The sequence below is a fragment of the Lissotriton vulgaris genome, chromosome 9 (assembly GCF_964263255.1).
Source record: "Lissotriton vulgaris chromosome 9, aLisVul1.2, whole genome shotgun sequence".
Lineage (NCBI taxonomy): Eukaryota > Metazoa > Chordata > Amphibia > Caudata > Salamandridae > Lissotriton > Lissotriton vulgaris.
The window spans coordinates 1,012,954,702-1,013,026,790 of record NC_141697.1 but is presented as its reverse complement, the minus strand read 5'-3'; positions in this window follow the sequence as shown (position 1 = coordinate 1,013,026,790).

Below are 72,089 nucleotides of genomic sequence, written 5' to 3'. Positions count from 1 at the left end.
TTAATGCGCTACGTGAAGCTAATCTGACAGCGAAATGTACTAGCATTGTTACATAGCTGCATTATACATCGGATAGCATATGAGGGTAAACGGTTCAAATATCAGATTGCTAGTTTTCACATGCATAAATGTAAAGGCTGTTTATTTAATTCTTTATTTAATTCTTTATTTTAACAAAACATGTATATAATTCACTGATGCCAGACAATGTGTGAATAAGATTTAGTGTTTTATATTGTTTGTTTTGAAGTATTATTAGTGACAGATACCACTCCTTGTTTCATAGATTTCCCAGATGAAGGCCAGTGGGCCGAAATGCATTGGAACATATGGATTGATGTAAAAGGAAATGAATACACAGTATAACTACTGAATACTTCCTTGAATATATCTTCATAAGTATGAATAAAATACTTCAGTGAAAAACAACTTTAAGTTTTTTGGAAAACTTTATTGACTAAAATTTGCTGGTGTATCCAGCACGCTTGAAATCAGTGCCCTTTGTGACACTAGCACATCTCAGTGCTAGTGCTTTCTTCAGTTTATTTTAAAGTTCAACAGGGTGCAATTTTCACCTGTCTTAATTTATATATTGCAGTCTTTCCTTATTTTATTACGAATGGCTTCTTCTGTTCTTCTCTTTTTCCAGCTTTTGCTTTTCTTTCCTTCATGTGCTCTGTTAATGGGGATCAGAATTGCTTTGCATTTTCTTTTATGAATTATTACTTGTCTGTTTCCCTTCAGATGCAATGTTAACAATTTTCAGACTTGCTATGTATTTTCTTTTATGAATTATTACTGTCTTTTTCCTTCTTATGTAATGTTAAGAATTTTCCCCTTGGTTGATTCATATTAATATTGTACTTGCATAATTCTTTTGTTTCTGTTTAAAAGGGGGAAGGTGATGTGGTAGTCTAAACATAGTAGGTCTTGCTGCTCAGACAGAGTGGAATGAGTGGAATGTTGGTGAGTGGTTAGAATGGAGTGTTGATGTCACAGACGTAGCTGTGGAAGGTTCTTTAATTGGGAGTCAGTGTGTTCTGTTGCTGATTAGAGCAACATGTCTGACTCTGTTAGGAAGCCTCTGCTTCTCTTCAGTCTGTTGCTGTGGTAGTCTAAACATAGTAGGTCTTGCTGCTCAGCCAGAGTGGAATGAGTGGAATGTTGGTGAGTAGTTAGAATGGAGTGTTGATGTCACAGAAGTAGCTGTGGAAGGTTCTTTAATTGGGAGTCAGTGTGTTCTGTTGCTGATTAGAGCAACATGTCTGAATCAGTTAGGAAGCCTCTGCTTCTCTTCAGCCTGTTGCTGTGGTAGTCTAAACATAGTAGGTCTTGCTGCTCAGCCAGAGTGGAATGAGTGGAATGTTGGTGAGTGGTTAGAATAGATTGTTTGAATGTCTGAGCGTGAGGATCAGTTGTGAGCGGGCTGAGCAGCAAGTGGGCTGCTCCTGGTGGGGTCTCACCTGAATACTTACCATCTAACTTAATAAAGAGATCTACACTCTCTATACCTCGTCTTCTTCCAAATTCATCATAAATCTTATTGTTACAGTTGCCAATGAGTGGATATAATGTCATAAACCCACTGGAATGGAGGGACAGCAATCCTTAGGCCCCCATGCATGATTTCTCTATGGGAAAAGGATTGGAAGAAAGTTTCATTGAAAGATGTGTCTTGCAGAACATTTTGGTGTTGTTCTATGTTTCGTTTTGACTCATATGGCATTACTGTATCTGTACTACTAATTTAAGTTACGATGCCTGACTGCTTTCGGTAAATTTTTGCAGTTTTTATCTATTTAGTACATTGAGTCAATGCTATAGGCATTATTGCATACTTAACTGGTGAAATTGTTCATGTTGCAGTCACATAGCGAAATCTTTATGCATTTGTTGAGGTTCCCGATCCTGAGGGTTCTAGGCATGATTTGGTCTTTAGGGTATTCATTGTGTTAGAGCCGGTCTCTTCACATTCTGGTAATCTACAGTGTGGGTAGTTCACACCCTATACACTGATTCTACCCTTTTTGTTTTTTTGTGCCTAGCATTAACTTCTTAGTCTTACCTTGGATAGTGGTTTGCTCGAGGTTGAGTTTCACAATGAATTGCGTTAATATTGGTTTTGGCGCTATGACCATATTTTTATTAGTTAAGAGGCCTGTGTATCCATACTTTTTGAGGAATGCTTAATGGTATGTAGCCCATCTTTATTTTTAAATTACAAATGGGTTAATGCGCAATGGTCTGTGTTTTGATTTCAAGTGAAAAGGTTTAATGCACAATTGGGCCGTTTTCACATTTTGTTTTAATTGGTCATGTGCAATATGTAGTGTATTCTAGTTTTATTACACATCGGGCAGTGTACCCACATTTGTTTTGGGAATGCGCAATGGGCTGAGTACCCATCTTTTTGGGGACAGTTTACCCATTTTTGTTTTTAGAAATGCGCAATGGGCTGAGTACTCATCATTTTGGCTAGTGTGCCTATATTTGTTTTAAGAAATGCACAATGGGCTGAGTACCCATCATTTTGGCCGGTGTGCCTATATTTGTGAAAAGTACCCATATGTAGTTTTATTGGGCTTGTACCCACCTTTTGTGTAATGTGCATGGGGCATTTCAACCTTCATATTTTGGAACTCTATACACAATTCTCTTTCTTTTTCAGGTTATGGCTGAAATAGGCTTCGGCTATGGGTCTTCCACCGGCAAGTGGATTTCTCATCTATTCATGTGTATGGTTCATAGTTTTTTTTTAAAGAAAAAAACTTGTTTAGTTAAAGGGGTTGTTTTATTCATGGTATGACGGTGTTCACATTTGCGTGGACAGTTTTAAGCCTTCTGGCTTGGTGATATTCACTGGGATGTGCAGATATCACTTGTTAGATTTCTACTTCTTGCTAATTTACGTTACTGGATTTTTATTCACGGTGTGTAGAATCTACAATCTGTTTCTGAAACGTTAGACTTATTTTAAAGTTCAACAGGGTGCAATTTTCACCTGTCTTAATTTATATATTGCAGTCTTTCCTTATTTTATTACGAATGGCTTCTTCTGTTCTTCTCTTTTTCCAGCTTTTGCTTTTCTTTCCTTCATGTGCTCTGTTAATGGGGATCAGAATTGCTTTGCATTTTCTTTTATGAATTATTACTTGTCTTTTTCCCTTCAGATGCAATGTTAACAATTTTCAGACTTGCTATGTATTTTCTTTTATGAATTATTACTTGTCTTTTTCCTTCTTATGTAATGTTAAGAATTTTCCCCTTGGTTGATTCATATTAATATTGTACTTGCATAATTCTTTTGTTTCTGTTTAAGAGGGGGAAGGTGATGTGGTAGTCTAAACATAGTAGGTCTTGCTGCTCAGCCAGAGTGGAATGAGTGGAATGTTGGTGAGTGGTTAGAATGGAGTGTTGATGTCACAGACGTAGCTGTGGAAGGTTCTTTAATTGGGAGTCAGTGTGTTCTGTTGCTGATTAGAGCAACATGTCTGACTCTGTTAGGAAGCCTCTGCTTCTCTTCAGTCTGTTGCTGTGGTAGTCTAAACATAGTAGGTCTAGCTGCTCAGCCAGAGTGGAATGAGTGGAATGTTGGTGAGTAGTTAGAATGGAGTGTTGATGTCACAGAAGTAGCTGTGGAAGGTTCTTTAATTGGGAGTCAGTGTGTTCTGTTGCTGATTAGAGCAACATGTCTGAATCAGTTAGGAAGCCTCTGCTTCTCTTCAGCCTGTTGCTGTGGTAGTCTAAACATAGTAAGTCTTGCTGCTCAGCCAGAGTGGAATGAGTGGAATGTTGGTGAGTGGTTAGAATAGATTGTTTGAATGTCTGAGCGTGAGGATCAGTTGTGAGCGGGCTGAGCAGCAAGTGGGCTGCTCCTGGTGGGGTCTCACCTGAATACTTACCATCTAACTTAATAAAGAGATCTACACTCTCTATACCTCGTCTTCTTCCAAATTCATCATAAATCTTATTGTTACAGTTGCCAATGAGTGGATATAATGTCATAAACCCACTGGAATGGAGGGACAGCAATCCTTAGGCCCCCATGCATGATTTCTCTATGGGAAAAGGATTGGAAGAAAGTTTCATTGAAAGATGTGTCTTGCAGAACATTTTGGTGTTGTTCTATGTTTCGTTTTGACTCATATGGCATTACTGTATCTGTACTACTAATTTAAGTTACGATGCCTGACTGCTTTCGGTAAATTTTTGCAGTTTTTATCTATTTAGTACATTGAGTCAATGCTATACGCGTTATTACATACTTAACTGGTGAAATTGTTCATGTTGCAGTCACATAGCGAAATCTTTATGCATTTGTTGAGGTTCCCGATCCTGAGGGTTCTAGGCATGATTTGGTCTTTAGGGTATTCATTGTGTTAGAGCCGGTCTCTTCACATTCTGGTAATCTACAGTGTGGGTAGTTCACACCCTATACACTGATTCTACCCTTTTTGTTTTTTTGTGCCTAGCATTAACATCTTAGTCTTACCTTGGATAGTGGTTTGCTCGAGGTTGAGTTTCACAATGAAGTGCGTTAATATTGGTTTTGGCGCTATGACCATATTTTTATTAGTTAAGAGGCCTGTGTATCCATACTTTTTGAGGAATGCTTAATGGTATGTAGCCCACCTTTATTTTTAAATTACAAATGGGTTAATGCGCAATGGTCTGTGTTTTGATTTCAAGTGAAAAGGTTTAATGCACAATTGGGCCGTTTTCACATTTTGTTTTAATTGGTCATGTGCAATATGTAGTGTATTCTAGTTTTATTACACATCGGGCAGTGTACCCACATTTGTTTTGGGAATGCGCAATGGGCTGAGTACCCATCTTTTTGGGGACAGTTTACCCATTTTTGTTTTTAGAAATGCGCAATGGGCTGAGTACTCATCATTTTGGCTAGTGTGCCTATATTTGTTTTAAGAAATGCACAATGGGCTGAGTACCCATCATTTTGGCCGGTGTGCCTATATTTGTGAAAAGTACCCATATGTAGTTTTATTGGGCTTGTACCCACCTTTTGTGTAATGTGCATGGGGCATTTCAACCTTCATATTTTGGAACTCTATACACAATTCTCTTTCTTTTTCAGGTTATGGCTGAAATAGGCTTCGGCTATGGGTCTTCCACCGGAAAGTGGATTTCTCATCTATTGATGTGTATGGTTCATAGTTTTTTTTTAAAGAAAAAAACTTGTTTCGTTAAAGGGGTTGTTTTATTCATGGTATGGCTGTGTTCACATTTGCGTGGACAGTTTTAAGCCTTCTGGCTTGGTGATATTCACTGGGATGTGCAGATATCACTTGTTAGATTTCTACTTCTTGCTAATTTACGTTACTGGATTTTTATTCACGGTGTGTAGAATCTACAATCTGTTTCTGAAACGTTAGACTTATTTTAAAGTTCAACAGGGTGCAATTTTCACCTGTCTTAATTTATATATTGCAGTCTTTCCTTATTTTATTACGAATGGCTTCTTCTGTTCTTCTCTTTTTCCAGCTTTTGCTTTTCTTTCCTTCATGTGCTCTGTTAATGGGGATCAGAATTGCTTTGCATTTTCTTTTATGAATTATTACTTGTCTTTTTCCCTTCAGATGCAATGTTAACAATTTTCAGACTTGCTATGTATTTTCTTTTATGAATTATTACTTGTCTTTTTCCTTCTTATGTAATGTTAAGAATTTTCCCCTTGGTTGATTCATATTAATATTGTACTTGCATAATTCTTTTGTTTCTGTTTAAAAGGGGGAAGGTGATGTGGTAGTCTAAACATAGTAGGTCTTGCTGCTCAGCCAGAGTGGAATGAGTGGAATGTTGGTGAGTGGTTAGAATGGAGTGTTGATGTCACAGAAGTAGCTGTGGAAGGTTCTTTAATTGGGAGTCAGTGTATTCTGTTGCTGATTAGAGCAACATGTCTGACTCTGTTAGGAAGCCTCTGCTTCTCTTCAGTCTGTTGCTGTGGTAGTCTAAACATAGTAGGTCTTGCTGCTCAGCCAGAGTGGAATGAGTGGAATGTTGGTGAGTGGTTAGAATGGAGTGTTGATGTCACAGAAGTAGCTGTGGAAGGTTCTTTAATTGGGACTCAGTGTGTTCTGTGGCTGATTAGAGCAACATGTCTGAATCAGTGAGGAAGCCTCTGCTTCTCTTCAGCCTGTTGCTGTGGTAGTCTAAACATAGTAGGTCTTGCTGCTCAGCCAGAGTGGAATGAGTGGAATGTTGGTGAGTGGTTAGAATAGAGTGTTTGAATGTCTGAGCGTGAGGATCAGTTGTGAGCGGGCTGAGCAGCAAGTGGGCTGCTCCTGGTGGGGTCTCACCTGAATACTTACCATCTAACTTAATAAAGAGATCTACACTCTCTATACCTCGTCTTCTTCCAAATTCATCATTAATCTTATTGTTACAGTTGCCAATGAGTGGATATAATGTCATAAACCCACTGGAATGGAGGGACAGCAATCCCCAGGCCCCCATGCATGATTCCTCTATGGGAAAAGGATTGGAAGAAAGTTTCATTGAAAGATGTGTCTTGCAGAACATTAAGGGATATTCTGGAAGCGAAACGAAGAGAAGCAAAGGAACATGTTACCTATGTTACCTCTTAGAGATGTCCTAGTACGTGTTCTCATCCTGTAACTTCGACATGGTCCAGATGGTGCTTTATGCTATTAAATGACGTCGAGCTTGGCACAAGGTGAGCTGTTCATTGTCAATATTTTTAGGCATTTTTTTCGGTTTACATAAACAATCAGTCATATATTTGCAGCAATCAGCGTTCCTCTAAAATGTAAAATGTAGACATTTTATATATGAAAAGCAATTTAATGAAACTATATTGGTCACAATATTAAAGATGAAGGTCGGTGACACAAATGAAGATGGTGACGGCACAAAGTTTATTCAGGAACTAGCAAGTTCACAGGTACAAGTCCAGTCACCATATAATGCAAACTGTCACTTCCCCACATATATATAACCCACCACAGGGTTTGAAAGACACGCCGCCACACAAGACAAACCCCTGCTTAAACTCATGAGCCTGCATCTTAAGAAATAGACACGAGCGTAGCACAACATGTCCCGCTCGTGTCTACTTCCCACAACAATGCACAAGCTCAACACACATGACACACTCATTCATACAACACACCTTTCCCATTTACATTTTTGTTTTCAATATTAAGACAAAATCCTTGAACTTAAAAGGTGTTCATCATGACTTAATACTTCTGGGGCAACTTGACCACATCCGTTCTACCTAAACCAGTGGGCATGCCCATTCCTGTGTTCTTGACACACTCATTTTCAGACATGTCTAAATAAACATTACCTTCTAAATTGTCACAACAGAAACCGACACCCTGTGGAGATTTCAGACTTCAATGACACATGCAGGATCTGACTAACTGGCAAACCAGTTTCCTACCATAGTCTCCTTCTTAAGAGGTACCATGCCGACAACCATCACCACCTGCCTGCTTCTTGCTCCTTTCCTCCTTCTTAAATACTCTCTCATTTTCGCTTTGAGGTCCTCCACTTGTAGTACTGCAGTGGAATGTTAGTTGTAGGAGAATTCTATATTGCGTATGGTTCTGGTTCACTGTAATGCTTAGCCTAGCTTAGTAGCTAGCTGTGTTATGTCATGTGTTTAGATGTAACTGTGATTCTGAAATCCAATGCGTGTAGCGGCAGTTGCTTGGGGAGTCAAGAGAAGAGTGGATGCTCCAATAAAGCTTCTTTACTTGAATACATTGTGAGTCATTTTCACTACTACATTTTATCGACAATACAGATCTGAACCGAAAACGAGGGGAGCAGCCACTATTAAGGATCGTACACCGTCTACATTGGTTAATTGTGTACGTACCTTCAAGGGATCTATGACCATTTTCCAGAAATCCGCTGCCGAGTGGAGGATAGATTTTGCAGCCATCAGGTAAAAGAGGTCTTTAAGAACATTCCATGGAATCAAGGTACTTTTCTTTATTCTTTAAGCTTTAAGGGACGCCAGCAATGTGCGTGCGTCTTGTGACAGGAGAATTTCCACATTGCAAATGGCTTCGTTTTACTTGTCTTTGTGATGTACGTATCCTTTGGAAAAGATTAACGTTCACAAGAGGAGCTGAATGCTTCTGTGATGTGCTCACAATAATTGGTACATAGAGCATGGAAGTTATTTCTACCTATTGGTCTGCGCACAAGAGCTAATAAATGTATCTGTGATATGCACACATTCTTGGGAATTCTGTTAGCAGCGTTTATCAAACGAAGGAAGGAATTCGCCTTTTTGGTGCAGTAGGAGCCATAGTCTGTGATATGCACACAATTATCAAAGCATATCACTCAATGCTCATCATGGATTATTCAGTGATGCGCACACCATATTGAAATTTAAAGACAGTTTCAGCAAACAGACAAAGTTTACTTTTAAGTATTGCTTGTGGAATCGTTTTTTTAAATTATTATTTATTTATTAAATACTGTGGCTACGATTGGTGAGAACCCTCCACCACCAATCTTTAAGAGACCAAATGAACCCAGTATGAAATGGATAAAATGGTTAAGCTTATTGAATAATTATTTATTGGCTATTAATGGCAACAACTTTAGTGCTCAAAGAAAAAAAGAGTTAAATTTAGTGGGCACAGATGCGGAGAATGTTTTTGAACATCTTGCTCCCTTACCTACACTTCATGGTACGGAAGCAGGTGATTGTGATTGTTTCAAAGAACTTTAGGTATGTAGAACAACCACATATTGTATTGGAAATATTTCATTTTTATACACGTCTTCAGATGGTTAATGAATCTATAGACGCTTATGTCTCTTCTTTAAGGACACTAGCTGCTGAATGTTAATTTGGGATAGATATGGATACGTATATTAGAGATCAGTTGGTAATAGGTTGTGCTAATAAGAAAATTCAGGAACAACTTCTGCGACATCATAATCCCACACTACGAGAAACCATGGAAATAGCTAAAAGTGTTGAGAGATCTATTACTTTGTTAAAAACCATAAACTTGGAAAGTGCATCTGAAGGTGAAGCTGTTAAAAGTCCAAATGTTAAAATGGGTAAACATGTAAAGTCAAATACACCCATTGTTACTATAAAAATGAGTGTTCTACTTATAGATTGCTGTGTACTGGATGTGGGTCCAAATCACACACTTATCAAATCAAACATTATCCAGCAAGAGGGAAAGAATGTGCCAGGTATAAAAAGATTGATCATTTTGGTAATGTGTGCCTAAGTGGGGGCAGAAGAGTTTGTTATTTTAGAAGAAAATTCGGAAATTGTAGCAGATGATGAAAGCAACTGTCAGAACAAGGTGCTTTGTGTAAGAGAGGTAGATAATATTCTAGAAAAGGAGGAAGCAACAACCTCTCAAGATAATCAAAGAAGGGAAGGGTTAATTTCTGATTGTGTACAGATTGTGGCCAATTCCATGGCAACATTTTAAATTCATAATGAACCATATGTTCCTCTTTTATGTACTATTGTTATTGATGGAAGGAGTCTAGAAGTAATGGCATATTCATGATCTCCATATACCATAATTTCAGACTTGTTTTTCATGAAAAATGGATGGATAAAGCTTTGCAACCTAATGATTTGAGAGTGTTTGGTTTTGGAGGAAAAGAAATCAACATGTTAGGTTATTTTATTGCAGATATTTTTTTTCAAACATACGACTATTGTTGGCAAGGTGTATGTTGCAATAAATGGGTTACAAGTTCTGGGATGGAAACATTGAGCTAGATTTAACATTAGATTGAATCCCAATGCTAAAGTGTAAGTCTGTATCTCAGAAGAAATATTATCCGTACACAATGACTATAATAAAAAAAGAATTGAAGATTTTTTGAATGAGTATAAAGAGGTATTTAGGTAAGAACTTGGGAAGGTGAAATGGTTTTCCCACAAGATTCAACTTAAAAAAATGCAATACCAGCCAAGCACAAATTAAGGCATGTGCCATTACCTGTCAGACATGCGTTTTCTGATATGATCAAGAAATTATGTGAAGAGGGTATAATAGAACGGCTAGATGCCTCGGAATGGGTTTTGCCTATCGTTTTGGTTAAGACAAAAAATGGAGAGCTCAGAATGTGTGTGGACCTGAGATCTGTCAACAAACAAATTGCTGTTGAGTGTATTCCGTTACCCAAAGTGCAAGAGTTATTCCCGAAACTTGGTGGAGCTAAATATTTTACTACAATTGATTTAAAAGCTGAATACCATCCAATTGTACTGACAGAGGAATCATGAGATATTACTACATGTATAACTCCTGAAGGTACTTTCAGATATGCCAGTATGCCTTTCAGTTTGTCATCTGCCGCATCGCTTTTCCAGAAGTTGATGAATCGTCTGTTTGGAAATATCAATGGGGTGGTGGCATTCCAGGATGATATCCTGATTTACTCTGAAGCACCTGACAAGCATCATGAGATAGTGGCAACCTTTTGAGCACACTCAAGAAAAAGGGTATGACAGTTAGACTGGATACGTTTTTACTTAAGACGTGTAGTATTTAAGCCATTCCCTTAGTGGGTCAGGTATTGCTCTAAAGAAAGATTAATTCGACTCCATCAGGAAGATGGCAGAGCCTCAGAAAAAAGATCAACTCAAATTGCTTTTGGTGCTTTGTGAATATTACTCTAGATTTGTAAGCAAGTTTGCAGACATGGTTCTTCCTTTGAGAGTTTTGTTAAAAAAAGGGGTTATGCTCACATGGTTAAATGATCACCTTGAGGCTTTTAATGCAGTTATGGAAGCGATTATTGGCTGTAAACCATTTACTGCATTTTCACAAAACGCGATCAAAATTATCACTATAGAGGCCAGGGCCACTGGTCTGGGAGTGGTGTAGAGTTAGCTGAAGGCAAATGTTGAGAGTGCTATTGCCTTTGCGTCAAAGCCAGTCACTATCACGTAAGCAAAATTCTCTACCATAGAGAGAGATGCTTTGGGTTGTGTGTCGGCAGTTGAGCATTTCAAGATGTATTTATGGGGCAAACATTTAAAACTGAGAACAGATTATAAACCATTAGGAATATGCTACTTACCAGTATGCATCTGTTCTTGGCATGTAGGGCTGCTGACAATCATATCTTGTGCATAGATCGCCGCCTAGTGTTGGGTCCGGATGATTGCACATTGTTGTCCTGGAAGAGTCTTCGAAGTATCACGAGATAGGTGGCTCCTCCCCTGGACTACAGTGCACCTGGGCATCCTCTCCATCTTCAGATTGTTTTTCGCCATTGTGGCAGAGATGGAGTGTAATACAGTAAGTGATGACCATGCCTGCGTGCTACAGCTGCAACAGGCACCGAGGAGGAGGGCGGGCGATATGAATGTCAGCAGCCCTACATGCCAAGAACAGATGCATACTGGTAAGTAGCATATTCCGTTCGAGGCAAGTGGTCTGCTGAATTCATATCTTGTGCATAGAATAAATAGCAGTTACCTCCTTAGCGGTGGTTGCCCGTGCCAGCTGCAGCAGTCTAAAAAAGAGTTTTGAGAACAGCCTGTCCTACAGCAGCTTGCTGTTTGGAGTGTACATCTACGCAGTAGTGTTTGGTAAATGTATGTATGGTGGTCCATGTGGCTGCTCTACATATATCCTCTAGAGGAATGTTACCTAGGAAAGCCATGGATGCCCCTAACTTGCGTCTGGAATGCGCTCTTTGGGGAACTGTTAATGTGCGTTTAGCCTTTTGATAGCATATCTGTATGCACTTAACAATCCATCTGGCTAAAACTGATTTTGAAATGGGGTTACCTTTGTGGTGTGGAGAGAAGGCAACAAACAGTTGCTTAGTTTTCCTGAAATTCTTTGTCCTGTCTATGTAATACAGGAGAGCTCTTTTAACATCTAACGTGTGCAGTGCTCGGTCTGCTACTGAATCTGGATTTGGGAAGAAAACGGGCAGTTCTATGGTTTGATTAATATGGAACTGCGATACCACTTTAGGCATGAATTTAGGGTTGGTACGGAGCACTACCCTATTAGCATGAATCTGTATGAAAGGCTCTTGAATAGTTAGGGCTTGAAGCTCAGTAACTCTTCTTAGCGACATGATTGCAACTAGAAAAGCCACTTTCCATGTTAGAAACTGTATCTCACAAGAGTGAAGAGGTTCAAAGGGTGGTCCCCTTAGTCTGGTGAGAACTTTGTTCAGATTCCAGACAGGTGAAGGAGGGTGCATGGGAAGAAACACCTCTTTGAGCCCTTCCATAAAGGCTTTAATGGCTGGCACCCTGAAAAGAGAAAGATGCTGTCTGTTTTGAAGATAAGCTGCCATTGCAGCCAAATGTATCCTGATGGAACTATATGCTAGATTGCATCTGTAGAGATGCAATAAATAACATATAATGTTTTGCGTGGACGCATCCAGCGGAGTTATGTCATTATTGGAACAGTAAATGACAAATCGCTTCCATTTGGCTGCATAGCATGCCCTGGTTGTAGGTTTTCTTGCCTCCTTGATGATGTTCATACAGTCAGGGAGCAAGTTGAGGTAGCCAAACTCTATGACCTCAGGAGCCAAATTGCAAGGCTCAACTGTTGCGGATCTGGGTGCTGAATGTCTCCATGGCTCTGAGTGAGGAGACTGGGTGTGAGGCGCAGTCGTTGGTGAGGCACCACGAGAGTTCTAGGAACGTGGTGTACCACGCCTGCCTTGCCTACGTTGGAGCAACCAGGATGAGCGCCATGGAGTGCTGTCGCAGTTTGCATGCCACTAGCAGTATGAGCGGTGCTGGGGGAAAAGTGTACGCAAATCTGCCTGACCAGTTCATCCATATCGTATTGCCCTGAGACTGCAGGTGTGGGAACCTGGCGGCGAAGCTTTGGCATTTTGTGTTTTCTTTTGTGGCAAATAGGTCTATCTCTGGATGACCTCACTGCTGGAAATATGGTTGGAGCACCGAGGGGTGTATCTCCCACTTGTGCATTTGATGGCAGTGCCTGCTGAGCAGGTCCGCCATCTGGTTGTCCTTGCCTGGGAGATGTTCCGCCATAAGGAACATGTTTCTTTGAATGGCCCCCTTCCACATGCTCTGGGCTAGATGATACAATTGTGGAGAGTGAGTGCCTCCCTGCTTTTGAATGTAATACATGGCAGTCATGTTGTCCGTCCGGATCAGCACGACTTTGTTGCATAAATGAAATCTGAACGCCTTCATCGCCATGAAGATTGCCATCAGCTCCAACAGATTGATATGCATATTTTGCTGCTGCATCGTCCATAGTCCCTGCACTGTATACTGGAGGACATGCGCTCCCCAGCCCTGGAGAGAGGCGTCCGTCGTCGGCACTATCTTTGGTACAGGCTCTTGGAACGGTCGTCCCCTGCAAAGGTTTTGTGTGTTCCACCAATGCAGAGAGTTGTATGCACGACCAGTCACCAACACTAGGTCTTTTAGATGTCCCTGAGCCTGGTTCCACTGTCGTGCCAATCACTCCTGAAGCGGACGCATGTGTAGCCTCGCGTGAGGGACTATGAAGATGCAGGAGGCCATCATGCCGATCAGCTGCATAAATACCTGCGCTGGGAGTGAGTGTTGGGGCCTGAATGTCCGAATCAGCAATTGCATGCTGTTGACTCTGGCAGAGTTTGGTTGCGCTGTTGCTGTCAGAGTGTTTATTGTCGCACCTAGGTACTGTTGTACATGTGTGGGTTGAAGATGTGATTTTGGGTATTTCAGTGAGAATCCTAGACTGTGCAGGAGGTGAATTGTGCGGGACATGTGGCTGGCACATTGCTGGGCTGACTTTGCTTGGAAAAGCCAGTCGTCCAGGTAAGGATAGACATGGATGTGTTGTCTCCGAAGGTGCGCAGCCACTGTCGCCAAGCACTTGGTGAACACCCTGGGGGCAGTAGTGACCCCGAAAAGCAGGACCTTGAACTGGTAATGCTGGTTGTTTATGGTGAACCTGAGATATTTCCTGTGTCCTGGGTGAATAGGAATGTGGAAATATGCGTCCTTTAGGTCTAGGGTTGCTAGGAAGTCCCCCTGACTGAGCAATGGTAGAACCTGCTGTAAAGTTAGCATGTGAAAATGTTCTGACAAGATGTACTGGTTCAGGGGTCTGAGGTCTAGAATGGGCCGGAGAGACCCGTCCTTCTTTGGGATCAAGAAGTACAGTGAGTACACCCCTGTACCCTGCTGTTCTAAAGGCACGAGTTCTATGACCCCTTTTTGCAGCATGCAGAGTACTTCTTGCTGCAATAAGTGCATGTGCTCTGCGGTCATAGGACGGTGCCTTGGGGGTATGTTGGGTGGAGTGGAGGTTAGTTCTAGACAATAGCCGTATTGGATAAGTTCTCTCACCCACCTGTCTGTTGTAATGCCTTCCCAGACCAGCAGGAACTGCTGAAGTCTTCCCCCGACCGGTGTTATATGGTCTGGGGGCAGTGACAAGACGTCACTGTTTATTGGTGGCGGAGGATCTGGCATTATTATTTCCTCGTACTATGCCTTTGGTGCTGTTCCCACGATATCCACCCCCATTGTTCTTGTTATATGTTGTCTGCATGCCCCCTTTGTTGTATTGGGCTTGCTGTGATGCTTGACCTCTAGAGGCTCCCCTGTTACCGGAGCAACGAAAGGAACCGCCCCTGAACTGTTGTGACTGCAGAGCCGCCATGGATTTCGCTGTCTCAGTGTCTTTTTTAATTTTTTCAAGGGTCGTGTCTACATCAGGACCAACGAGAAATTCAGGGTTAACCAGCTGATTGAGTAAAGTTGTTTGTATCTCTGGCTTAAAACCAGAGATGCGTAGCCAGGCATGCCTTCTAAGCATCACACTTGTGTTGATGGCCCTAGCTGCTGTGTCTGCTGCATCGAGCGCACACTTGATGGATGCATTGGAAAGTAACTTCCCCTCCTGTATCAGCATTTCTGCTCCCTCCTTATAGGCATCAGGCAGGTGTTGTAGTAGCTGTTCTAACGTGTCATAATGTGCCCTATCATATCTGGCTAATAGGGCCTGTGTATTGGAGATCCTCCAAATATTTGCCGCTTGAGCCGCTACTCTTTTGCCAGAAGCTTCTAAGATTTTGGATTCTTTGTCCGGAGGGGGAGCATCACCACTTGTCTGCGAGTTTGCTCTTTTACGAGCATTAGCCACCACGAGGGAGTCCAATGGGAGCTGGCCCTTGATGTACGTAGGGTCCACAGGCGCAGGCCGGTACTTCCTTTCAATCCTTGGGTTTACAACCCTTGCCCTTGTGGTCTCCTTGAAAACGTCAGTAGCGTGTTTAAGGACACCTTTTAGCATAGGCAATGTCTTTACTGATCTTTCTGAAGTTGAGAAAGTATCAAACAGAAAGTCCTCCTCCACTGGGTCAGCATGCATTTCCACATCATGGTTCTTGGCTGCCCTTTCAATTAATGCGTTAAACGCAGCAGTATCTTCAGTAGGCGAGGTTTTGACGGTATAGGACTGAGTGTCAGGCGTGGTGTGTGGCTCATTAGGGTCAGCAGGGTCAGTCCAGGGTTGAGGTTTTTCCTGATCTGTGTCAACAGGATAAGTAAAGTCATCCTCATTGTATCCCTCTCCCATATCCTCATTGGTGCCTGTGGGAGAATAGGCATAGTATTGTCCATAGGACTCCACAGCTTCAAAAAGAACAGGTGAGTTGGCAGAATCCCTTTTTCTTTTGAGAGGGATTTTATATGACTCTAAAGGATTCTCTGGAATGATTTTCCGTTTGTAAATGGTGAGTCTGCCAGAATCCGAGTCTATGAACAATTTCGACTGATTGTCATAGGAGGGTGCTTGGAACACCACATCCTCCTCAACGGGCTGAGTCCTTGAAACCACCGACACTTTTTTGGTCGTGCCGGTGCTCTTTTGTGGCTCGAACGCTTTGGGTCGAGCGGTCGGGGGCAGTCCATACATAATCGGCGGAGTAAGCATTGGAGACAAACCGACCTTCTTCGAGGGTGGCGCTGTCTTCGATCCGACCGACTTCGTCTGATCACTAGTTTGCTTGCGGCCTTGCGTCGACTCGAGTTCCCGTGCGCAGCAGGCACGCTCTTTTGCTTCGACGCGACATGCCCTTTCGGGTTGGGTTTACTCTTTGACTCGAAGGCCTTGCTCAATATTGGCTTGGAGGCTGTAAGCTTCGGATCAATAGCCTTTTTAGCCTTGAGTCCTTTGCCAGTGTCGCCATCTTTGGACGTCGACATCGACAGCGTCAGCGCAACATGCTTGACCGTAGAGACAGGCTTCGGCGTGCCGGTTTTCGGGCCGATGCCCCCTTGTGACCCCGAAGGGTTGATGACACTCTTAGATTTGATTGGAGCCGACGAATCCGAGGCCGTCGATCCGAGGACTGTCTGTAGCAGTTTCGATTTCGATTTAGCATCTGTCGGTTTCAGTTTCGATTTCACCGCTGAGAGTGGTTGATCGACCGATGACTCCTTAGAAGTATTCTAAGCCGGGCCTTGACGCGGGGCTATAGAATGCAGGTTAATATCTTTGCTAAGGCCTTACGGCAATGCCTCGACCTGAGCCGTAGAGAGTATAGTGTCAGTATTGGGCCCCGCGACTGCGGGTGGGCCTTGCTCATCGCTCGAGTCGTCATCGACGGCTCCGATGGCCTCTGCGTCGTCTCCTACCTCGACAACGTTTTCCTCATGGACGTAGTCTTCTTCTTCGTCCTCGTTATAGTTAGAGTCGTGCTCCGATGCAGGGTCCGACTGCTGGTCAGGATCCTCTTCATCGACGCCCTCGTCGTCATCAGCCTTGAAGATGTTCTCCGGGTCGGGTGCTGTTTTCTGCGCCGACTGTTGTGCGGCACGTCGAAGCCGAAGTGTCTTCTTTGACCGACACTTGGAACAGGCCATGCAGCTGGCCTCGTCGTGGTCCGGAGATAGGCATTTATTGCACACGGGGTGCACATCAATGAGAGGGTATTTGGAGTTGCAGACGGGGCATCTCTTGAACGGGCTCCGTTCCATCGTCGATCGTCGTCGGGGCCTTAGGTGCCAAAAAAGGCAAACGGCCTTCGACGTCCTGTTCAAAGAACTGGATCAAGTACTAGGCACCGAACGAGAGACAATACCGACGCCCCGAAGGCCTTTTGGCCTTGCGAAAAGAGTTTTATATTGATTCCGAACTTGAGTCAAGAAAGTACATCCGAACCCAATGGCGGAAAAAAAGAATCTGAAGATGGAGAGGATGCCCATGCGCACTGTAGTCCAGGGGAGGAGTCACCTATCTCGTGATACTTCGAAGACTCTTCTAGGACAACAATGTGCAATCATCCGGACCCAACACTAGGCGGCGATCTATGCACAAGATATGAATTCAGCAGCCCACATGCCTCGAACATATTATTACTATCTAAACAATTGGAGTGGTCCAGATGGGTGAGGTTACAGGCGAAATTGTATTACTTTGATTTTATAGTGGTGTACATACCCAGAGTGCAAAATGTTCAAGCAGATTGCTTATCTAGGCTGACTGGAACTTTTATACCTGTGACAATTTGATGGCTCATGAGGAATGTTTAATGTTTAGTAGCTGCTGTGGAAGATGTGGTACTTTCTATGGGCCAAGTTATATCGAAAGAAGATTGGATGGTAGCTTCTTTGGTGATGATGAGACAATTAAAGTATTGAAAGGTTATATCATTAATGATTGGCCGTCAAAGAAGCACTTATGCCAGGAAGTGTGTGTGTATTGGAAAGTCAGAGATGAGCTTTCGTTGGCGAATGATATTGTGTTGCGAGCCGAAGAAATTGTTCCTCCTGTTGGGGTCAGGAACAAGTTGATATCTATTGCCCATTTGGGACATCTAGGGCAAACGAGTACTATCGAGAAACTAAGGGATCAATTTTGGTGGCCATACATGGACACCTATATCATTTGTTTTGTAAAGGATTGTTTAGCTGGTGCAGATTCTGAAAAAGTACTAAAAACTCAGCAAGTTACCCATTTACATTCAATTGTCTCTGAAAAACCAAGGAACAAGTTAGACATTGATGTATTAGGTCCCTATGAAGGTATCTTGAATGGCAAAGTCTATATTATTCTGGTGATAGATTATTTTTCCAGATGGGTGTTAAGTGAAATGGGTATCAAGTGCTGATTCCGACACTTTGGTACTTAATTTACGTCTAGTTCTTTCACATCTTTTCTCAAGAAGGCTAACATTCAACATTTAAAAACAGCCTTATATTCATCAAATATGTATGGTTTAGTTAAAAGGTTCAGTAAACATTAGTTGAAAGCATTCAATTAGCTCTTAAAGCACAAATGGATGATAGAAAACATGTAGCTGATCTCATTTGGTCTTAGCACTGTACATCTCATTGTACAATCACATCTTCACCATTTTTATTATTTAAAGGAAGGAAACCCAGACAGGAGTTAAACCCTACTTGGTTAAAGCCAAAAGAGAATGTGATTGATAACAAAAACATGTACAAAGTGATGAACGAAAATTGTATAAAAAGAAAAAAAAAGCATGGCGGAAGGGATAGTATGTAAACAAAAAATGAGTATAGGTGATAAAGTTAAAATCAAGCTACCTTTACATGTTAAGAAAGCCTTTCCCAAATTTTCTGGTATATTTGTAATTTGTAAACTTTGGAAAACGTCAGCATATTTAAGCAATGGTTCTTAGTGGAGTTTATCCAGGTTAGCAAAAGTGAATCTTCCTACACTTAATGTATATGATAATGACAATGTTCCTGATTTCAGCAGTGAGACTGTGGAAGACAAAAATGTGGGTTCTTCGGACTTTGTGACGGATGGGATTTCTCGTAATTCCAATTACCAAATTAGAAGGAAGGATTTGAAGATTTCATATTGCACTAATTGTGCAAAGTTTTTGTGTTTGTTTTTTTTTTTTAAGAAGGCTATTGTGGTTTATCTTTAAGTTGTATCTTTTTTTAATTTTGATAAGGAAGGAAAGTATGTAGTATTGCAGTAGAATGTTTGTTGTAGGGGAATTCTGTATAGTTCAGTTTCACAGTAATGTTTAACCTAGCTTGGTAGCAAGCTTTGTTATGTCATGTGTTTAGATGTAACTGTGATTCTGAATGCCAATGTGTATAGTGTCAGTTGCTTGAGGAATCTAGAGAAGAGTGGATGCACCAATAAAACTTCTTTACTTGAAAACATTGTGGGTTTTCACTACCACACCACTCTACTTCTAATTCCTTTGAAAGCCACTTCAGCTATATCACCCTCCATTTTTACATTGTTCTTCAACCACCATGGTACCAACTTGGTGCTAGGTTTACATCCCCTCAACAACTCAAACGGGCTCAGTGAGGTCACAGAATTAGGTGAAGTCTAATAAGCTAACAGTATAGATTGCAATACATTTCTCCAACTCAAGCTACCTTTCACAGATAGCTGGATAGACTCCTTGACCTTGCAGTTGAATTTCTCAAGATGGTCGTTCGCTTCGGAATGGAAAACAGCAATGCTCCACCCCACACTTTTCCTAATAACTCTCTGTATATACTTACCGACAAATTGTGGCCCATTGTTGGTTATTATTTCTTAGGAAATGCCCTCCCTGCAAAAAACCTCAACCAGAAATTCCACCACAACCTCTGAAGTGACATCTTTCAATATTTTAATGCCAGGCAATTTAGAATAGAAATCAACCAAAACAATACCAAAAGCCTCTTTTTCTGGTAACACTGCAATTGAGCCAATAATGTTGAGACCTAACTTCTGCTATGGTACCACAGAAAAATCCATGGGTTGCGGATCGGTAGACATGTCACTAGATGCAACGAATTGTATATATATATGAATATTGATAAAAACTTTTTCATGGATTTATGTCCAATTTTGGTTTATTGATGACTTGCTCCTGGGAGGGAGATTGCATTTATAGTGACTTTACCAGCACTTGTTGATTGATTTCAGGTGGAGACTTCTCTGTTTTATTATATTGTTCCATTCCACTGTGTCTCCACCGATATTGTAACTCAGGGGCCCCCTTGATTTATTGGAACTAGATGCACACTTCCCACATATCTTCACCTGGTGTTCCACTGTAACTATCCCTGGCCACCAACAATTCACATTAAAACACTTCCTTATTCCTGATATACAAAGATTACCATCATGTGCGATATGCACTATAGTTTTCCACAAATTAAAGGGAGGAATTAACTTGCCCCCTCACACCAGAATGCCATCCCCCACAGCTAATTCCTACCATACCTTGGAGTAGCCCATTCAATTCACCAGGCTCCTTCCTTTCTTCAGGGCATCCGCCTGAAATAAAGAGTAACACTCCTGGACAATCGAAAGACCCAAACCCAAACCCACGAAACTGACATCCTGCTTGGTAAAAGCTATTTCACATTCGTCTGTGTCAACTTCCATAAGATCACTTCCAGGTAATGGTAACCTAGACATGCAATCCACATGCACATTAACCTTACCGGGCACATATTCAAACTGATACCGAAAATGTTGCGGATGAGAAGATAACCTGGCTAACCTCGCAGAATGGTACGCATCCCATCCTGCGCCATCATGTGCCCAAGGGGCTTTTGATCCATCCTGATGATGAATTTAGCACCCCACAAAAAAATTCTAAAATGTTCCACTCCCCATACACAGGCTAACAACTCCCTCTCAATCACCAAATAGTTTTTTCCAGCATGCTATGTTATGTTATAAAAATATTTTAAAGCGCACGTACACCAATTGGTTTCATTGCGCTGTTTCTAGGACCTGCTGAACCCAGGTGGAATTTATTCATAAGCTTGAGAAAAAACCATGGCTTAAGCGATTTTCTAAAGTTCAGCAGGTCAGTACATGATCTAATTTCCAGGGGAAAGGAATTTCGAAGTCTGGGTGCCAGAGTTGCAAACCTACAGCCCCCTTGTCGCTTTCGCTTGAAGGTAGGAGTTGCCATGAGAAGAAGGTGAGCCGAGCGTAGGTTACGTGAGGTAGTGTACCTTTGAATAAGACTATCGATGAATTTGGGGCTCTGTCCATGTAGAGATTTATAGACCAGACATCCTACATTAAAGGCGCAGCGCTGGGGGATGGGAAGCCAGTGCAGCTTCCTCAGAAGTGGGGTGACATGTTGCCACCTAGGTTGCTGGTGGATCAGTCTGGCCGCTTGATTCTGCACCAACTGTAAATGTTTGGTTAAGAGTAGTGGCATACCAAGGTAGACTGAGTTTGCATAGTCTAAGTGGGACATAATTGTGGCTATCACAACCTGTATCAATGCTTCCTGTGTGAGTAGTCTGCTGATCTTTCTAATCTTCCGTAATTGGAAGAAGCAGGTAGAGATCACAGAGCCAACTTTTTAGTGACAGGGTGTTAATTATTGTGACGCCAAGACTTTTTGCAGAGGAAGAGGGGGTGGGGGAGGGTCTTAGTTCCGTTGGCCAAAAGTGTGGGCCCCAAAAGTTGTTACCTCCCCCGTCATGACCAGTTCGTTCTTGCCTGGGTTAAGCTTCAAATGGTTACAGTCCATCCAATGGCGGATGTGCAGCATGGTAGACTGAAATTTAGAGCCTGATTGAGGTGAGTTGTCGACTGTGAATATTAGTTTTAGATCATCAGCATAATTGAATGTGGCAACATTCCTTTCCTTGAGGGACTTGAACAGAGGGAGAAGGTAGAGCATCTCAGAAAGCCGTAGATGCAAATGCCACATTACACTCCTTGCCATGGTCCCTCTGCATCAGCACACCACCCAACCCACAGTTACTAACCTCAACCATTATAACACATTTCTTCCCAACTAAGCATTCTTTTTTAGCAAACATTTTAACAGATCCAATTTGTTTTCATATTTGGGGATACAACTGGCATAAAAGTAAGTCAACCTAAGAAAAGCCACTAACTGCTCTTTGCAATTTGGAACGGGTGCTTTGATAATGTTTTCCACATGTTTGCTCTTGGGTTTAATGCATGCACTGCTGATGCAATGTCCAAGGTACTACACTTCAAATTTTTTGAGTTTACATTTTTCTGAAAGTGGCGTTAGCCCCTTGGTGATAAGGCAGCTAACACCTTTTTCAAATTGCAATCATGCTCTTTAGCATTTTAACCAAACACTAATATATCATCTTGGAAACTGACAGCACCACTTAAACCTTCCAGTGTCTCCTTCATTAGCCTTTGAAAAACAGAAGCCACACTAGCCATACCAAACGGCATATGACAAAACCTAAATAATCACTCTGGAGTCAAAAAACACCATGAGGTTTTTAGATTCCCCCTCTAGAGACACCCGATTGTAGGTAATGGCCAGATATAAACATAGGAACACATGTACCTCTGCCAAAGTGCTCACCATGTCATGAAGATTGGGAAGAGGATGAGCGTCCACCCAGACAGCATTGCTAACACTGCGCAAATCAACACAGAGCCTCAATTCCCCAAAAGATTTGACTGAAATGTCACCAGAGAAACCCACGGTGAAGATTGCACAGGTTCAGTAATATTCTTCTGACATAAGTCTTGCAATATGTGTATAGGTTTGCCTCTGTATGACAATGGTATATTTCTTACCCTATGGCACGAAGGCGTAACATTGTCATAAAATTTGATACAATGCTTAAAACTGTAATACTCCCCTAATTTGTCACTTAAAACACCAGGAAATTGCTGCTTCAACCCCTGTACAAAATCGGAAACACAACTCCTACACAAAGAAATTCCAACATGTGACATTGGTGGAGGACCCAGTGGTGTACACAAGAGGATCAGCTCTCGGGTCCAATCTGATACCCATGTCTTCCTGATATGGACAGCCCAACAAAGACTGTCCACTTTTAGCCACATCAATTTTCCCATAAGTACAGCACCCACCAAACTCTATGTTGACCCAACAATAACCAACTAAATCAATTCTATGGCCCTTTAACCACCCTGAGAAACATCATGGGGCAACATAATTTTGGTAGGCAATTTCATCTTGACCAAATCATGGGCAATTATGGTATACCAAGCACAAGAGATCACTAACACGTGTATACCCACACCGACTGCTGCAATGTCACATTAGGGGAATTTAGTTATACATTTGTCTCCACTGATATTCAATACAGTGTTGATGTCCTGTTCATAGTAGTCATTAAAGGAATCACAATCATCATAACTTTGCATATATTTGCCTCTCTTGGACACTGATCTGCACGCTCTACCATAATGCCCCCTCTTGTTGCACTCAGAACACATCTTATCTATTGCAGGACACATTAAAATTGCCCAAATGACTATTATGCCAGATCTGTAACACAAAGTACCCCTCTTTTCCCTTCAGGCCTTTGCTTTTTGGTTTTTATCTCTGGTTTTTGCAACATCTAATGTTTTTGGCAGAGGAAATTTCTTTGACTTATCCCCGTCTGTAGATATAATATGGACCTCACTCTTCTCATGTCCCCTTATTTTCAGTGTAAACTCTTCTGAATGCTCAATTGCCTCAGGAATTTCGATGGCCCCATTAAGTGACATGTCCTAAGTGGTCCATAGCCTTTCTTAAATCTTATTATTATTAGTTCTCATTACGATTTGGTTCATTAATAGCTGCTGATACGTTGCTCCCTAGAGTAAACAAGCATTTGCAAAGCAAACTGGTCTCACATTTGTGAGAGTTAAAGGTATTTGTGTTGTAAATGACAAAGTATTTTACCTACTAAAGGAATGAAAGAGAAAAGAATATGCAAACAGAAAGGGGCTAGAGAAAGGAGGAAAATGACATAAAGTAGAAATCATTGAGCCGTACATTTTTTTTTTAGAACAGAGTGCAAAAGCCCATTTATAGATTGGGGACTAGCAACAAGTTGCAGCTCCTGAGCCCCTTTTTGTAAAAAAAATATGAAGTATAACAACACTGTATAGGAAGAGTGGGCAATGGATAAGATGGGGGGGGGGGTTGATGTAGCACATATACATGGCTGCCAAGCGACGGCTTCGAGTACGCTGGCCACAACAGATGGACTAAATGTGTTTCTCACAATATTTGGGTGGTGTGCTATTTAGGTTCTAATGCCCTGCTATGTAAGCAGCGTACTACAATGCACTATGAACCAACGGAGACTGTGGTTTCCTGACAAAGGGAATGAGGTGCAACCAGTTGCCTCATACAGGTGGAAATCTGTAAGATTTCAGAGAGGTGATCCTGTCTTCGAGCACATCCTCTCACCTTCCCCAGCAGCAGGATCCGCATGTCCCGCTTCATGGCTCTAGTACACCCTCCATTCCCAGCACACCAGGAGCTGATCTCCTGCTTTGCCGCCGTCCCGGGAGAGGCAGGAGGAGTCAGATCTGGCATGGGCAGCAGGCAACCGATATCACTGTCAAAGCCTCACCAAAGCATGAGGCAACATAAAAGGAGGACTATGCTGAATGCACACACACCATTTCTGTAGCAACAGGATTCACGGCGGCCATACTAGAAAGTTACATATTTTTTAATGACAACAATGGTTGGTTGAACTGTAAGCACAAATCTTGTACACATTTAAGTGGAACTGGCCTATTCAACCGAACCACTTGCAATGACCGGTGCCTCGCAGCACGGCTCCCGGGTCCTGCTCATCCGGCTCTACCTCCTCTGAGGACGACGACTCCCCCCCCCCCCCCAGCCTCCCGGGCTCCCGCTCCTCTCCGCCACCGCCAGGGGAAAAGACAAGGTGGTCAGCAAACAGGCACACATGAGCAGTCGGGCCCCAGGAGTAACACGCCCCCAAGCACACAACTGTGTAGACCATCTCTCCATTACTCAGTATTCACTTAACCATTATAACCAACGTTTCACTACTGAGTCCCTGTAGTTTAAAGCGATGTGTGGGTGGGAGAGCTATCAAACATGCAAAGTCAAATTAATTAAATCTCCACCTCAAGCGAGGATAGCGATGGAGCGATTGTACAATTGTTGCTACAGCACGATAAAGGGATCAAGGGGTTGTAATACGGTGTTTGGTTGTACACCCCAGCATGCAGCCAAGTCCAGTCTACGGCAAAACTCGGGCAGGTGTATGCACATATCACTCCCACATCTCTCACCTTGCCATGGTTCGCGTTTGGGTACACACCAAGACACCACACACTTCAAAGAACCTTTTTTAGTACTGCTTGCATCTGCGATGGTGGACTGAGTAAGTATGTAGTCTTAGGCATCACTTGCATAGTTAAGACATATATGTAAACAAAATATCCCAGGGAAACATAGGAGATGGAAGAATCAAAATGCACCTTCGGCAATGTTGGCAGCTGGGCTGGCTGCTCGGAAGCGGTGGTGTGCGCGGATCACCTCGCCACACAACCTCGCATCTCGCCTGCTCTGAGTGCCCCCGGGCAGAGCTTACATGTTCTGAGGCGCTGCCCCTGCTTTGGGCTTAGCTGCCTCCCTCCCCCGGCTCCCAGCCACAGCCCCACGCACATGTGACTCGCCCAATTATGCGCTTCCTCGCTGCTAATTTCACGTTGGGTCCTGGAAGGGCCTATTTCTGTTGTTGCAAAGACGGTGAGGAAGTTTACATGCGGCTAAACTGCTGTTTTGGAGCTTGGGAACCAGGCTGGAGCCTCGGTGTCCTACACTACAATAAAATACGGGCACCGAAGCTGAACACTCTCCAATAGAGTAACACCAACAGGAAGAAAACAAGCATTTGAAGGCACGAACAGGGAGGGGGCAACAGGAGAGTGAGAAGGCATTGGACTGCGGGAGGCGTGCCCTACAGGCTAAAAGGAGGGACATAAAACACATTTACCCAATAGCAAGTAGTACATTTTGTAAGACACACTCAATAACAAATGGGAAAACGGAGGCGGGGACTCCCTCACTAAAGCATATACTGCATGTCTCAACGAGACAGCGCATACGCTGCCTAGGCAAGTCCTAAAAATGAATCTTTCCATCTCCACATTAGTTTTTTTTCCATACCGTTTAAATGCATATTGGAACACATTAATGTTACCAGTATTGACCACAACTGGCAGATTCTTAAATTATTTTAACCCAATCCCTCCCAAACAACGTTTAAGTGGAGCTAACATCCTCTCTGGTTCACACTCCTCCCCCTCTAAAACTTCTACATATGCTAAAAACTCAGCCTCCCAAGTTTCACAGTCCATAGAAGGTTCACCAGGAGCTGTGAACAAGGAAGGCAGAGCAATGGCAGAAATTATGTTATGTAAAACACACACCATTAATACTTGCAATGGCCTACAAAACTAGCAGGCTAGCATATTTGCATAAAACAAAACACATATAGCTCCAAAGTCTTGCATGACACCAAACAAATAAGAAAAGTAGTCAATGCTGTTACTCTAGCAAAGATGTGCATATACCTTAAGGAGACATGCACAGATGCACACCCATATATTGTGCGCGTCACAGTTGGCAACGAGCTGGTAGCATAAATTATTACTCAATGACAGGAGATGACTCCCCTGCACACTCAGCTGACACAAATGGTGTGAGTGTCACCAGTGGAAATGAGCTCTCAATGAGGAACTGACCGTGCCAAAACTGCAAAGCTTCCGCGTACAACCTGAGTGGAACCGCAACCGCCTGTGGCAATGAAACTAACTCCACACACCAGGACGTATCACGAACCAATCCACCGGCAGCAGGGCGTATCCATGAATTGCATTCAAGAAACAAATAACTAATGAGGAGAACTTTCAATTTTCTAGATTCACGCAAACCAATCCGACAGCAGCACAGTAAACCAAACAATGAACTTCCCTGGAGAATTAAAAAACAATGAGGGTGCATCGTCAAAGTGCAATCCAATGGTAGATCCTCATAAAATCAGAAAATGATTGCTACACAAAACTCGTTGTTCCACAAATGTAAATTCACGACTGATTGTCGCAAGTGTAAAGATGACAGTCAGTGACACAAATGAAGGTATGCTGACAGCATAATGTTTATTCAGTAGCTAGCAAGTTCACAGGTACAAGTCCACTCATCAAATCATTCAAACTGTCACTGCCTCACATATGTACAACCCACCCCTGGGTTTCAAAGGCGCTCCCTCACACAAGCCAAACCACTGCTTAACCTCACGACCTGCATCTTGTGAAATCAACACAAGCATAGTAGTTTAACAGTTGCTAAGATTACATTTCCTGCCATTTTAGAATTATTGTAAATTTGCAAAAGAGACTTTAAAAAAAAAACATTGTTGACACTGGCATTCATACAATGTAATGTCATGTGAGTCACCTAAATGGGTGAAACCGAAGGTCTAAATGTCTCCCAATTTTTTAAAACTTTGTAGACCAACCGATAAATCTTTGGAGTATAAAAATAATACTAAGTAATCATACTGATATCTAGGCACAGTGGATGGAATATTGTCATATTTTTGCATAAGGATTGCAATATGTAGCTAGACCATGTCTCCAAAAGGAGTTTATTGAAAATGGCGCCTTGTGTTGAAGAAATGTGCAATAATGATTTTAAAGTTATGTTTTAATTGTTTATATTTTGTAGCCCTAAAAAAGTCTCAGTAAAGGATAAACGCGTTGGTTACAGGGAATTTTATTAAAGCAAGAGGATATAAAGAAAGGAAATTTGGATGAAAAATGAAAGAGGAGGCTGTGCCTATATAATAATGTTTGCTGTAACCTGATGTTTATATAATTAATTTAATGTGTGGTGGGTGCTGACCATGATTTGCAATTATCATCAGATGCAACTCCTAAACCAGCTGGCAGTTTCCTCTCCATCAACTTAATTTCAGTGGATATGACCCCCATAGCCATCTGTAACATTGTATCAATCAAGGTAGGGTGAGAGTGGAAAATCCTCCTACAATTTTTCTCTTACCTACCACCATGTGTTACAGTGATTAAGACAAACTAAAGTACTTTAAAACAGTACCTCAAGGATCTCCAGGGTTGTATATGAAAGGTGCGTAGCCCAACCTAGCCTCCTCTGGGCTCCGACAGGCGTGAGTGGACCGGGTACAGCCTGCTTAACTCCGACGTGCACCCACGGGAACACGTCGCTCTTAAAAGCACTGGCTGCCTGTTGATGAGCTCGCCAACTGGGCTGTCTAAGGATCCTGGGAGCTGTAGTCCCCCACAGCAGTGCAGCGTCAATGCTTGTATATATTTGCAGGAATCACAGTTCCTCCAAAATGTAAAACGTATACATTTTATGTAAAGCAATTTAAATGAAAACACGTTGGTCAAAATGTCATGAGAAGGTAGGCCTTTATGCTTGCTGTACCACCGTTAGTAAAAATGTCATTCACACAGGAGAACTTAGGGCCTCATGTAGTAAGTGCTTTTACAGTGGCAGACGCTGCAATTAACAAATCACAGGATTTGTGACTGCAAAATCACAATCACACTGCACTAAATTTGATTTTGACTGACAAAGTACCTTTTGTGACCAGATCACAAATAGGAGGAGGGCCCGTAAAACGGGCATCCCTCGACCTTGCAACCGAAATTGCAACCGAAATTGCAGATTACTAACATGAACATAAAGCCTCATTGTGCGTTGGTTGCTATTTGCTGTGAGGCTGATACCACAGTTGCCGGGAAATACAAGGTCCACAAAAAACGTCATGTATCATTATAATTCGCACCAGTGGAAACGCCATTGGAAAATGGAGAATTAATGGCCATTCAGACTTGGAATTAACTGATACCCCTGAAATGTCCTCAAGATTATCAACCCGAAATCACCCCCTGGGTTAACAGGACCTCTGGTATCGTTAGCTGTGGGGGTGTTGAATTGGCAGCCCCTGCACTGGAGCATTCAGAGTGAGATTCAAGGAGTGGTAACCTATTCCCGATGTGGAAGCCAGTGGCGGTGCGTCCATTGGGGGCGTTGGGGCGTTGCCCCACTAGCCACATCGACCCATTCACACAAGCAATTATTTAGTTGGTCATATTTAATAAGTAATAACTACTTGCGCAGTCGGCCCTGGCAGTCTCCCTCTTGCGCTGATGGGGATGTACTCCGGGACACGTACCAGGCAAATTGCCAATGAAGGGGTGAAGGAGCAAGGGCTGAGTGACAGGCAGCAACGCGCACTAAGCACAGCTGCATTAGTGCGCATGCTTGATATTGGGCTGGTCATTTTTATGACCAGCCCGAACATGCGCACTACAGCCATCTACTACCATCCTGACCTGTACTGTAGGACCCGAGAGGCCGAGGGTTGCTTGATACAGCAGCCCCCGGTCTCCTAATGGGCGGGCCGTCTCCCTGCTCTAGCCAATCTTGGCTCTGCTAATGCAGCGTCTGGATTGGCTGAGACACTGCGCAGCTTGAGCCTGAGGGCAGGCATTAAAGCATTGGGTGCCACGCGTGGGTGATGGCACTGTCGCACTGTGATTGGCCATTTCGGTGGTGGGTCTACGTTCTACCGGGGGACGAGCAGCAAATTCAAGTTCGAAGTGGTGGATAGTAACTTTGCCCGACGGAGTGGAACTACCAGCAGCAGGTAGGTGTGGAGCCGGACCGGCTCAAGTTGCTGGGCAGCGCTTCAAGGAGGGTCACTCATTGCATGGTGCGTGCTTTATAAATCGTATCTATCAAGCGTGCGGCGTGTGGCTGGCCATTTTGGTGGAAATTACTCTGATTAAAGCGCTTCTGTCAAGGCGCTTGAGCGTTATAAGAGGTGAGGGCTCTGGCAAGGCTGTTCTTCATGGACTGGTGTGTGTGAAGCCTCCAGGCCTCGCCTGACCCCCTCACATGCCATACTGCAACCCACGCCCCCTACATGCCAAGATGGCCCGGGCGTCAAAAGGGGAGGCGTAAGGGAGGGCATGTTTACCAGGGCACGAGTCGGGGTACCACGCGGGTGGACGGCATCCCCCCACTTATTTCCGAGGGTTTTTCAGGGTGGACGCCGTCCACCCTGCTAAATCAAAACCGCGTCCACCATTAAAAAACGGGAGCGCGGCGCGCACAAAGTAAATAAAGTATTTCCGGTTGGGCGAGTGGCTGGCTGAATCCTGAAGTTACCAAGCACGCCGGTGGTCACCACGCCCCTGCCATTTGTCCGTAATTTTAACCGGGCACAGCTTGCCCCCACCTCCCTTCTTGACTCCGATGCTGTATGAAAGCTCAGACCCCCAGCAGCACTGTAGAGGCACAGCGGGATGGCAACCCTCACACCTCCAGCCCTAGATGAGCTGTTAAGAGGTGCTTGAAGGTGACAGAGGGGGGGGGGCGGCAGCTTCGGAGCAGGAGGCATCCATTCACACGCAAACAACCCTGAATGCGTCTTGTATCTGCTATTTAGAGGGGGGCTCACACATTCCATTCTACCCAGGGCCCCAAACATCCTAGACTCGGCCAGATTACACCCCAGATTACACCGAGGCAGCACCTGCTTCTCTTCACCGAGCTTAATTACTGTCACTAATTTGTAAGCAAACCTCGGTTCTTCCAACATGCATAATGTAATACAATAAAGAAATGGCACAATCGCACCCACACTGATTAACAAAGTATGGAGGACAATCAGTTCCATCAGTTCTCTCGGAGTATCTCCTGTAAGTACTGTACATCACAATGGGGGATGGCATTTTGGACAGAGAGCCTGTCTTCTCGTTATCTTTTGCAGGAGGGGGCGAGAAGCCCAAGATGATACTAGAATACTGCATGCCCACCCCTGTGCCCACCCTGGTGGATCATGTTCCCTCTCCTGTGATGACTCCTGCTCCTGTCCCCCCATGTTGTGGCTCCAGTCCACCCCCCACAGTGATGGCTCCTGTCCCCCCATGTTGTGGCTCCAGTCCACCCCCGCCTGTGATGGCTCTTGTCCCCCCCCTGCGGTGGATCCTGTCTCCGCTTTGGGTGGCTTCTGTCCCAGTCCTGGAACGGCCCCTGCAGCGAGGGTGAAGTTCTTGATGGGCCTCTTCTCAAAAGGGCTCAGCTCAAAATGAATATGGAAAGGTGGGCGTGTAAGTAAGTGAAGGGATGTGTGAATGGCTGGATGAATTAGTGAAAGGGTGAATGGATGAATGAAAGATTGAATAAATGGATAATGAGAGAGGATAGATGGATTGATGAGTGAGGGGAAGGATGGAGAGAAAATGTAAATAGCTGGATATATGGGTGGAAGGGTAGCTGGATGATTGATGAGGGGAAAGATGGATGAGGGGAAGGATGAGGGATGGAGGGGAAGGATGGATGAGGGGAAGGATAAATGGATGAGGGGAAGGATGGATGGATGGAGGGGAAGGATGGATGGATGAAGGGCAGGATGGATGGGATGGGTGAGGGGAAGGATGGATGAAAGGAAGGATGGATGAGGGGAAGGATGAAGGATGGATGGATGAGGGGCAGGATAAATGGATGGGATGGATAGATGGGTGAGGGGAAGGATGATGGATGAGGAGAAGGATGGATGGATGGGTGGAGGGGAAGAATGGATGGATGAGGGGCAGGATAAATGGATGGGATGGATGGATGGGTGAGGGGAAGGATGGATGAAAGGAAGGATGGATGAGGGGAAGGATAGATGCATGATGAGGGGAAGGATGGATGGATGGATGATGAGGGGAAAGGATGGATGGGTGATGAGGGAAAAGGATGGATGGATGATGAGGGGAAGGATGGATGATGAGGGAAAAGGATGGATGGATGATGAGGGAAAAGGATGGATGGATGATGAGGGGAAGGATAAATGGATGATGAGGGGATGGATGGATGGATGATGAGGGGAAGGACAGATGGATGGATGGATGGATGGATGGATGGATGGATGGATGGATGGATGATGGGTGGGTGAAAGGATGGATGGATGGAGAGTGGGTGAAGGGATGGATGGATGGGTGGGTGAAAGGATGGATGGATGATGAGGGGAAGGATAAATGGATGATGAGGGGATGGATGGATGGATGATGAGGGGAAGGAGAGATGGATGGATGGATGGATGGATGGATGGATGGATGGATGGATGGATGGATGATGGGTGGGTGAAAGGATGGATGGATGGAGAGTGGGTGAAGGGATGGATGGATGGGTGGGTGAAAGGATGGATGGATGGAGAGTGGGTGAAGGGATGGATGGATGGATAAGTGGGTGGGTGAAAGGATGGATGGATGATGAGGGAAAAGGATGGATGGATGATGAGGGGAAGGATAAATGGATGATGAGGGGATGGATGGATGGATGATGAGGGGAAGGACAGATGGATGGATGGATGGATGGATGGATGGATGGATGGATGATGGGTGGGTGAAAGGATGGATGGATGGAGAGTGGGTGAAGGGATGGATGGATGGGTGGGTGAAAGGATGGATGGATGGAGAGTGGGTGAAGGGATGGATGGATGGATAAGTGGGTGGGTGAAAGGATGGATGGATGGATGATGAGTGGGTGGGTGAAAGGATGGATGGATGGATGGATAATGAGTGGGTGGGTGAAAGGATGGATGGATGAGTGGGTGGGTGGATGGTGGATGGGTGAAAGGATTGATCAGTGGATTGGATGGTGGGTGGGTGAAAGGATGGATAAGTGGGTGTGTGGATGGTGGGTGGATGACGGGGGGTAGGTGGATGAGTGAAATGATGGATGGATTGATAAGTGCAAGGGTGAATGAATGGACATATGAGTGAAAGGGTTGGTGCAAGTATGGATGAGTGAGTGAAAGGGAGGGTAGATGGACAAAAAGATGAATAGATGTGTGAAGGAGTGAAATGATGGATGGATGAGTGATAAGGGCAATGGATGGATTCATGAGTGGATGAGCAGATGGATGGATGGGTGGGTGGATGGATGGATGGAAGGAAGGCTAAGTGAAAGGGTCGATGGAGAGAAAAAGGGAGGATGGATGGATGACTAAAAGAGTGGATGGGTGGAAGGATTAGTAAGTGAAAGGATGGCTGGATTGGTGAAAGGGTAAATGGCTGAATGGATGAGTGAATGGATGGATGGGATGAAGAGTGGATGGATAAGTGTACAGATGGATAGGGTGGATGGATGGATGGATAATTGAGGATGAGTGAAAGGATGGATGAGGGGATGGATGAAGGGATGGATGAGTGAAATGATAGATGGAAGGATACATGATGGATAGGTTTGCAAATGGTTTTATACTTTTGGAAATGGCTGGGCTTACTTATATACTATTGCGCGACCTCTGATGTGTCTGTAAAACGTACCTATTGTCCTGAAGTTTTGTCCTGAATTTTGACCTCCTGTCCAGAATTTGTGTCCTGAATTTTGACCCTTTGTCCTGAATTTTTACACTCACCATCCTGAATTTGCACCAATGCCAGTTGGTCACCCTAATTCTAATAAAATAAATAAATCTAGCCACAGCTAGAGAGAGGCAGCTGAGACAAAACTATTTAATACAGAGTCGCTAGTTTACAATAGGTGGGGAGATAACATATAACACTCATCAATAGAATAACGTGAATATGGAGCCCTAATGTGTGTAATAGTCATTGTCGAGTGTGGGAAGCAGCCTCTCTGGGAACCTGTAATGTATACAAAATCTTGCAGTCAAACTTTCCTGTAGCGTTTTGAAAATGTGTTCATGTCACCTTCGCCAAACTTCATCCACATTTGGGCTGCTTATTCCTCCAGGCAGGGACCTTAAGTCACAGGCTTAAGTACCAAGCAGCTTCAATTGTTAAATCTTGCATTAAATGCAAATGAAAGATCTGCCTTACATGTGATGCACTTCCTGTTGTGACGTCACTTCCTGTTGTGATGCCACTTCCTGGTGTGATGTCACTTCCTGTCGTGATGTCACTTCCTGTTGTGATGTCACTTCTTGTCGTGATGTCACTTCCTGTGACCCCCCTACCTTGGAGAGTCCCCCCACTTCTTTTTTTAGGACTTGTGCCCTGATGTTTACTGCCGCGCACTAACGCATCTCCCAGCCATAATTGCAAAACAGGGCAAGGGTTCCTGGCACGGGGAGTGTACGAAAAAAAAAAGGCAACATTGACATCGGCAGACACATGTAGGGACCTCGGTGCGAACCAAGGACTCTACTCGCCCGCCCGATAGAGTCTGGAAATTCATATTTGCACCCGTTTTCTACCTCATAATTTGCTTACATTGCTGATACTTTTACTAATGTTACGTTCTTAGCAGAGTAAACGTACAATTGAGTTTATAGCCGTCTGACGCTTGTTTTCCAGCCTCAGAGAACACAGACATTTGGCCAAGAGGGACGGACATTTTCATGTAGTGAGTAAAACCTTATTTTAGCGTGCCTTGATGCAGTGTCTTACTTACTCTTGAATATTTTATTTCAATCAGGCGACTCGAGTAATCAGGCAACATGTGCTGGGGTAACTTAACCAGTCCTCCATTCTCGCTTGTCCCACTCTCTTGCAAGTCATCTTTTGTAGGAAACTAAAGGAAACACAATAATAAAAGGAGCGCGCAGCCTCACAAGTGGGATTTGTAAACTGAATAACCCTATAAATGGAATCATTAAGATGGTATCTCCTGTATGAGGTCGCGCTTTATGTAGCAAAAAGGCCAGGGTGAGCTTGTGTAAAATGAAGTGCATCACTATGTAACAATGATACCATCTCAATTTGTTAGCTAAGCTGCTTAAAACCAAGTTTGATTTTTTTTTAAAGCAAAATAGGGAAGTAAGACGTGATGTGTGAGAGAAAAGAATGAGGAGGGAGCTGCGTGCATTTAGTTAAATAATGAATGTACAACACTCCTGGCAAAAAACTGCAGACATTTTTATTTCCGCAATAAATTCATTAAACTCTTAAAAAAAAAAGTCAGAGTGAAGGTTTCTGTGCTTTTCCGAGAGCTAGAGCTGCGGTTTCTGGCCAATGATATTCAACTCTCTTTCAGACGTCTGGAGTTAAAGTCTCTATCTGAGGATCTCTTTTTTGTTACATAAAACATCTTGAAGGTTTGAATCGGTTTTCTTTGGCTCCCCTTATTAGTTGATCTATGACAGCAAGTCTTGTAATTTACTTTTCGTCCACGAGGTACAAATATTGACAGCTTATTACTTTCAGAAATGTTTATATTTGAGCCTTATTGTTTTTGTTAAGGTAGTTCAGTGGGTTACTGTTCCTGTTGCTATGGTCATTCTTTGGCCGGCAGAACTGTAAGAATTAGGCTCACTCGCCTCATGACATAGGAAGGCATTTTCGCCCCACTACTTTAAAATGTCACCAGCCGCCACTGGTGGAAGCTCACTTTTGGATAGTTTCTACAATGTTAAATGTGGTCGGCAACATATGGGGGAGTAGGCTGCTCTAGGTAAACACTCCATGCTCTTCCAGTGTAATTCCATTAATCGTCTAAAAGCAGCCTGTCTCTTTAATGGGAATGCAAATGCGAGGAGTAAAAGTGTACAATCTCACATACCCCTCCGTTTCATTATTTAGAGGGGTGTCACAAAATGCACTTTGCCTCATGCACATTTAAGAGACAGGAGGTTTTGCGACCTCCTAAGAATGTGCATCTTCGGATTCAGTGGAGTAGTACCTCAGTTGTATCCCAAAATGAGGGGCATGTTCCAAGCTAATTAGTGTGCAAGGAACACAGACTGGTTTACATCCTGCCCTTTGCTCATTAGGCCATTAGGCCTATGTTTCCCTTCCTAGTGGGCAATAGCAGGGTGGGTTCAAGCTATACTTCTAAAAAACCTAGAGGAAACATTTAGTGCTGGAGCTGTGGAAAACTGAGGGGGATATTCTCAAGAACATGTGCTAATTATGGCAAAATTAGCTTAACACAACTTTTCACATCGCAGTCTATCGCGTGAAAATAACGTGTTTTTTTCACAATTCTTTTTATTTACGGGGAATAGGACGCAAAAGTACAAACATGTTAAAGACATTACGGAGATTGGGGTACATCAAAAACAACTGTTCTAGGTGGCACACATATCTCTCCTATATAGTTATTCCACGTTCCCCATAACAACGGCAACTTACGGGGGCGACCCCTTGACACAATAACAGTTTTTTCCCGAAGCATACACCAGTCCAAGTTATTCTTCCAGGTCTCAAGGGTGGGAGGCTGCTCAGAACCCCACTGCTGGGCAATATTCCTTTTCGCTATTATGAAGCTCAGTGTAGCCCATTGTGTCTGTGCAGAGTTGCGATCCGTAGGTTCCCATATGTTAAGGAAGCATCTCCTCACCTCTAGTGGCAAGGAGACCCCCGAGACATCATGAATAGTATTGTGTATCTCACGCCAGCACATATCTACACTCCCAGATAATGTGGAGGAACGTCCCAACAAGACCACACTTCCGTTTACACAAGTCGGTGTTAGGACAGATCCATCCGCACAAGGCGGGGCCCCGTAGCATAAACCCTATGCAGTATTTTAAGTTGGACAAGTCGCAGCCACGCAGGAATGGCAACTACCTTAGGGGAGGACACAGCCGATTGCCAGTCCTCATCATCAAGTTCTATTCCGTCTCGCACTCACTTATCTCTCCACTCCCCCAGCAGATCAGCTCTGTGATTAATTAGCTTCTTATAAATCAGGGAGATAGTCTTTTCGGGGAGGAGACCATCCAAAATTCGATCCTCAAAAGGCGAAGCCTCTGGAAGATCAGCGTCCACAGGCAGTGCAGCTTGTAAAGAATGCCAAATTTGCGCATAGCGAAAATATTCAGAGTTCGTCAGCTCGAATTCAGCCTGCAGTTCCTCAAAGGACTTAATCCTCCCTTTGCCCCAGATTTCCCTGATAGTAGACATCCCTATCAAGTCCCATTTATCAAATCCTTTTGTATTCCAGAGCTTACCCAGCAAATAACGCTGTGTTAAGGTTGTATTCTGAACACGGCGGTACCATGCAATAGTCTCATGATAACGCATCAAATAACCGTGTTAAAAGTAGCGCAACGCCTAAAAAATGTGAAACACGAATGCGGAAAAAGTGGCGATGTCCCAAACCGCGATACAAAAATCAGCGATAACCAGTGACAGGCCTGCAATTCCCACGCTTCATGCGGGAAAATGCACCATAAATGCAGAGAAAAAAAACTGTGAGATGACAATATACGAGTACAACCTCAAATCCGTGATGTAGTACAAATGTCCACTGTCTCCCATCAAATAGGCATCTCCTCACAAACAGTCACAATGTACATTGTAATGCAGTCTGTATGTAAACTTTGTCAATGCATAAACATACGTGGAACACACTGTGAAACTGCATCTTCCCTTTACATTGCAGAGGGACAATCAACACCTCCTGCAGAGCAGACCCTACATCGCGACAGTGATAATGGAGACGACCCCCAGGACAACGACTTTGACAAACTCCAACGGCTCATGCGTAACCTCCGCTCCCCACCTCCAGTAGCAGAGCAGCCCAGCACCATCGAGGTGAGCCCACCCCCTGCACAGACCACACAGCAGGAAGCACCCACCACCACGTCTGGCTCCCAGCACCTCACCGAAGAGCACATGGTGTTCCAAAGCCGTGCTTTAGACCACCAGAAGGAGCTGGCTGAACAGGTGCGGGTGGAGTTTGACCTCATGGCAGCACAACTAGATGCCATATGTGGGTGTCTAAGTCCCATCAGGGACCACTTACATCTCTTAAAGGACACCCACAGTCCGCCCATGCCCTCCAACAATCCATGGCTGGCGTCACTGGAGTCATGACACAAAGACAACAACAACTGTCTAGTCAGAGTGGCTACAGCGATGTCATCCATGATTTGGGAAACATAAGGAGGGTCATGGAGAACAAGGAGCGGATGCAGGCACAAAGAATGGCTATCATGACTGCACACGAGAAAGCTGTGGATGGGATCTTCCATGCCCTGCAGATCCTCATCATGGGAGTCATGCCACAAGACATTGTGCAGATAAATGCTGCTGCTAATTCTACGTCCACATCTTTGGCCCCTGACGTGTCAGTGTCACACAGTGCTGCAGACCAAACACCACCACCCACATGTGAGGCACATGAAACGTCAGAGGCCGGAGATGAAGATGTATCTGCCTTGGTGGTAAGTAGGAAGCAGTAGCATTCATCTCAGCCATATGGCTTCTTTCTGCTTGGTTCTGCCCTCTGCATCATGCCCTAGAATAACACCTTCCACTGTCTCCCGATACACTCTGCGACACTAAACTTGCACCTCGACATGGACTGCCATATATTATTTGCAAAACAATGACACAGCAATCAGCCTGCGGACTGGACTCTTCCCCTTCTGAGTAACTTGTCAATCCCTAAAGGACTCTGGCTAGCCCTCCACAGGGCAACATTGTAAAGTGTTGTCTGCATGGCCCAGCACTAAGAAAGTTTCAACACTCCACTGAACGTGGATAATACATCCTAATACACACAGATGTGTCATGTCTATGATTAATCAAGTACAAAAGAATGGACAAATGTAGGGGCAGTGGTTCCCCCTTATGTCCATGTTGCTAATGTTGTGGGACTTGAGTTATAGGGTGCATCCCTGCATCATGGTGGTACATATCTGACCCTAAAAGAAGCCCTGTTGTCAATTGTTGATCACAAATGACAGCCTACATGTAATTATTTGGGACACATGTGAAATGCTGATGAATGGAATTCCGTACTATCTTTGACACACAGAAATGGCATTTCGAATATGTGGCACACCAAACAGACTATCTGTACAGAGGTGACACACCCACCATCTATTTTCAATTTTCAATTTTCGAGATTGTTAGCACTACATGTTGCACTTACACTTGTCAGAGTGATGTGCTTGTACAGAGGAGTGACATGCACTCAGGGAATGTGTGTTGGAATTAATTTATTTGCACATGCTGTGCCTGTGGTCATTTTGTACTGTCCCCTGATTGCTAAGGACTGTGACAATGTGACATGCCCATGTGAAGAAATTGTCAATGATGGTGTTTCTACGGGCTATTCCTGATGCATCTGCAGTGGGCTGTGGTCCATCTTCCTCATCATCGTCCGGTGCATCTTGCAATTGTGGCCATGGGGCATTGGTACGTACACATATGTTGCGCAACACACAACATGCAATGATCATCTTGCACACGATGTCTGGGCTGTACAGGAGCCTTCGACCTGTGATGTCCAGGCACCTGAAACGTGACTTCAACATGCCAAATGTGCGTTCCACGATGCCCCTGGTGCGTTTGAGGGGCGCATTTTACTGCCTCTGGGCTTGTGTGTTCAGGGCTTTGAGGGGTGTCATCATCTAAGGGCAGAGTGCATATCCTTTGTCACCTGTGACAGTGCAGAGACATGAGTAAATAGTTGGTTCTGTATGATGTGTTGGCAGGCTCACTGGTTATTTGGTGTGTGATATGTGTGACTTAGTGATTCCTGTTTGACATGTACTGCTTGTATGGATGTTTGAATGAAAGTGGTTTGAATGTGATATGCCTGAAGAGTGATGATTTGGTTCAAGTTTTTATTGTCGTTGTGTCCTAAACTTTCACCAATGGTTATTAATATAACCTGAAATGGCGCCCTAAAATATAAATGATTTCTTTGTGAATAATTTTGAATAAACAGCTATTCAATAGCCACCCCAGGTATTGAACTGTTGTCTGTACTTTGGAGAAAATAGTGCTTGAAAAGAGCATATCAGTAGTGGAATTTTTCTTTTGTTGATTGTAGTTAGTTACTTCCATGGCAAGGCCAACACTTAACCATGCCCAGAGCACCTGGTTGATGAACTACACCTCTGCGCTGGACTGTGGTACGTCAGTCCACTCCGCTTACTCTTACAGGGGGGTACGACACAGCTAAATGTCCCAGGTCTACCCCACTGCCGGTTGTGACATGGCTGCGTCCGCTGTACACAACACAGTGTTATGTGGTAGGACCCGGGTCCCTCATGCATACATAATGACAACACGGACACACTTGGATAGTTTGTAGAACTGTCTTTGGGCACGTGTGCCCGGCCCCCTTTATTGCCAGGGTCACATGTCCAGTGACGCCTGTGCTGGATGTGTGTGGGGTGAATGTGACCCATCCCTCAGGGAGTGGTTGGTGCTGGCAATAACTACAACAGTGATCAGACAATCAGAAGTTCAAAGTTCAAACAGCAAGGGTCAATGACTTGAGCTGCACAGAGTTGGTGGCCCTGGATGCACTGCGGATGGCACAGGCACACCGCCATGAGACGGTGACTTGCTGCACTGAGGTAGGGCCACGAGAGGGGAGTGGGTCCTCGTCAAAGTCCAAGGAGAATGTTGCGGAGTGCTTCGGGGGACAGTCTTCCTGGGCATTATGCAGAGGGCAGAACCGAGCAGAAACAGGCAATATGGAGGAGATGAATGCTACAGACTCATTCTTAACACCAAGTCAGTATCAGCTAAATGATGATGAAGACAACCCCCATGACATAGACTCCGACGCCACCAAAGTTCAACCAGTGAGTGTCCATGAATTTTCAGGGCACAAAGTTAGTGGCACAAGAGCTGAAAGGGGATGCAGTCTGTGATGAGGCCTGTACAATGACATAAACTCTGCCATAAAGAAATCAAGACTCAGTTCTAAATGTGTGACCTACTTGACCGCAGTGTAGGCCGAAGGCAGTAGTCCGCAAGGGACCACAGACACGTGTCGTTGGAATGCTATGCACAAAGTTCGTGGCACCACATTGACGGGAGTTCAGTGATATTAAACGTCCCATTGACATATGAACTCGGCCATCATGATATCAAGACTCAGTTCCAAATGTGTGACTAACTAGACCGCTATGTAGGCCGGAGGCAGCGGTGGAGTACGTCAACGAGAAAGGGATGCTGAGGGCCTGTGTCGTGGACGCCAGTGGTGGTCTGAGGAGGGTGCCAAGGTCGCGGGCTTCTGGCTTGGAGCTTGCACTGGCACGTGGTAGGCCCTCTTTGACACCCACCGGTGTTGGCAGGTGAGCAGTGATGCCTGGGTGAGCAGGGTCGGGCAAGACGAGTCTGGGCACCAGCGGCCTGGGGTGCAGCAGGCGGACAGGATCGCAAGCACCACCGCTTACGGTGTTGGCCTTGTGGTGGGGTGAGAGACACTGCCCTGGCAGACACATTGGCCATTCCAGAAGAGAACCACGCCCAGAGCAACAGGCTTTTTATTCACACCCCTATGCTGGCCTGCTGCTCACGCTTACAGGGCGGGATGTAACAAGCTACATTTCCACGATCTTCGCCACTGCCTGGGGTAACATGGTTGCGTCCTCTGTCCACTGCACTCCAAACACCAGCAGTATATGTCAACATCGACATGTCTGTGGTCTGCAGACTTGCTTGGTCTCCAGCTGTTCCAGCTGCTCCTGCGCAGTGTGGGGGAGTGAAGCTGCTGGGGTACCAAGCTGATGATGGCATCCAAGACAGTTGTGAAGAACTTTGATGGGGCTGGCTATGAGACTAATCCGACTCTGGCAGTTGTTGGTTGGAAGGTCCCAGAGGCCAACAGGTGCAGCACAGTCAGCAGCTTTGTCTGCAGAGGAAAGGGGGTTGTCTGCTGTGTGGGTATTTTCTGCCCGTGGGCAATGATGGTCAGGATGTGGAGGATAGTTGACCTTTTGAGCCTGTAGTGGGCAATGACATCCTCTGGTGTTAAGTCTGTGAGGCTGGTGCGTTTTCTGAAGGTCCGCTGTCTTTGTATGCGCTGCCTCTGTGGTAGTCCGGGGGTACAAGGGGGGGTGGGTCTGGGGGTGGTGGTGGTGGTGGGTGTTGTGGCCCTCTTGGGTGTCCAAGCTGCATGATCAGTAGCCCCATGGCATCTGTTGTTCTTCAGGTGTGGCTCTGGGCTGGGCTCTCTGCTGCTAAAGCACCTTATTGCCTGTTTTGGGATCATATCGCCGATCTGGCTGGTTGTTGACAATGTTGTGAAGTTGTGTTGTTGCAGCTTTTTTGCACAGGAACGCCTACTCTGCACATCATTAACGTTAGTTGCCGGTGTCATCTGTGGCAATGTTTTTTGCGGCTGCTATCGCAGGGAAACTGGTGATATCGGCTGTTAGCACCAGCTTGTGAATAGGGCAATAACTTTATTGCCACTTTGGCTGTGGTAAAGTGCCGCTAACTCGGCGATAAGTCCTTGAGAATATGCCCTTGTGTGTTTCATAGTGTGTGCACCCACAGATATCTCTTTGTATGGAACAAACTTCCATTCCAGACACAGCACATCCATTTTACGTTAAACCCTGCGAACGACTAGTCCTCTTAAATAACCTAGACTGCCCCTTGAGTAGAGGTATCCATTATTGCTGCAAAATATATGTGTCCTGCTTTACCAGGCGAGTGCAGTGTTGGGAGGCATTATTATTATTATTATTAATTAGCATTTATTGAGCGCATAGCTACTCATAGGCATCCCCGCGCTAGTGACAGCAAACAGACGGAGTTGGGGGTTCTAAGATATATTCTGTAATAGCCAGGTCTTCAATTGCTTTCAAAAGGAAATGTGATAAGCCGTAGATCGAAGATGGGTAGGCAGGGTGTTCCATAGTCTGGAGGCATTATACGAAAAGGAGTGGCCCTTGGAGCGAGCTCTCTTGATTTTGGGTACAGATACCAGAAACAAGTTGGTTGAATGGAGACATCCTAAGGGGCGATAGAAGGTGATGAGGGAATGATTAATTTTGGGACCATTCTCCAAAAGGGTCTTGTGAGCTATACATAGTGATTAAAATATTATGCGTTCTATGGGTGATAATGAGTGAGATCCACTTTTAATAAACAATAGGCTACTATTCACTGAATGATCCATTTTTAGAGTAATAATTTTGACAATAGCAGCATCTGCATTAATGATCATGTCCATGAATTCCCAACGCTAGTTACTTAACTAGAGCAATCGGTTTGCAGCTTGTAGTGCTGTAGAGACCCAGGCACCCTCTCACTTACTGATATTCAAGATCACTATACAACATGTCATCTACATATATTTTCTTCTACCAGAACACATACATTTTACATCGCATCCCCGCAGCTACTCTTACCTTAAGGGAGAAATACAATTTGAGGTGGACTCTGTCCTGATCCATTTTGGGTTTCATGGGAGTCGCAATAAAGAAAAATAGCTTCCTATGTTTGTGTCCTATGGTGGATGCTAGCAGTATACACAGAATGTGATCTTTAGCACTACATGCTGCAAACAGACTGTTACAGACAAATAACATGTTCTCTCTTGTGAATGCATAATCTTCCTACAAATTTCTCATCTCAATCCCACCTGCCTCAATGAGCCAGTGAAATATCATAAAATTCCTGTCAGAACCTTTTTGTGAGGGCCGAGGGGCAAGCAGGAGCCTGTGGGGGTTGAGAACTTTTTCTCTTGTTATCCTGGGGCTCAACATACTATAGACACTGAGTAACTGGGTAATGTGCCACTCCTTTAGCACTTGACTGTCAATGGTACCTCAGGTCGAACCAGCCAAGGCTCTTCAGGGGAAGGTAGGTACAAGGGGCCCGATTCACAGAACTAACTTAGGACAAATTCCTAAACTTACTACTTTTGGTATTCACAAAAGGCATTTAGTAGTAGTAAAGTTAGGATTTTGTCAAATTCAGCTCTTGGGCAAAACACTACTAAGCTCCAAGTCTCACACAGGCCTAATAGCCTGCTTCCTCCTTACCTCAACAGCGACCTTCAGAAGAATCCGGGAGCCAGAGTGTTTCTTACTGCTATGTTCCCCACTGAGCACTTCACACCTGGCCTTTGGGAGGTCGCCTGGATCTGTGGCCTGGGGTCGCCACAAGTGGTGGCTTCCTGCTGAAGCAGCTCCTCCTACTTTGCGGTTCCTGCCAGTATGTCAGGGAAGCCGCTGTGCTCCTGTAGGCTGTTGTTCCACTGGACGCTCACGAATTGCGGGGACTTTTCCAACACTGTGACAGTCCCAATGGCCCTCGGTGGCCAGCTTCTGGTGAATGGGGGACACAGACATTGTGACAGTCCCAATCTGGTTGAGAACTCTAGACAACAGCCTCAACTGTCCTCAGTGGCCCCCTTTCAGTACAGAAGGGATCACAGACTAGTGTGATGTTCCACAGCCTCTGTGGCATGAGTAACGGCCCACAGTCTTAGTTGCAGGGACACCAGACCACAGTCTCAGTTGCACAGGTGATAGCCCCAAGAGTCCTAATGGCCCACTCCTGGCACACAAAGGGCCATGAATAAGGACAATGCCCCCAACGAGCACAACGGTACCAGGCAAAGTCACACAACCACACAGCAGACTAGAATTGGATATGCAGACAGTAGGCAGGTGCTCCATGCTCATGGCAAGTTTTCTTGGCTCCTGGTTAATAGCCCCTCACCCCAATAGGAGGCTGGCAGACCTTTGTCCCCAGTCCTGGTTCCAGCAGGAAGGAAGTTTTGGTGAGCTTCCCTCTCTTGATGAGACGGTGCTGTTTAACAATGTCAGGGGCACATGCTTCGACCTTTATAGACAAACTCCAGACATATGTGATTTATTCTATGGCCTTTGAAATGAATTAATGTGGGGGTGTCAGCTCCTTTAAAGTACTCTATCATCTGCACTGCCCTTTGTCAAAGAGACTGTCTACTACTACCGGAATGGTTCTAATTCCCATTACCCATAACCCATGACCCGTAACAGAGGCCAAGTAAGCAACTAGGGATCCCACCTGGATGTTAACCTCCACTGAAATATGCACCATTGAAGTCCAAAGAGCTAGGCCTTTATCTTTATCAAATCCCCTGGTAGTACCAACCTTATCAGTCCCACCATCCCCCTGACAATGAGCCCAGGCCCCACCGACCAGTAAACCTACCTTCAACCAAACGTCCCTTTGATGTGCACAATTTTCAAAAAGGTATATCAGCTGCCCTCTCTTCAGTATGTGTCTCTCCCCAGCCTTTGAGAATGTCAACAATACACGTCCCCTGTCTGGCGGTTGCCATACTCAGCCTCTCCAGGCCCTAGACATAAAAAATGGTACCCAGGCCCCCTTGTTAAGAACTATCCATAGGACCACACATTCAATTTATCACACACACGCAAGTATGATGCGCTATCCAGTGCTACACACACTCCATGCAGCCCAAGGGTGAGTTAAATACAAAGCCACAGAACTTTACATTAGTGAGCCAGTCAGCCCTACTCATGTGAAATAGGTAAAAAGGCCTGGTCACATTACTGTTTCTACTGAACACAAAATTGTCTATGCTGCCACTACTGCGTTTTTGTCACTGGAATCCAGAGACTGTGGTCTACTTCACCAGGGTAGCACTTGGTGAGCCCCTTCTGTTCTAAGAAGACCACTTTATCATGCGGCTGGCCAACTCATCGTGCACACATGTGATCTGTGTTTGTGATGACCAAAAATCAGTACTATACATCTAGATATCATTGTAGTTGGGGCACTCAGGGTAGGGTTGCATATTGGTCATCAGGCAGGGGACTTTCATTCCTAACAATCTCTTGATATGCAAACATTTTATGCGCTTGACCCTGCCTTTTGTTTACTCTTGGTACCTTTCTCAATGCCTCTTTGGGGTGCAGAAAAAATAATAATTACAATATTTATAAATACAGAACCATTCAGATTTGAAATGCAGAAATCACTATCATATTTATCTATTTTAATCTTATGGCACATTGCCCATTGCACTCGTTTCAATCATTCCAATTTTGCTCTATCTTCAGCAAACGGCAACCAACCTAACCAGCAATGAGTTAGCAAAAACACAAACAAACTGTCTGTATATATATATATATACCAAAATTCCAAGAGGCATGAACTTCGATGAAGAACTTTATGTGCACTTAGAATAAAAACTAAAGTCATGGGGCCCCAATGAAATGACAAACGCTCTCGAAGAAGATAAGAAAACGCAGCATGAAACTATAATATATATGCATAGAATTTAAATGTATAAATAATATGGGTACTATACCATGAAAAAGGACATACACACAGAAATGTCAAATAAGGTGTATAGATATATCCCAAAATAATGAGAATACTAATATATTTAATTTTGAGAACATGCAGCGTATTCTAAAAATGCAAAAAATGAAACATTTCGCTATCAAATGTATCCCATAAATGAGTGAGAACACTGTCTAACAAAAGTGGATTCTTGTATGTAATTTAGAACTACATGTCCCAGAAGTCTATAGGAGTAGTAGACACTAAAAAAAGTATAAACAGTTGCAGGAGAGTAATTGCAGTTACAGTGAGCAAGGCCATCAGGCTGAAACGCGTTGGTGTTAGACTGGACACTGGAATAAATCTGTGAACAGAAGTTGCTGTGTGCGGCGTCCTTTGTACTAAAAATTGTTTTCTGGCCATTGGTCTGGCCCAACGCCGGCACCCGCTAAAGAGCGATCCTGTTACAAGACCACTTTGCATCAAAATATATATATATATATATACTTTTTTTTAATAAAGTTTTTGAGCGAAGCAAAACTTAGAAAAAACATTTTCATGCTTCGAGCTCAAACTTTAATTTCCGCTTCATCATACAATAATAATTGATGTTGGCGTGCCACTGTGTGGTGACTTTTATTCCCTTGCCTCTCTTGTTTTTGCACCTTAGCAATGTCATACAAAGTTATGTTTATTGTATATTCGGCACTAATTCAATGAAACTACGAGTCTTTTTTCACTGCCACTCCCCTTGTAGTTCTTGTCACATGATTGTATGTGGTGCACATTGGTTAAAATGGCGATTGTAATGAAATAAAACTTCGGTGACCAACCCTGCTGGTCAGGAGAAACGCGTCGGAGGGCTGACTGAAAATAAAATACTTTGGCCAGCACACAGTTTCGTCAACTTGCGGCGTTTACTGCTTGGGAGGAAGCATATGGTAAAGACCAGACTTCGGAAGTCTTTTTTGCGACGAAACACCCGCTGGTTTGGTAGGCGGCAGCAATTTCTGAAGTAAGGAGGAGTTGAAGTTGAAAGTCTGCCCCCCCCCACTGAAATTGCATTGAGGAGTTTTTCAAGCCCCCCGGAGCAACAAGGAGCGTGCCTGCCACAGCCGCGAGACGTGTTTGAGTCGGAGGACCCACGCGGCAAGCTACGGTGTGACAGGTAAGAGACGCCCAATAATTTCGGGAAGCGGGGAAGCCAGGTTGATATACAGACACTTGAAGCATTGTTGCCTAAAGTCCCTGGCGGTTGATGGTCAGGAACGTTGTGTTCTAGGAATAACTGCAAACAATAATGTCAGCCCAAAAACTTCAAGAGGGGGAGGAAGCTGCCCTCTCCATCTTCGATGACACAGGCGTTTCAGCAGTAAGATCGGTAGTGCGAGACACGACCGTTAAAGTAACTGACGTAATGGCGAGGCTTAAGAGACTTGAGAAGCTGAAACAAGGCGAATTATCCAAATGGTGGGAGCCGAAATCTTTCCAGCGCTACCTGGAAGTTAAAAGGATCCCTCGTGGCTTAAGGATCATGGTGGCGCCTACTTCTGAAGAACACGACCCCAATATGTTGCGGGAATGGGCAAATAACAATCATGACTCTTCATGCAGAATGTTGGCCATCCTGATTAAGTATGCGGAAACAGATAGACAAAAGATGCTAGCCGAAATCGAACAAATTCAAGCAATGATGGAGAAAGAGACGGATCAGGAGACCATAACCAAGTTTAACAAAGACCTGAAAGAGCGTTTGAAAAAAATTTGAGATAACTATAAGAGAGAGAAAGGCCCAGAAATTTCTGAGGGATAAACAAGATTATGAACGCGGCCAAATTTATACCTTCGCCAAAAAATGTGATACTCTTCGGAAACAAAGGATGAACCCCAAGGTTACTGGAGCTGAACTACAACCTGATCCTAGTAGCTTGCAAAGTTCAGAAATAGATACAAATCTGGAAGAAGGCCAAAGCAGACCTAGCAAGCTGGTAGATCCGTCTGTAATAGATGAGTTCGCTTTTTTAGAAGAAGAGAGGAGGTTCAATCTCAAGCCCATGCAGAAAGTCACCTACAGGGGCAAACCAAAAGGAAGAGGCAGAGGAGCCGGAGGTGCAAAAGCAGGAAACAACAGCAACGTAGCGCCAGGAAAGGTGAACAAATAACTGGCGATATGGAGGAAAAGGACACAACAATAGTCAACCTAACAAACATTACCCTCTCAGCAAAAGAAGAAAGAATATTAAAATTAGGCCTTTCCTTTTGCCCACCAGCAGATTTCAACTATGCAGACACGCGAGTAGATGCATACAAATTCGTAAGAAACCTCAAGCTCAAAAAGTTATTTGCATTGAACAAACACCGTAAAAAGTCTATGTCAAATGCCATCTTGGATGATGAAAATATCAATGAGAATTTATCAGTGGCAGACATGGGTTTATTGCTAAACCTACAAAGTAGTGACTCTTTAGCAACCGGTGGCGTTGATAGCTCTTCTCAAGGTGCTTGCAACATTAGTGAAGATCCACTTGAGATAACAAACAGTCAAGCAAGAATGGTTGCAAAGGAGGACGTCGATATCAGCATTAGTGTACCCATGGACTTCAGATCAAGTTTCAAGTTTACCCCATTGAGTCTACGAGATACAGTAGATGTGTTTCATGAATTAGTGATAAATGACTTAAAGAATCTGGAGAAATGCACAAGTGTACAATATAAAAATTTCACAAAGCAAGAAAAAGAGTATTTGGCTTTAATTACCAAACTAAAATCAGATCACAATTGTATAATGAGAGATGCGGATAAAGGGGGGAATATTGTTCTTTGGGACAGAGAGCGATATTTAAATGAGGCTTACAAACAACTGAACAACCGTTGTAACTATGTTAAGATCACTGAATCAGTCATGAATAACAACTTTGAGGTATACAACAGCCAATTACAGGATTGGTATAGGCAGAGCCTCATTTCATTTGAAGAATCGAAATTCCTGAAAATCATCAATCCAGTCACAGCAGTGTTTTACTTTATTCCTAAGGTACACAAAAGTCTTTATCAATGAAACTATTAAACTCAACTCGGCTCAACCCACAAAACCCAAAGTTTGGAAAAGAGACTGCAAAAAATTCAACCCAAACATCTTACCCATCTCCAGCCACAATCTACTCCTGCCACCTGCTGATGCCTCCAACGTACATGATCTCACCAACCATTATCTCAACTCCATGACTACCATAATCAACGAATTTGCCCCCCTTCAACTTAAGAGAGCTGCAACAAAAGACACCAAACCATGGTTCAATGGCTCATTTAATGATGATAGGCGCTCTCTTAGAACTGCCAAACGCAACTGGATATCGGTCCCATCCACCAAGCGCCTTATGATCCTAAAAGAAAAGAGAAATGCGTACTTCCGTAATATCAGGCGCACTAAAGCAGACCTCTTCAGTCATCAACTTGACCAAGCAAGACACCGACCAAAAAAACTCTTTGAATTAATCAAAACACAATCTAAAGACGCACCTCAGCGTCCACCAGACCTATCACAACCACAACCCACATGTGAAGACTTCACGGCCTTCTTCAATCTGAAGACTGAGAACATCAAATAAAGATCTCTTCAATGATCTTCTCGCTCACTCCTGTCCACTTACCAATACCTCCCATCTACCCATAAGTGCAACACTTCAATCACCCGCAAAGTCTGTTTTAAAAAACAAGGCAGCATGGTCTACCCTTTCACCTCTACTCTGAAGATGCCATAGGCGAGTTTCTCATGGCCCTGAAGCCTTCCAATCACCTCACAGAACCTCTTCCCGCAAATGCGGTTAAGGAACTTACACCATTGCTTTTCCCTCTCTGGACCAAAATCATTAACAGCTCACTCCTACAAGGTTGCATCCCTGACTCCCTTAACATTGGGCAGGTCTCTCCCATCCTTAAGAAACCCACAGCGGACCCTTCGGACCTAAACAACTACCGTCCTATCACCAATATTCCCACGCTGGCCAAACTTCTGGAAAAATGTGTTCAACACCAATTAACTAAACACATTGAACGCTTTAACTTTCTTAATAAACATTAGTCCGGTTTCCGAGCAGGTCACAGCACGAAGACAGCCATGACTCATATCATTAATGATGCTCTCCAGATGCTGGATGAGAATGGTTCATGCCTGCTTATCCTCCTAGACCTATCATCAGCCTTCGATACTGTCAAACACAAGAAGCTGTCAGATCTTTTGAACTCTAGAATGGGCCTGTCTGGATCAGTGCTCAACTGGTTTACCTCTTTTCTGCAAAACCGGACCCAAAAATTCAAGGCCAACAACTCGTTCTCCAAACCCTTGCCAGTCTCGCTAGGTGTGCCACAAGGTTCCTCGCTATCACCAACACTTTTTAATTTAATAATGGAACCACTCACAGATATGCTTCAAATGTCCAACGTGAAATTCCACATGTACGCTGATGATACCCAATTCTACCTTAAAATCAACACCCTTCAAGACATCAACCTTCTCAACACAACCCTCAAGACCACCCAAACATGGCTGGCAGAGAATCACCTAAAATTGAATGCCTCTAAAAATGAATTCCTCCTAATTGCCCCTCCTGCCTAAGTCCCCATAATGCACGAATGGATCAAACACCTCACAGCATTCAACGTTCAGCCAACTATTGTGGACTCAGCGAAATCACTGGGCATAACACTGGACTCCAACCTCAACATGCAGAAACATATTGGGATCGCCACTAAGGGAGCTAACTTCCAGATTAATACACTGAGGAAAATGAAACCCTTCCTACCGGCCAACGACTTCAAAATGGTGGTGCAAGATCTAGTTCTACCTCGTTTGGACTACGGAAGTGTCTCGCTTTGCAGTCTCCCTGCAGCTACTACTGCCCCCTAAGAGCCTCTACCAATGCTGCAGCGAGACTCATCACTGGATCAAAAAGAAGGACCCACAACTCCCCTGACCTTAAATCTCAAAACTGGCTGCCATTTGAAGCCAGAATTCACCTGAAAACAGCCTGCATGACGCATAAGGCCATACACCAGAAGGCTCCCAGCTATCTCACACAGAAACTTACATTATCAGGCGGACTAAGATCCATGAGAAGCTCTGGAAAACCTCCTTCTGAAGCCACAAAGATTCTGTAAGAAAAAACGTATAAGCGCTCCTTCACTGGAATGGCGCCCAGGATCTGGAATGCCCTCCCCCCAGTAACAAGGCTGAACCCTTCCACTGCAGCTTTCAAACCGGAAGTAAAAGAGATTCTCATGGCAAAATTCTCTTAAACACAGACCTCTGCTTCCTTGAGTTCCTATGTACTTGTTATCAATGTATAGCACACTAACTCTCGTTTTCATGGCTCCGCAGCTCGTGTTTCTCTGTCATCGTACTAGTCCGCTTTTCTCGGTCCCTTTGATGTTATTCTTGTTCTGATCTACTTAGTGCTACTGTTTTAACATCACCCCTGTACTAGTTTTGTACTTGTGACGCTATTATCCCCATGTACTGTAAATCGCTCTGATACCCGCAATGGTCTTGTCCGCGCTCTATAAAACTTTTTTTTTTTATAAATAAATGTGCTGATCAGAGCAGTGAAGCCTAGGAATCCACTTGGAATTGGTTCTTGTGGAAGAGAGTATCATATATCATAAGCCCTTACACTATGTGTCATCATGGATCATACGTGCGTCAAATAGGAGTGGTACTGTTCTGGAAAAGGTTGCAGGGTTAAGCCTTTGCCCGTAGTACAGAGGAAAGGTGTGTGTAGTCTGTCCCTGTCAAGATGAATAACAAGTGTTTAATGTGCTGAGAAGGCTTCGAGTAGTGCACCCAATTCCATAGAGACGGGCTGCTTTCGCAGCACTCTGTATTCTTCCCTGCACAAAGCGCCACTAGCAGCCATGCCCCATCACTTTTTAGCATGAAGTTCACTTATTCTTAGCTATTCAAAGAAGTTTGAGGGTGTTTGAGTCCAAGGTAGTGGGTGTCACTTGGAATGACTTACTGACCTCCACTGAGAGCCTTTAACCCCACAGTACATTTAATTACTCTGCTCAGTATGAATGTTTGGTAACCACTTTGTCATGACAATTCTTTGTGCTGGAAAAGGAATCATTGTATATATTCTGAAACTAATAGTAATAGTTGTCGTTGGTGTCATCTTGTTGATGTGAACAGTAAAGACTTACAAATGGCATTAGTCCAGGCAAGCTGAAAATTCTCTTAGAGAACGAGAGAGGATACCGGAGAGACTGCTGGACAGTCACTAAGAGAATCTGAAGAGGTTAGAGTGATTTCAACAGGGACGACTGGCTAAAACCTCTGTTTAGGTTGGTTCTTTCTTCAGGGGGTTCTAACTGGGTGTGTTGACTGTTAGAGCGCACATTTTGCTCTTTCAATTGAAGGGATGTATTAATATAATGAGTAGTCCACACCTACATAGAATTCTTACTGTATTAATTTAGGCCATTAGAACATGAACTGTAGTCACATGAAGAGTGACGTGTTAGGGATGTTTTCAATGTAACCGTGAAGAAATTACTGTTACAATTAAGTGTGTTTAGTTGAAAATATTAACGTGCAGCATTCATACATGTTGCTGACAAGAACTCATCTAAATGTGTTAAGTTAGATGTCCTTCATATAATGTTCATTTTATATGTGTAATATCATGAGGCCTTCTGTTATTTCAAATGTTGATCGATGATTTTGGTAGGCCTGAATTGTATTCTTCCCCTGGAAGCTCTTGCATTAGACTTAATAGTGCATTTCATGTGCATGTTGCATTTGTTCATTCTCACATTTCTGTTGCAGAATTCATCCTTGTTAGCTACAATAATGCCTTTGTTTTAGGAGTTATGATTAAGGAGGAGAGGATACATTGAACGATGAAACTGATAAAAAAGAATTGCTGTACTTTTTCATCTGAGCAAGCCTAGGAATCAAGGTCATCTTTTCAAGGCCTGTGAGCATTGCTGCCGCATGGAAAGGTTCCTACAGTAGGTGGCTCGACTGGATGGTGTGGTGCTGCAATTTATCTTAGGATACTATCAGGAGAGTACAGAATTCGAGCTAGGGAAAGTGTCCGGGGATTTCCGCCTTGCCTTGGGAGGGAGAGCATCTTAGGACGAGCTCTGAAGCTTTATGCTACTTGACCTGTCTAACGTGAAGAGTCTTCCTAGGAAGTCTTCACGCACTGACACCTTTATGGATATTGCCTTGTGAAATGCTACGGAGGGATGTTATGTTAGTGGAAGTGTAGGGACAGACAATTGCTTTATACCCACGAACCGCAAATGAAGGGGAAGGTTGATTTTTGTGCTGTTATCTTCTGTATACTGGTACTCGAACTATATAATTCTCTGCATGTTGCACCACCTTAATTTTACCAGTAGATTTAGCTCTTTATTAGTTTCCAATTTCTTTCTATAGTCTCATCTTGAGGTGCTTGTATGCCCAATTCTTCTTCTTCTTGGCTTTGTAATAAACTAACTAAATCTTATTGAGAGTCTTTGATTCTACTGAGTCATAGTTCATTGGAACCGTATAATTGTTTGGCTAACAATTTTCTCCCCTCCACACCTTCATGCTAATAGAAAGAGTAATCAGCCTGGGGTTCCAAAGTAGATTTAGAACATGGAACCCGGCTCCTACAGTACAGTATATACATAAAGCATCAAACTGAAATACAACAATTAACAAATAACTCCTACCCTGCCTGCCCCCAAACCTGTCACTGTTGGGTGTCTTGGTCAAGCAGCTCAACAATTTTTAAAAGTATTCCTCCAACTCCTCCTCCTGCCCAAAGTGGTGACCTTAATTGGAATGTATATCTTGAAGCAGTGGCTCGTTTAAAAAAACAATTTGCTGAAGAGCCGAATATTATGTTAGAAAGACATAATTTTTATGCTAGGAAACACAGAGAAGGTAAAAAAGTCGAAGAATACATTTCTACCCTTAGAGTTTTGGCAACCACATGTGAGTTTGGTCCTCTTTGCGATAATTATATCAGGGATCAGTTCATTTTCAACTGTTCTTCACGGAAGATTAAAGAGAGAATTCTTTTTGCAAAAATCCATCTCTGAATGAAGTAATCGACCTTTCTTTAAGCATTGAACGTTCTGCAATTACAAGTAAAGTAATGACTGACGCTTCAAAAAGTGGAGTCAATTCAGTTAATACTACTGACTCATGTCAGGAGAGTTCTGTGTGTTCTGTGAATGTTAAAAACAAAAATGAAAAATTTGCTCAGAAGAAACAATCTAATTTTTGTTACAGATGTGGATCAAAGAACCATTTTGGGAACTTTCAAGGGTGTCCTGCTATTAACAGACGTTGTGTCATTTGCAAAAAGATGGGCCATTTTCAAGGTGTTTGTAGGTATTTGAAGAAAGCGCCTACAGTTAACTATGTAGATTCTGATGATATTGATGATTGTGCCAACTCTTTTAGTAATATTGTTGTCACTTTAGATGATAATGGTCAAGTTAGCGACATAAAAGGTCCTTTATGCTCTGCTATAATTGATGGCATTCCTTTACAGGTGATGGGGGACTCTGGTTCTCCTTTCACTATTTTGAGAGATTCTACCTTCTATGATTTATGGAAAAGAAAAGTTGAATTGTTGCGTTCTGATGTAAACCCGAAAGCCTTTGGGGAAAAGGAAATCAACATGATTGGGTATTTTGAGGGTTTAGTACAATGTTTAGGTGGAGAAACTGTTACCAAAATTTATGTTGCTGAGAAAGGCAAAAATATAGTTGGCTGGAAGGATCTTGCCCGCATGGGTTTATATTTGGTTCCTGGGGAGGATAATCCAGTTAAGGTTGGGGATCTTCCTGTGTCAAGTGTGGAGTGCATGTCTGATGATCAAACTTTTGATGCAAAGCGGATTATGGAGGAGTTTAAACCTGTGTTCAATAACAAAGTTGGCAGTGTTGAGGGTTTTGAGCATAGGATAAGATTGGTTCCTGGAGCTCAACCTGTAGCTCATAAGGTTCGATCTGTCCCTTTGAGTGTTCGTGCAGAATTACAAAAGTCTTTAAAAGATCTGTGTGAACAAGGAATCATTCAACCAGTTGATTCTTCACAGTGGGTGGCTCCGATCGTGGTCGCTCGCAAAAAGACGGGCAAAATTAGGCTCTGTGCGGATTTACGCGGTTTAAACAAAAATATTATTGTCGATTGCCACCCTCTACCAAAGATCCTTGAACTACTTGCTAATCTTAGTGGGGCTAAGTGGTTCTCTCTGATTGACTTAAAGTCGGCTTATCATCAGGTCGCATTATCAAAAGAGTCTCAGGAGTTGACTACTTTTATCACCCCGTTCGGAGCGTTTACATTTTTACGCCTTCCTTTTGGTCTAGCTTCGGCTGGGAGTGTCTTCCAGAAGCTTATGGATTCCCTTTTCAGTGAGGTGGTTGGAGTTCAGGCTTACCTGGATGACATTTTAATTTATGCTATGTCCTTAGAAGAGCATAATACAACTTTAAGACGTGTCCTCACCATTTTGATGTCTAAAAAGATGACTGTGCGCGGTGACAAGTGCAAATTTGCTGTTAAAGAGCTTGATTATTTGGGTCATACTGTATCCTGTGAGGGGATTAAACCAAAGTTCTCTGTGATTAGAGCCATAGAAGATGCCTAACCTCCATCTGACAAAGATTCTCTCAGATCTTTTCTCGGTCTGGCAGAGTACTATGCTAGATTCGTTCCTGCTTATTCTCAATTAGTTGAACCTCTGCGCGGCTTATTGAGGAAAGGCTGCAGCTTTACCTGGTCCCCTGAATTAGATAAAGTTTTTAATGATGTTAAAAAATTTATTGTATCTGCTAAAGCTCTTCACGCTTTCAGGGATGATTGTCTTTCTATCATAACAGTTGATGCAAGTATCACTGGCCTGGGTGCAGTATTAACTCAGAAAGTAGGGGGAAATGAACAGACAGTGGCTTTTGCTTCACGTTCACTTAAGACGTTCGAGACTAGATATAGCACCATTGAAAGGGAAGCGTTGGCTTGTGTATGGGCAGTTCAAAAATTTAGAACATATATTTGGGGTCGTAAATTTGAGCTAGTTACCGACCAAAAGCCTCTTATCTACATTTTTAATAAGGTCAATTCTTCATGTATGTCGGCCAGATTGATGAGGTTGGTTTCTAAGTTGCAGGAGTTCCACTTTGAGGTCAAACACATTAGTGGTGGTCGAAATTTTAGGGCCGACTGCCTTTCAAGACTTTCCATGGTTAAGGATGATGATGAGGATATCTCTGCTGAGGATATTGAATGTGTCACCATGGTGGATGCTGTTAGTGAGTTAACCCCTGTTTTATCTGAGAATGTTTGGAAGGTTGCATGTGAAGGTGATCCAGTGCTTCAGAAGGTTATCCATTATTCAACCCTTAGATGGCCGGAGCCAAGGTGTCTGGAGGGTGAATTACATAGGTTTTCGCAGGTTTCTGATGAGCTCTCGGTTGAGAATAATATTGTTCGCAGAGGTGACAAATTTATTCCTCCATTCAAATTACGGCCTTTGATCATAGGTGAAGCTCACAAAGGTCATTTAGGGATGACTAAAACCATTATGAGGATTAAGGAACACTACTCGTGGCCCTCTTTGGATGTACAGGTCAGGAAATTAATTGATTCTTGTCCAGAATGCCTGGTTTCTGATAAACATTGGCATACAATGAAAGTCCAGTTATCCCCAACAGAATTTCCACATGTAGCGTGGGAAAAAGTCGGTATTGATTTTTCAGGTCCTTTTTCTATTTTAGACCAGGAGTGTAAATATGGTATTTTATTGGTTGATTATTATTCCAAGTGGATGTATCATGAATTTGTTAAAACGCCCGATTCCGACTCTACTATTTCATTTTAGAAAAGAATTTTTGATGTAGAGGGTGCCCCTAAGATGCTTGTTAGTGACAATGGCACTCATTTTGTTTCTGATAAGATGAGGAAGTTTCTTAGTGATCTGGACATTAAACAACTTAAAGTTGCTTTATATTCTCCATCTTCTAAAGGTTTGGTAGAAAGAGGGATAAAGTGATTAAGGAGGGCATTCAAACGGCGTTGTCTTGTGGAATGAATGTGATTAATTTCATTAGAGAGAAGGTTTGGCATTACAACACTTCTCCACACTGTACTACAGGAGTCTCTCCTTTTACTTTGTTGCGGAACAGAGGTTCTCATTCTAATTTGTTTCCTTCCTGGCTTCAGAATTTATTCGGGGATAAGGAAATTGATGTGGGCGCTATTCGCAAAAGAGTGGACGCCAAACAAATGCATATGAGAAAAACTTTTGATTCTAAGTGTAATGCTACTCCTATTGATATTTCCATGGATGACTGGGTTTTGATCAAAAAGCCTGTCAAGGTTGAAAAAGGAGAGTCTAAGTTCTTTCAACCTTTAAGGGTTATTAAAGTTAGTAAGGGTGCTGCTTTCATTGATGGTAAGGGTTGGTGGAACAAACGTCATCTTGTAAAAGTTTCCCATCTTCAAGCAAACATAATTAGTAAAAAAAGGAATGAACCTGTTGAGGATCTTGATTGGTGACATTGGTTAAACACTCCTGTTAATGTGAACGGATGTGTTGATACACATGTTCAACCTGCCAATGTTTGTGTTAAATCTCCCAATGCTTCCTCTTCACAGGTTATTTCTTCTTATGGCACAACCATCAGAGCACCTAGAAAGTTCCATGATTTTGTGAGATATTGAAGTTTGATGATTCTTTCTGAAGTAAATTTGTTTTTATATTTCTTTTGTTTTCTATTTATTGTTATAAGGGGGAAGATGGTGTAGTGATTGATTTAATTACTTGTGCTCATCGCGCGGTGTGTCGCGCGATGTGCACACACTCAACATGTTATTATTTGATTATGCATCCACGCACGATGTGTCCGCTCGGTGGTTGCCTCCAACGTGTGGTCAGTCACCGTTGAGGTTTGCCTCTGGATGGAGGCATCGCGCATCGGGTGGAGTTTGTTATTACATGGAAATAAACCTAACTTCAACTTCTCTACGTTTATCTGTGGATTCTTCAACTTAACAGTCTGCTAATGAATCGGTCCCCAAATCGAAACATTTGGCATAGACCCCGCAATGCAAGATTTCCAGGCACTTTTTTTGTCTAATAAAATACAGGATAATGGATTTGCCAATTTAAGAAAGGTTTGACAGATTTGTGTTTCTGCGGTGTGCGAACAAAGATGTTTAGAGCTCTGTAAAATCGAGGACATGTTTATGATGTAGAAATAAACATTCCATAACAACCATGGCACAAGTAAGGACCCATACAGTGTTTAACTAATTCGCAAAACACTTTACAAGTGAGTATTTCAGAGAAAACGATTTATGATACAGAATATGTCTTGCACCACATAGAATAGGTACATCTCCATAATATTAGTTGCCTTAAGACGTATTCCATGTAGGTTATGTATCTAAAATGAAATAAAACCATAAAACCTGACAACGTAATATCACTAAAGAGAATATTTCTGTTTGCCCCGAGCAGCATGCACTGATGTTCAGCTGCAACGGCAAGGCCAGTTCCAGCAACATTGCTTTGCACTGCACCACTATACACACACCGTAATCTTCGGCCACACTATTTTAATTTAGCAGAGCACTGCTCTCCAAGTTGTTCTACGTCATGTGTGGCACCTGCAGCCATACCTAATTTATGGAAAAGCACTTGCATCCTGGGACTTGTAGTTTGTGGTATGGGTGTAAAAAGACAGGCGTCCTTGAAGGGGTGGCTTGCTTGCCCTCCTTGACCCCTGGCTATTCTTGCTACCCCTGTTTAACATCTGCAGTTTCCACTCATTCCTTCCTTTTAGGTTAACCCCATAATTGCTGCCGTCGGCCAATGACCGACGGCAGCACTACCTCCTCAGTGCTGCCGTCGGCCATTGCCCGACGGCTCCCTACCCGCGCACAAAAACGCCTGCACCGCAGCAGAATTACCGCCGCGGTTAACTGGTTAAAGGTCAGATATTGGAAACATTGTCTGGTTACAAGAAGCGATGTTGGTACCTCACCTCTTTTGGCAAAGGGACCCTCGATCCCCCCTTAGGTGGTTCCGGCACTGTTGCTGCGCTCATGCGCATTACCGTGTCGCAAGATGAACATTGTCTAAAAGGTGTATCACCAGCATGAAAAGTTTGGAAAGCTGTGCCTTACCGTAATCCATCCTCCCACCCAAGGCGCCCCTCTAAACCTTTGACGGAGAACGACCTACGCACTCTTCTTCTCTCCTACGAACTTTCCATTCCTAGTCCCGCCCCCTCAGATACATCCCCATCCCCTCTATCCTGTCCTACCCCAACAAGCCCTCTACCCATAACAATAGAGGCATAAACAACAACAAACTTAGTAAAGTCCCAATCATGCAGGACCGCTCCACCCCTGCTACACCCTGACTTAAATGCTCACTTCTGAACTGCAGATCGGCCTCTAAACACGCAACCGACATAGCAGACCTCATTATCTCCACTGACCTGGATCTGCTACTCCTCACTGACTCTTGGCTCACTGAATCCTCCTCGCTCTCATCGACATCCTGGTTCCACCTAACTATGACATCATCAGGCTAGACAGGAGTGGCAAGTCAGGAGGTGGAATTGCATGCATCCACCGGAGCAACATCACCGTAAATAGAGCCATATCACCTGCACCCCCCTCTTGCGAGTACATTTGCCAAGACATCAACAGCAAGAGTAAACCTGTGTGTACGCTACACACCATTTATCACCCTCCTGGAGACAACCCCATCTTCATGGAACACCTCATGGACGTGGTCACCACATACACGAGACGACAAAACACCCACATTTTCCTGGGTGATTTCAACCTTCATTGGAACGACCCCAATGATACTGTGGTCAACAGTCTTAAAAACTTCCTCAACACCCTGGACCTCAACCAAATTTGAAAAGCCCAACACACAATAAAGGCGCAGCTCTGGACCTAATAATCTCCAAGAGCGATTACACTCACCTTGAGTCGATCCTCCCCTGCGATTGGTCAGACCACCACATCATTACCTTCTTTATCAATGAAACTATTAAACTCAACTCGGCTCAAACCACAAAACCCAAAGTTTGGAATAGAGACTGGAAAAAATTCAACCCAAACATCTTGCCCATCTCCAGCCACAATCTACTCCTGCCACCTGCTGATGCCTCCAATGTACATGATCTCACCAACCATTATCTCAACTCCATGACTACCATAGTCAACAAATTTGCCCCCTTCAACTTAAGAGAGCTGCAACAAAAGAATCCAAACCATGGTTCAATGGCTCACTTAATGATGATAGGCGCTCTCTTAGAACTGCCGAACGCAACTGAAGATCGGTCCCATCCGCCAAGCGCCTTATGATCCTAAAAGAAAAGAGAAATGAGTACTTCCGTAAAATCAGGCGCACTAAAGCAGACTTCTTCAGTCATCAACTTGACCAAGCAAGAAACCGACCAAAAAAACTCTTTGAATTAATCAAAGCACAATCTAAAGACGTACCTCAGCGTCCACCAGACCTATCACAACCACAACCCACCTGTGAAGACTTCACGGCCTTCTTCAATCTGAAGACTGAGAACATCAAATAAAGATCTCTTCAATGATCTTCTCGCTCACTCCTGTGAAGTTACCAATACCTCCCATCTACCCATAAGTGCAACACCTCAACCACCCGCAAAGTATGTTTTAAAAAACAATGCAGCATGGTCTACCTTTCACCTCTACTCTGAAGACGCCATAGGCGAGTTTCTCATGGCCCTGAAGCCTTCCAATCACCTCACCGAACCTCTTCCCGCAAATGCGGTTAAGGAACTTACACCATTGCTTTTCCCTCTCTAGACCAAAATCATTAACAGCTCACTCCTACAAGGTTGCATCCCTGACTCCCTTAAGGTTGGGCAGGTCTCTCCCATCCTTAAGAAACCCAAAGCCGACCCTTCGGACCTAAACAACTACCGTCCTATCACCAATATTCCCACGCTGGCCAAACTTCTGGAAAAATGTGTTCAACACCAATTAACTAAACACATTGAACGCTTTAACCTTCTTAATAAACACCAGTCTGGTTTCCGAGCAGGTCAAGGCAAGGAGACAGCCTTGACTCATATCATTAATGATGCTCTCCAGATGATGGATCAGAATGTTTCTGCTTCTCGCCCCATACTCCAGGGTGTCCCCCAAGGGTCGGCCCTAAGCCCTACCTTGTTTAATTTATATTTTCAGCCATTAGCGGAGGTAGCCCACAGTTTTGGTCTCTCCTTAGTGTCATACGCCGATGACACGCAGCTGGCGGTGGCACTTAACGGCGACTCCAACATGGATGCCCCCACCTTTCAGTCAGCCCTAAAAGCTGTGGCAGGCTGGATGGCGAACAATCGGCTTCAACTTAATGCCTCTAAGACCGAGGTCATTATTTTTGGTAGGGAAAGTGAATTATGGGGAGATCAGTGGTGGCCTTCCGATCTTGGCCCTGTCCCCTCCCCTGTGACAGAGGTTAGAAACCTCGGGGTGTGGTTTGACAATAAGCTTTCTTTCACTTCCCACACAAAACGTGTGGCCGGCACTTGTTTTGGTACTCTGCAGTGTCTCCGACCAATCTTCAAGTTCTTCGATGCGGAGACCAGACAGATTATTGTTCAAGCCCTGGTTCTTACCAGACTGGATTATGCTAGCTCCCTGTTTCTGGGCCTAAACCAGGCTGAGCTATCTCGCCTTCAGAGGGTTCAGAATGTGGTGGCTAGGATGCTTGTTGGCCTTCCAAAGTTTGTCTCGGCACGTCGGACCATTCAGGATCTCCATTGGCTGCCGGTGGGGCAGAGAATTAAGTTTAAAGCTCTTTGCTTAACTTTTAAAATTCTCAAAGCAGCCTCCCCTCCTATCCTTGCACAGACCATCCAGCACTATGTCCCTGCCAGAGCTCTCCGCTCTGCCGGATCTAATCTGGCTATTGTGCCACGTTTTAAAAAATCTAGGATGGGCGGCCGCTCCTTTTCAGTGTTGGCAGCATCCCTTTGGAACTCTCTGCCTGCTTCATTGCGCTCCATTCCTGAGTTGCTTCCTTTTAGGAAGGCACTTAAAACCTTCCTTTTTGCCACAATTTAGGCCCTCTTTTTTCTCCACTGTTTATCCTTACCTTTTTTCTGTCGTGTTGTGTTATTATTCTCCAAGCGCCGGGACGCCACTTTGCTGCGGCATCCGTGCGCTATACAAAAACCATATAACATAACATAACATAACATGCCTGCTTATCCTCCTAGACCTCTCATCAGCCTTCGATACTGTCAAACACAAGAAGCTGTCTTTTGAACTCTAGAATGGGCCTGTCTGGATCAGTGCTCAACTGGTTTACCTCTTTTCTGCAAAACCGGACTCAAAAATTCAAGGCCAACAACTCGTTCTCCAAACCCTTGCCAGTCTCGCTAGGTGTGCCACAAGGTTCCTCGCTATCACCAACACTTTTAAATTTATTAATGGAACCACTCACAGATATGTTTCAAATGTCCAACGTGAAATTCCACATGTACGCTGATGATACCCAATTCTACCTTAAAATCAACACCCTTCAAGACATCAACCTTCTCAACGCGGCCCTTAAGACCACCCAAACATGGCTGGCAGAGAATCACCTAAAATTGAATGCCTCTAAAAATGAATTCCTCCTAATTGCCCCTCCTGCCTAAGTCCCCATAATGCACGAATGGATCAAACAACTCACGGCATTCAACGTTCAGCCAACTATTGTGGACTCAGCAAAATCACTGGGCATAACACTGGACTCCAACCTCAACATGCAGAAACACATTGGGATCGCCACTAAGGGAGCTAACTTCTAGATTAATACACTGAGGAAAATGAAACCCTTCCTACCGGCCAACGACTTCAAAATGGTGGTGCAAGATCTAGTTCTACCTCGTTTGGACTACGGAAGTGTTTTGCTTTGCAGTCTCCCCGCAGCTGCTAAGGCCCCCTAAGAGCCTCTACCAATGCTGCAGAGAGACTCATCACTGGCTCAAAAAGAAGGACCCACAACTCCCCTGACCTTAAATCTCTAAACTGGCTGCCATTTGAAGCCAGAATTCACCTTAAAACAGCATGCATGACGCATAAGGCCATACACCATAAGGCACCCAGCTATCTCACACAGAAACTTACATTATCAGGTGGACTAAGATCCACGAGAAGCTCTGGAAAAACTCCTTCTGAAGCAACAAAGATTCTGTAAGAAAAAACGTATAAGCGCTCCTTCACTGGAATGGCGCCCAGGATCTGGAATGCCCTCCCCCCAGTAACAAGGCTGAACCCTTCCACTGCAGCTTTCAAACGGGAAGTAAAAGACATTCTCATGGCAAAATTCTCTTAAACAAAGACCTCTGCTTCCTTGAGTTCCTATGTACTTGTTATCAATGTATAGCACCCTATCTCTCATTTTCATGGCTCCACAGCTCGTGTTTATCTGTCATCGTACTAGTCCGCTTTTCTCGGTCCCTTTGATGTTATTCTTGTTCTGATCTACTTACTGCTACTGTTTTAACATCACTCCTGTACTAGTTTTGTACTTGTGACGCTATTATCCCCGTGTACTGTAAAGCGCTCTGATACCCGCAATGGTCTTGGCCGCGCTCTATAAAACTTTTTTTTTATAAATAAATGTGCTGATCAGAGCAGTGAAGCCTAGGAATCCACTTGGAATTTGTTCTTGTGGAAGAGAGTATCATATATCATAAGCCCTTACACCATGTGTCATCACAGATCATAAGTGTGTCAAATAGGAGTGGTACTGTTCTGGAAAAGGTTGCAGGGTTAAGCCTTTGCCCGTAGTACAGAGGAAAGGTGTGTGTAGTCTGTCCCTGTCAAGACGAATAACAAGTGTTTAATGTGCTGTGAAGGCTTCGAGCAGTGCACCCAATTCCATAGAGATGGGCCGCTTTCGCAGCACTCTGTATTCTTCCCTGCACAAAGCGCCACTAGCAGCCATGCCCCATCACTTTTTAGCATGCAGTTCACTTATTCTTAGCTATTCAAAGAAGTTTGAGGGTGTTTGAGTCCAAGCTAGTGGGTGTCACTTGGAATGACTCACTGACCTCAACTGAGAGCTTTTCACCCCACTGTGCCTTTAATTACTCTGCTCACTGTGAATGTTTGGTAACCACTTTGTCATGACACTTCTGTGTGCTGGAAAAGGAATCATTGTATATATTCTGAAACTAATAGTAATAGTTGTCGTTGGTGTCATCTTGTTGATGTGAACAGTAAAGACTTACAAATGGCATTAGTCCAGGCAAGCTGAAAATTCTCTTAGAGAACGAGAGAGGAGACTGGAGAGACTGCAGGACAGTCATTATGAGAATCATAAGACCTTAGAGAGATTTCAACATGGATGACTGGCTACAACATCAGTTCAGGTTGGTTCTTTGTTCAGGGGGTTCTAATGTGGGTGTGATGACTGTTAGAGCGCACATTTTGCTCTTTCAATTGTAGGGGTGCATTATTATAATGAGTAGTTCGCACCTACATAGAATTCTTACTGTATTCATTTTGGCCATTGGAACATGAACTGTAATCACATGAAAAGTGACGTGTTAGGGATATTTTCAATGTAACCGTAATGAAATTACTGTTACAATTAAGTGTGTTTAGTTGAAAATATTAACGTACAGAAATCATACATGTTGCTGACAAGTACTCATCCAATACATGGGCTTATGTAATGTGTTAAGTTAGATGTGCTTAGTAATAATGTTCATTTTATATGTGTAATTTCATGAGGCCTTCTTTTATTTCTAATGTTGACCAATTTTGGTAGTCCTGAATTGTATCCTTCCCCTGGAAGCTCTAGCATTAGACTTAATAGTGAATTTCATGTGCATGTTGCATTTGGTCTTTCTCACATTTCTGTTGCAGAATTCATCCTTGTTAGCTACAATAATGTCTTTGTTTTAGGAGTTAGGCTTAGGGAGGAGAGGATACATTGAACGATGATACTGATAAAAAGAATTGCTGTACTTTTTCATGTGAGCAAGCCTAGGAATCAAGGTCATCTTTTCAAGGCCTGTGAGCATTGATGCCGCATGGAAAGGTTCCTACACTAGGTGGCTAGACTGGATGGTGTGTTGCTGCAATGCATCTTGGGATACTATCAGGAGAGTGAAGAATTCGAGCTAGGGAAAGTGTCCAGGGACTTCTGCCTTGCCTTGGAGGGAGAGCATCTTAGAACAAGCTCTGTAGCTTTATGCAACTTGACCTATCTAACGTCAAGAGTCGTCTTAGGAAGATTTCATGCACTGACACCTTTATAGATCCTGCCTTGGGAAATGCTACGTAGGGATGTTATGTTAGAGGTAGTGTAGAGACAGACAACTGCTTTATATCCACGAACCGCCAATGAAGGGGAAGCTTGATTTTTGGGCTGTTATCTTCTGTATTCTGGTACTTGAACTGATAATTCTGTGCATGTTGCACCACCTTAATTTTACCCGTAGATTTAGCTTTTTATTAGTTTCCAATGCATTTCTATACCCTCATCTTGAGGTGCTTGTATGCTTAACTGTTCTTGTTCTTGGCCTTGTAATAAACTAACTAAATCTTATTGAGAGTCTTTGATTCTTCTGAGTCATAGTTCATTGGAATTGTATAATTGATTGGCTAACAATTTTCTCCCCTCCACACCTTCATGCTAATGAAAAGAGTAATCGTCCTGGGTTTCCAGAGTAGATTTAGAACATGGAACCCGGCTCCTACAGTACAGTATATACATAAAGCAGCAAACTGAAATACAAAGATTAACAAATAACTCCTACCCTGCCTGCCCCCAAACCTGTCACCATCTTGTTTGAAAATGTATACCCATATTGTGGTACTGGGGAAAGGTATCTATGTGCTGATCGGAGCAGTGAATCCTAGGAATTCACTTAGATTTGGCTGTTGTGGAAGAGTATCATATATCATAAGCCCTTCCACTATGTGTCATCACTGATCATAAGTGGGTCAAATAGGGGTGGTACTGCTCTGGGAAAGGTTGCGGGGTTAAGCCTTTGCCCGAAGTACAGAGGAAAGGTGTGTGTAGTCTGTCCCTGTCAAGACGAATAACAAGTGTTTCCTGTGCTGAGAAGGCTTCGAGTAGTGCACCCAATTGCATAGAGATGGGCTGCTTTCGCAGCACTCTGTATTCCTCCCTGCACAAAGTGCCACTTTCAGCCATGCCCTATCACTTTTCCCATGCAGTTCTCTTATTCTTAGCTATTCAAAGAAGTTTGAGGGTGTTTGAGTCCAAGGTAGTGGGTGTCACTTGGAATGACTCACTGACCTCAACTGAGAGCCTTTCACCCCACTGTGCATTTAATTACTCTGCTCACTATCAATGTTTGGTAACCACTTTGTCATGACACTTCTGTGTGCTGGAATTGTCTCAAAGTACTATGAAATGGCTCTATGGTGGCATTGTGGTCTATATAAACACATGAAAAAACAAGTAAAGGTTATAGTGATAATGCATATTTTTTTAGCTGATTTGAATGACAACAGTAGAGGGAGGCAATTTTTATAAGCGGCGGGCAAAAAAATGACCAAGTAACATTACACAAATATTTCAGTTGTAAGGCATAAATTGCATACCTCGTCCCTATCCCTGGACATCACCTAAGGGCCGAAATCTGAAAATTAAAAGGAGATCAATTCCACTTGACTACCAAAAATACCGCGTCACACCAACAAGTTCTGAGCATACTATTTAATGTTCTGCACCAAGCCATTCTTCATCCCAGCTGACTATCTAACACTATCAGCAACCTGCTGTCTCCACCACAATCACTCATCAGTGACCCCCTTTTCCAGCTTGGTTTTGCAACTATGTTTTACACAAAGAGCACTGTTGTAGAATACACTTTTATCACTCAGCCTCCACCCCTTATACCTCTGCATTACAACCCATTCCCACTTTGGTGCACTTTCACACTTTATCACAGCCTCGCCGAATGAAGTGTGGCCAATAATCCGAGGTGACAGTTTATGTTCAGGACCTCTGTTTAGTTTTTTCCTTCACATCTTGCTACTCCCCAGGATGTTTCAAATTTGCCATAAGTCTACCTTTATTGAAAAATCGAACTTCTAGCCCCTTTCTCTCATGCTATTGTTTCGGTGCCCAAGCTCTCCAATGTCCCCTCAATACTGATATGTCTGGTCTCCAGCCATCTTACACTCTAACTACACTTCAACAACCTTCATAATGTCCTCTGGGTTTCCGCACTCTTCCCCAATGAAAAGTACACTTGTGCACATTTCTAACTTTATCATCGCAAATCATTAAAAGTTCCTTTCTCCTATCCTACTACATTTTGACTTTTTCCTTCTTCCTCTTACCTTTCCAACTGCTATGTCTCAGTTGCCTGGATCTCAAAAATATATTTATCGCCTTGCTTGGAATCTGCTTCAATCATTATACTCAAAAATATAATAATCGCCTTGCTTGGATTCTGCTTCAATCTGTATACTGATGACATTCATTTTTTTCTCATTTCCTAGTTTTTCACCCAGCTTCCTCACTATTATTGCTGAGTCTCTGGTCACTCATACAGAAACACTTTTAAGGCTGATTTCCTGTACTTTCCCTCCTAATCTGGCTCAACCTGCCATGCTGTCCTTATTTTTTCCACCTGATACACTGACATTCACATGTTTTGCCAGAAATATGGAGAGGTCTCTTCAGTGCATTCTTTAAAGTGGGATTTTTCATTATCAACACAACCACTGCAGCATACTATCAAACAAGAAGGGACCAAGATTAGCCCTTCTGGTATGAACATCCTGACTAAATCCTTTGGGGTTGAGTAAGTGGTGCATCTGTAGAGATGCATCACTTTCCCTGCACCACCCTGAGAAACCCTTGTGCCACCAAGTATGCACTATATTTACAATACGGCGCACCATGGCGCAAGGATTGCGTCAGAAATTCCGACACATCTGTAGGCACAAAAGTCACGCATTGCTGGAGTTGTGTCGCAAGCACGACACAACTCCAGCAATGCATCGGAAAGCCTATCCTCATTGTGCTGCGTTACTCCTTACGCCTGCTCCACACAGGTGTAAGATTTTGACACAGTGGAGTCCTAGAAGTGGCGCAGTGAAATCTTGTAGATTTCACTGCGTCGCTTCGATGAGGCTATTTTGCGTGGGAACGCCTACCGTGCAAACATTATACCTGACGCAGGTATAATGTGACGCAGGGCTTTACAACGTGACGCAACTCCCCAGATCTGTCACGTTTACAAATTGGGCACATTTTTAAGCCACTGCTGCCTCACAAAAAGTGAGGCAACAGCAAGGGGCTTGTAAATCAGCTTCATAGTCCTTTAGTAACATACAATCATATTTATATTCAGGTTAATTTTATACGTTTGGGAACGTTTATATAATTACCCAGCAACAAAGTCTAGAAATATACAAAAGGAACATTTGTGTGGCGCTGGCTCCCATACTGGAAATGCACAATGACATCTAATGAACTAAAATATTGATACAACAAATAATTAAGCTGTGTGCTGCCAAAAAGGTCACTATGCAAGCAGGAAGAGGTCCTGTGAATGTGTACACGAGGAGGGTGGAGTCAAAAGTACGCAGACAGGTTTGCTAGGAGTGCTCACTGCACCCTGGCTTCTGACCGTAACAAACATAAGGCATTAACAGTAAAGCGCCGTGGGCTGCCGGCCCTTCACCACCAGTCTACGATTCCAGCTTCCAGTAAGTGTAATTCACATAGCACTATAATTGCATTGCTTTGGTCTTAAGTGGAACTTAGATCAATAGCATTTCTTGATTTTCATTGGAAAACATCTACTCTCATCAGACAAAAATTCTTATAAGACAGAGTTGAAACTCGCAATTTGGCATCCCATCTCAATGCACCCTTCCGATGACATGTATTTCTTATCCGACACCTCATTTTACAATATCCTCTTTTGAAATTATCATTTTGGGCAAGGCATCTTTTGTCGGGCTCAGGCCACCAATGAGATGCGGACTTTCTTTGGTTTTGGTTTGATGAAGGGCTTTCTTTGGTTTTATGCTGACACCTAGTGGCAGCCAGGGTTACTTGCCTTATCGAGATAATATGAATGTATCAGATGCAGCACAATGCCCTTAAGAGCTGGAGCCTAGCGCAAATATTTACGCCTGCTACTTCCTAGTGATGGGTGGGCACAGGACTTGCTCATTAACATAACCCGGAAGTATTATTATGATGGAAGGTACTAAGCATAACTGTTATGACAGTTCTGTGATTTATGGTCGTGTATCAAGAGGGAGAGAGAGGACCAGAAAGCTAGTCCCTATCCCCGGGTTTATATGAAGTTAATCAAAAGGAGACTAGCTTGAGTAGAGAAGGGGTTTAACAAAAAAATAATTAATTTTTAGTTCAAAGGACTCAAGTATGTTTTGTCAGGGGGTAGTGGCACCTTGTGAGTGTGCTCATGAAGCCCTCACCCACCAACCTGGTTGGTGGCATGCTTCATCATTGTGTGCTTCGACGCCTGATTACAGCGGAGCAGGTATGTCGTTGAGTGTGCGGTGAAGAGTGTTATGAAAAGTGGATTAAAACGGCTTGGCGGGGGACCCAGTACCCGGAGGTGAATTAGACTTTAATACCTGGGCCACCGTCAGCGGTTAAAAATAAGGCTGTCGGATGTTAGAGGCGAGTTACGACCTCCCACATCCTTGGTGGGTCAACATGTTTCAGCCAGTGCCTTATGAATATGCTGGCTTTCTTCAGGACGGATTAAAATTATGTGTGTGTAATTAAAACTAGTGGGTGTGTAATTCAGACTATGTGTATACACGCCCTAAAGTGTTTTTCTATGTGTGAGAGGGGGATTCCCTTCTCAAAACACGCTAGTTTAAGCAGTATTCTGCTTCAAGGTTGTGAAGTGGCAAGGGTTGGCCAGAATTTCTGGGCAGAGCCTGCTTTGGACCTGTAGTGCCTCCTTCGCAGAACCAGTTGGGAGGTCGTAACTCGCCTCTAACATCCGACAGCCTTATTTTTAACCGCTGACGGTGGCCCAGGTATTGAAGTCTAATTCACCTCCGGGTACTGGGACCCCCGCCAAGCCGTTTTAATCCACTTTTCATAACACTCTTCACCGCACACTCAGCGACATACCTGCTCCGCTGTAATCAGGCGTCGAAGCACACCCGGGACACGCTAGGTGTCACTGGGTGGGCCCGATGATGAAGCATGCCACCAACTAGGTTGGTGGGTGAGGGCTTCATGAGCACACTCACAAGGTGCGACTACCCCCTGACAAAACATACTTGAGTCCTTTGAACTAAAAATTAATTATTTTTTGTTAAACCCCTTCTCTACTCAGTTTTGTGATTTAAGCACTAAACACTGCTTGTAGGACAGAAAGTCAGCAATACTGAGTCGGTGTGAGTTTTGCAGCCCTTCCAGATAAATACATTGCAGCCAATTCCCAAAGGTAATCTGAGACAAAAGTCTAACTTTACGACTTTCGGTATTCACAGAGATCATTTACGATCATATCCCAGAAAAGTTTGCTCTTTTGCATCATGGTACAATTTGCTTTCCCCTCAGTGTTGACTGTAGTGTTCACACTACAGTCAACACACAGGGAGCTTCCCTTAGTGTTGACTGTAGTGTTGACACTACAGTCAACACTGAGGGGAAAACAAATTGTGCACTGTGTGTACCATGATGCAATGGAGCAAACTTTTCTGGGATATAATGTAGTTTCTGGCCACACCCTTCTCCCTGCCCAAACTATTTTTGTGACATCCTCTACTATGTATCACATCTAATGCTCCCTTTTGTAAAAATTGCATTCTGGCCCGTTGATTACACTTCATCCAGCCCTAGCCGGAGTGTATGGCTCGAGCCAGAGAGTATGGCTGGGTGCGAAGTGTACGGCCTGGGTGCAGATAATCCAGCCTGACTGTGGACGTAAAGATACAACTCGTAAACAATCTCTGTGAACACCGAAATTTGTAAAGTTAGACTTTTGTCTCAGATTTCTTTTGTGAATCAGCCTCATTGAGTGCCAGTATTTTGAGCAGCATTAGCAACCGTTATTTGCAATGGTACAAAATGCCAAAATTGTGACAGAAAATGCCACATAATAAATAGGCAGTTGTTGTTATGATTATTATTATTGTCAATATTTATATTGTTGTTGCTATTAATATATTGTGTTATTATCTGTATTATTATTCGTAGTATTATTATTATTAGTATCACCGTTAAAGAAACTGTTATTCCATGTTATCTTTAACCTTAGAATAATTCTGAGAATTTCCTTGAAAAATAGATTTCCACCAAAACTCATTTACAGATGTCAATGACCCTCTGTCAGATGTAGGTTGCAGGATTTAGCATGTATGGAAGCATTAAACCACTGCTTACCATGTTTGTATGTATGTTTCTCATAGCCCACTCACAGTCACACAGATCGTTTGCTAAATGTATGATGCAGACTATCACGAGCACTTGGCCACCCAATGGGAGATACAGGTCTGATTACAATATAATGTTACTAAAAAAAAATTATATGGACCCTTGACACTAGTGTTCTTTCTTACTTTTTCATTCCAGAGTACTACTCCTTGACCTTTCTAGTGGCACTGATTAAATCAGGCCACTGGATGCATTTTACTTTTTACTTGTCTAAATAACTCTATCAATTGGTCCTGAAGAAGCGCTTTGGATCTTCTCCAGAGACCTCGAAATAGCGCGAAACATGTTGGCCTAAATTATATCCATTAGGGACATACCACATAACTAGCTACAGAGAGATATATCGCCCCTCACAGTAGCACTAATTTCTTAGCACTTTTTTAACACCTCCACGCCCGAGAGGCAACGAAGCCTGGATTGTTTGCAGCCTCTTAACCACCCCGGATTTATCTCTACTGATGACGGATATTATCCAGAAACGCGAGCCATGTCTCGCGTCTAGAAACAACATATACTAGCACCTGCTTGCACCAACTCGGTGTTATACCCATGAATTGTATCCTGAGGTGTACGAACTGCATTGACCACAATGCGATGGGGCGACCCGGTTAAGAGGTCTGGAGTGTGCTCCCTTTCTGTTTCCTGTTTCTGGGGCTCCCTCGAGCCTCCTGGCTGACGAACCGTAGGAGATGCACCTCCACGCCCGAGAGGCAACGAAGCCTGGATTGTTTGCAGCCTCTTAACCACCCCGGATTTATCTCTACTGATGACGGATATTATCCAGAAACGCGAGCCATGTCTCGCGTCTAGAGACAACATATACTAGCACCTGCTTGCC